This window comes from Cavia porcellus, unplaced genomic scaffold (genome assembly GCF_034190915.1).
Source record: "Cavia porcellus strain 051 isolate PalLab524CR breed Dunkin Hartley unplaced genomic scaffold, mCavPor4.1 scaffold_3, whole genome shotgun sequence".
NCBI classification, from domain to species: domain Eukaryota; kingdom Metazoa; phylum Chordata; class Mammalia; order Rodentia; family Caviidae; genus Cavia; species Cavia porcellus.
In genome coordinates this window covers 24,101,445-24,173,533 of record NW_026947486.1, presented here as the reverse complement: position 1 = coordinate 24,173,533, position 72,089 = coordinate 24,101,445, and the positions used below count along the sequence as shown (strand labels likewise).

At 38.7% G+C, this 72,089-nt stretch overlaps 1 protein-coding gene and 1 long non-coding RNA gene across 14 annotated transcripts; one reads left to right on the top strand and one right to left on the bottom strand.

The window, feature by feature from the left end:
- Nucleotides 1–25,140: 25,140 nt before the first annotated feature.
- LOC106025607 (protein FAM156A/FAM156B-like) lies at nucleotides 25,141–57,408 on the bottom strand. Of its 13 annotated transcripts, XM_063245880.1 has the most exons (6): nucleotides 56,724–57,158; nucleotides 54,356–54,586; nucleotides 53,773–53,853; nucleotides 53,430–53,560; nucleotides 34,336–34,394; nucleotides 25,141–27,786 (listed from the first exon to the last, which is right to left on the bottom strand). In XM_063245880.1, the coding sequence occupies exons 1-5, from the start codon at nucleotides 56,850–56,852 to the stop codon at nucleotides 34,373–34,375; spliced, it is 594 nt and encodes a 197-aa protein (XP_063101950.1). In that variant the 5' UTR covers nucleotides 56,853–57,158; the 3' UTR covers nucleotides 25,141–27,786; nucleotides 34,336–34,372. The 13 variants fall into 13 exon arrangements, 12 of the variants coding, with proteins under 12 accessions (XP_063101950.1, XP_012998690.2, XP_063101945.1 ...); XM_013143236.3 differs by lacking the exon at nucleotides 25,141–27,786 and having other exon boundaries at nucleotides 27,824–34,394; XM_063245875.1 differs by lacking the exons at nucleotides 25,141–27,786; nucleotides 34,336–34,394; nucleotides 54,356–54,586 and adding an exon at nucleotides 34,968–36,350 and having other exon boundaries at nucleotides 56,724–56,798; nucleotides 57,116–57,177.
- Nucleotides 57,409–57,493: 85 nt separating this feature from the next.
- On the top strand, nucleotides 57,494–61,979 carry LOC134475432 (uncharacterized). Its single transcript, XR_010046543.1, has 2 exons — nucleotides 57,494–58,610; nucleotides 59,878–61,979. It is a non-coding gene; the product is annotated as an uncharacterized LOC134475432 (long non-coding RNA).
- The last annotated feature ends 10,110 nt before the right edge of the window (nucleotides 61,980–72,089 follow it).

Here is a 72,089-nt window from a genome sequence, read left to right as displayed (position 1 = left end):
AAGGTTACTGAAACAGTTGTCATTGTGGTTTTGCTTCATGTTTGTACTCAGTGTAGTTTGGTCAGGACAAAAGCAAACAGGGCCCTGCAGGGCCTTCTGCCTCCATGCACTTGTGGCACACATGGACAAAGTTCCAGCCTGTCCTAGGTGACTGCCTTTGTAATGGTAATGTGTGACTCATTTCATAGTACCTCAGGGTACACTTTCAACAGGGTCTGTCCCTACAGGGCTTTTTGCTTTACCATTTTCTTGTGAAAGTTATGGATGTTGATACCCTTGCGGGACAAAAAGCTTTTGGTGGCAGCACTGCACCCTTTCCGATTGCATCTTTTATTTGATCCTTCTACTGGGGACACGAAAGCATTCTATAACCTAAATGTAACTCCAGAGTCTGACAGCCCCTGGACACTGGTGAACACTGAGCTTCTCTTTGAAGCATCCTGATACCCTGGGTAACCGAAGAGGGAAGAAGGCTGAGGCTGTCTTTGTGGCGCTGGCCAGGTGAGCTCATTTACTGAAGATCCTTCAGCTGTGGTGCTGTCTACTGGGCCTCCTGGGAGCCCTGTGCGCCCACAAGGAGGCCAGAGGCCAGGGCTATGAGGCAGAGCGTGAGGCTGCCAGGTGACAGCCCTGTTCAGATGCCAGCTTTGGTGGTAGCAGGACCAGAGAAACCCCATGCCTTGCGCTGGCAAGAGGAGCCTGTCCCGGCGTGAGCCAGCAGTCCCCAGACACCACAAGTTTGGTCTGTGTGTAACAGGAAGTGTCAGAACTAGGACCCCAGGGCTGCCCGGGCCGCGGGCCGCGGCGCGCAGGCCCACAACAACCCAATGCTGGGCCTCCATCCGGAGCGTCCTTCCGGGGACGCAGTGACTTCCGGCTGCGGGTGCTCTGCTTCCAGGGCGAGGGGTGAGGGGGCGGCTTCCTGCAGGGGCGGAGCCTTCCCTGGGCCTACTCCCTGGGCTTTAGTGCGCGCTGGGGTTCTTTCTATGGTGTTCCGTGGCGCGCCCCTACTTTATCTCCTGGTCTGTGGCCTCAGAAGTTCTGAAGAGCGTGCATTCTGTAGTCAGGAAGCCGCGGGTCTGTTTCTGCGGCCGCTAGATGGCAGTAGCGTCCCGCGCAAACTTCCTGCGTTTTGTGCACCCGCCCTACGCGTCTTAAAAAAGTGCGGAGAATGTCCTCGGGTCGAAATTACTGTTTTTTTGAATGACAGACTCTTCCTCAAAGGGCAGAGACTTAATGTCGTCCACCGTGCTTTCTTTAGTGCATTTTCGGGGTCTTTCTTTCATTCTCAGTAAATTGTCGTAACCCATTTTTGTGTGCCTGAAGAGAAACATTAAGGATAATGCATATTTTAGTGTCATAATGCACCAGTCCCGTTTCTCTTGCCTCTAGATGGTACTGTGGTTCTTCTGTGAAGCCTGCCTATCTTCCCCCCGCCTTTAGTGTTCTCAAAAAATGGTGAGAATCTGTTCACTTGAAAATACTTTTTTTGTACAGAACCATTTTGAGTGCCTTACTCAGGAGGACTACCTCGTTAAAACAAAGTATGTGCGGAATGCCTTTTCTTTTCAAATTGGCTCTGAACTGGATGGCTGCCTAGGCTTCCCACCTGTCTGTCTGTCTCTCAAAATCCATATCTGGCCAAAATTTTTTTATTAGTTGATTTCTTGATGGCAGCTGTTGTCTTCGGGTTCAGAGGAAATCTCATTGCTGTTTTAATTCGCATTTCTGGAATGGCCAGGGATGCTGAACATTTTTCATGTATTTACTTGCCATTTGTATATCTTTATCTGAGAACTGTGCGTTCATCTTTGATGCCATTTTTGGAGAGCGACTTTGAATTTGGGGTGTTTGATGTTTTTCAGTTCTTTATATGTTCTGGATATAAGTGTTTTGTGAAAGGATTTTGCCCTAAATAGAACATTATGGCAGTGGGAGTCCGGAACAAGGGATCATTACCTAGAAATCACTTTTACCGCCCCTATGCAGCTTACCTGTATCAGGAAGAGTCCCAGTCAGCTACCTGCACATCAGTAATGACACCTTTAAGCACCACCCCAGTGAACAACTATATGTATGGCCCCCACACCACGTTTTAAGCAGAGAAAGCCTGGCCCCAGCAGTCATGGAGTTTCTCTCCACATTCGTAGAAAAAGGGCCATGTTTACTTTATATTCTGTCTTTTACCTTGCTTAAAATCCTATCACTTTATCTGAGGGTTTGTTGGCTAAAATTCTTCCCCATTATGTGAGTTTTCTTTTCACTTTGTTGGTGATTTGAAGTGCAGAAACTTTTTAGTAATATGAGATCCCAGTGGTTGATTCTTTAAAGTATTTCCCATGCAGTTTGCATTTTATTCATGAATTATCTGCCTATCCCTATGTCTCCAAGATTTCTACGTACCTTTTTCTCCGGTAGATTCATTGTTTCTGTTTTAATGTTTAGATCCTTGATCTATTTTGACTTTAGAGTATAGTGATAGGCATGGGTCTATTTTCGGTCTTTGGCTTGTGGAAACGGAATTTTTCCAACACCATTTTTTAAAGAGGCTATCTTTTTCCAGTAAACATTTTTAGCCCCTTTGTCAAATATAAGGTGGCTGAGTGTCTTTATAGTTGTGTTTGTATCTTCCAATCTGTTCCATTGATTCTCTGGTCTATTTCTTTGCTAGTACCATGTTGATTTTATTACTGTGGCTTTGTGATATAGTTTCAAGTCAGCAATTGAGATGGCTCCTGTCTTGCCTTCATTTCCCAGAATCACTTTTGCTATTCTAGGTTTCTTTTGTTTCTAGATGAATTTTAGAAGTATTTTCTCTAGGTGTGTAACATGTTAATGGTATTTTGACTGGGATTGCCTTGAATCTGTATAACAGTTTTGAGAGCATGGCCATTTTCACAATGTTGGCGCTTCCTAATCAAGAGCAAGGAATATCCCTCCATTTTCTTTTTTTTTTTTTTTTCTGGTAATGGTAATCAAACTCATGGGGCTGCTTACAAGGCAGGTGTGTATGCTGCTGAGCTAAATCCCCTGCCTGAGTTTTAGTCCTTCCATTTTCTAATATCCTCTTAAATCTCCTTTTTCAGATTAGTACAATTTTCAGCATATAGATCTTTCACATTCTTGGTTAGGTTGACTCCTAAGGATGCGGGGAAAAAGGGACACTCCTCTACTGTTGGCAGGAGTACAGAATGATGCAACCACTGTGGAAATCAGTATGGAGATTTTTAAAAACTAGAATTCAAGGTTCCATTCAATCCAGCTATTACCTTCCTGGGCATTTCTCCCCAAAATTGAAAAGGTCATGTCACAGAGATATATGTGCACTCATGTTCAAAGCAGCACAATTTGTGATAGCTAAACCATGGAAACAACCAAAATGCCCATCAACTGCACATTGGATGAAAAAAATGAGGTATTTCTACACAATGGAATAGTACTCAGCAATAAAAATGGATGATCTTGTGGCCTTTATAAGTAAATGGAGGCAACTTGAGAATATCCTCATTAGTGAAATCCTCACTAGTAAATACTCACATTAATAAATATCACATTGTCTCTCTAGTGTAACAAATAATAAAAACTGACAGAGTAATGGGATCCAAAAAGTATAATAAGTATTGTAAAAGTGGAAGGGAAGGAAACTGCTGTAAAGATTATAATGGTATGTATAGTGTGTAAGATAGGCAACCATGTTACTAAATTTATGTTGGATTGTTGAACAGAAGGGTTTGCACTATTAGTGTTTGAGTGTCTAGCCACTTTTTAATGCTTTGGTTTTGTTAATTTTGCAACTATTTTTAATATCACAATTGGTAATATATCAACTAGCAGTTTTATGATGCTAATTTTAAAAAATTTGGTATTCTATCTTTTTTCTGGTTTTCTATTTTTTAAAATTTTCTTCATTCTTTGGAAAAAATATGCAATATAACAACCATTGTTAAATTTCTTCCATTCTGTTTTGAAAGCCTATATTGTTATTATTTTGGGTTTGTTGTTGTTTATCTCTTTTGCTTTTTGTTTTTCTTTCTTTTTTCTTTTTAAAATAAAAAATTTAAAAAAAACCAATTTTAAAAAACTTCCAAAAAGCAAAAACCAAAACAAAAGTCCTGTCTCATTTCTCCACTTCTGCACTTTTCCTTTTTAGTTTTTATTAGTGCATGTTTGCAATAAATCACCATTTACCTTCCTCCTGGAGAGCTGGTGCAAGTATGTAAGACACATTTATTGTCAAGTTTGCCTTTCTCGCTCTGATATGAACTTGCTCTTGAATTGATTCCTGTCTTTATGAAAAAGGACAAATTTCCCTAGAATGACACATTAATTCAGCACTTCCTGAAATGTACCCCCATCCTCCACTTTGCTTCTTGGCTATTTCATCATGATATCAATACCTGTCTCTCAAGGTTGAAGTGGTATTGCTGTGGTCTAGTATAATAGGCATGTAAATTAGAAAGTAATGTGAGGCCAGAGGTACTGAGACCTCAAGGAGGTAACCAAAAACCCCCCAAAAAACAAAAAACAACGATCTCAAAAGTGTGGTTGATAATATATGTGACAAAGGCCACACCTCAAGAAGACAGGCCTATAGACCTCCTTAAGACGTAAACATGTAATTTAAATTATAATGTATTGTGTTGGAGACCACTGCAAAGTGGCTCTGAGCAGGATTTTAAAATTTACTAATTGGCTTTCTATGTTAATCTGTGAGTCTGTCCTAGGCCTTAGTCACTTGCCTGGTAATGGGAAGTGATTCATAGTAAGTGAACCTCTATGAATCACTGGTCCTGGCTGAGGTCTTCAGTGACCTGTAAGGCTAGAGATACCTCAAAGGGCAAGACAAGGGCACAGCTGTGGACTCTTGGCTCAAATACCAATAAAGTAGAGACTGCAGTTACAGGAATTATTTTAATAGTCTCACTCCTACCATGTCTTCATGGTAAGACAGTTCTACTAAACTGACCTGATTCATTACTTGGAGACGTCCTTGAAGTGACTCCCAAGGTCCTGCTCATTGCCTGCACTTTCCTCAGTTTCCCCGCCCTTTGTTGTGGGCCTAATAAAAATGGACGGTCCAGAGAAGTCTTTGTATTAGCTCTCAGAGTCTCGAGCTTAGCTAAAGGGTTTTGACCGTCCTAGAGCCCTAAAATTATACCACTTGTTTCATTTTATTTAAACTTTCGCAGTACATTCATTTGGGAGATTGGGAATCTAGGCCAGGACCCGATCGTAATCACCACCTGGTCCAGGATGTCCAGTTATCTTTTGCCAAGCTGGGTGTGCAGGTGATCTGGACCCATCGTTTCTCAAAAATGCCCCTGTTCTTTCCAAGTACTGGTGCTGTGTCACTCATTTGCCTATGGAATCAGTATGAGCTACAGGGCTATACTTGCAATCCTAAAGGTTGACTGTTGTTTGACATAGGTTTTACTAATGTTGTGACTTTTCAGTATAAATCACCCCTGCAAAAGGACTTCATTGGCCACACATCAGCAACCCCTCTTAAAACTCCAGGACCTTGTGTTTTCCAGCACCCTCATGGTCTGGAGGAAAGCTGTAGATTAATTGCTTCCCGTGGCTAGGACCACACCCAGCTTCCTAGACCACCAGGGGATGAGTGGATGCATGACTGGGCCATGCCCAGCAACCTCCATTCAGTCCCGGAACTGAGGCATGCAGTGTGATTTCCAGCAAGCAGGGGAAGCTTTGGGTCATTTGTGCCAGGGGGTAAGATCCGGCCCAGCGTCCTAGACCACTGGCAGGCCTGACAGGGCCACATCCAGTGACCTCCATTCAGTCCTGGGAGCTGGGGGCACACGAGGTGATTTCAGCACAGCTGTGCTGAGGGAGAGTTTTGGACCACCACTCTCGATAGTTAGGACCCCACCCAGCTTCCTGAACTACCATGGGAGGCATGGGAAGTTGCTCGGGCCTGACTGGGCCATGCTCAGCGACCTCCATTCAATCTATGGAGCTGAGGGTATGCAGGGTCTTTTCTAACAGACTCGTGCTAAGGTGGGCGGGGGGGATTTGGACTATTGCTCCCAGTGTTTAGGACCCTGCCTAGTGTCCTACACCACCGGAGGATGGATAGGAGGTACCCTGGGCCTCACTGGGCTATGCCCAGCAGCCTCCATCCAGTACCAGGAGCTGAGGGCATGCAAGGTGATTTCCGGTGTGCTTGTGCTCTGGGAAGACTTTGGACCATGGATCCCAGTGGTTAAGATCCAGCCCAGCATCCTGGACCCTGGAGAACTGTGGGAGGTCTCCGAGGGCCTGACTGGGTCATGCCCACTGAATTCCATTTAAAAGTCCCAGGGGCTGAGGGTACATGAGATGATTTCCAGCACACCTGGGGGAAGCTTTGGAACATTCCTTGAAACCCAGAAATACAGGAAAATGACAACATGAAAGACCAAAATGCAACCTCAAACCTCCAGTCCACCCCAAGAAAGCCTAGGAGCCATGTACATAGAATAAATATAAGCCATACACCTGAAATGATAACAACTGAAATAAAGAAACTACTCCAGCAAGCTATAAAAGGAGTCAAATCAGAAATAACCTCCCAGGTAAAAAAAGAAATGATAAATGTAATGAAAGAGATGCTAAACACATCTAAAGAAGACATAGTTAAAAAATTAGAGGAACAGTGCAAAAAGATGGAAACTCTGAATGAACAATATAAGAAACAAACCAAATGAATGAAGCAGATTCAAAGAGATATACAGGAAATCAAAAATTCCATTGAAAGTTGGCAAAACTGCCTCAGTAAAAGTGAAGATAGAATTTCAGGCCTTCAAAGACTAGACCGTACTTAGTGAACAAGAAAGGAAAGAGTTTTAAAAATAATAAGGAATCAGGAAAATTCTACAACTGTAGTATAACTGAAATTTAAACTGAGACTGCAAACAGTTGTGTTCAATGATCCAACAAAAACTTAGTAATATAGTCATCTATCTTACACACCTAACACACTTGCAGTTGTATCCTTTAGGGCACTTTCTTTTCCTCTCTTTTTTACAATATGAATTACACATTTTGTATTTTGTTACCCCACAGTTCTTACTTTTTTTTTTGGAAGAGAATAAAACCAAATGTGAAAAAACAAAGCAGAGTCAGTCAAAACAAAGGATGCACATAGTACATGAAGTAAAAACAGAATACAAGGTAATCAACAATGGCTACCATCATGCTCTTGCTACCTTAAAAATTCAGTTTTCAGTGTAGAGACCTTTTACAATCTTTGTAATATAAATTCCTAGGTATTTCCTTTTATGGCGATGCTATTATAAAAGGTATTGTTTTTATGATTTTTCTCAGTGTTTCTTGCTTGTGTACAACAATGCTATTACAAGTGTTGACCTTGAAATAGCTACATTACTGAATTTGCTTATTTAATACAGAAATCTTTTGGTGGAGTTTATGGGGTCTTGCAAGTGGAGGATCATGTCATCTGCAAATAATGATAGTTTAATTTTTTATTTTCCTATTTGTATTTTCTTTATTTCTTTCTCTTGTCTAATTGTTCCAGCTAAAGTTTCTAAGACTATGTTGAATAAGAGTGGATAGAGCAGACATCCATGCATTGTCACTGATTTTAGAGTAAAAATTTTCAGGTTTTTTTTCAATTAGTACAATGTTGGCTGTTGGTTTGGTATAGATGGCATTCATCAGATTAAGATAAATACCATTTATTTCAATTTTCTGTAGGGTTTTTATCATTAGCAGATGCTGGAATTTATCACAACCTTTTTCTGCATCTATAGAGATGTTCATATGATTTTTGTCCTTTGCCCCGTTAGTATTACATTTATGGATTAACATATGTTGAACTATCTCTGCATCCCTGGAATGAATCCTAGTGGTTCATGGTATATTATTAACTTGATGCTCTGCTGCCATCTGTTTGCCAGTATCATACTGAGAATTTTTGAACAATGTTCACTAGGGAGACTGGCCTGCAATTCTCTTTCTTAGTTAGGTCCTTCTTTGGTTTTGATATCAGGGTAATGCTTGCTTCCACATATAAATATAATAGTATTTCTTCATTGTCAATTTCATTAAAGAGCTTAAGAAGCAGTGGTGTTAGTCCTCTAAATTTTTTGTAGAATTCACCAGTGAATCTGTCAGGACCTGGATTTTATTTGCTGATAAGATTTAATTACATCTTTAGCATCTTTGTCAAATAACAGATGGCAACCCCTAACTTGAAGTTATACTACAAAACTACTGTGACAAAATCAGCATGGTACTGGAATAAAAACTTATCTGAAGATCAATGGAATAGATTAGAATATACAAGCACAAGTACAAACACAGTCAAGCACACTATCTTTTTTTATGTGTGAAATTCTTTTCTTATTTTAAAAACATTAAAAGACATAACACAACAGATCAAAACAGAACAATTTAAGCAACATAGTGTTTCACCACAAGACAACCTGACATAACAGTAGCTACTATAGTGTCTCTTTCCTTGAAATATTTGAATATACCTTTATACACTATAGTATCAAACATAGCAAGATAGCATAAAACCATTCAAGAGAATGAAAGTATTACAGCATATTCAAAATGAACTAACAGAAAATGAACAATGGTTACTATATTAGCTCCTTGTCCATAAAAACTTTTGTTTATAGTATCACATATAATAAAGTACAATAAGATACAACATGATAAAACCAATGGAGACAGAAGAACAAAATTATGGTAGGACTTCAAAACAAGATGGTATTGAATCCGCACTAGCTATTGTAATGTCTTGTTTTCTTCAAAGTAGCTGTTCATAACATCACAGAAAATAAAATCAAACAACCTAGAATAAAACCATTTCAACTAATGAATGAAAACATTCATTTATTGAGTCAATGAAAAGGCTTCAAAGCAGTATAAGGGGGAATCATGATTACCACATACTTTTATGTATTCTTACCATTTCTTTTTTTTTATTTATTTAAGGAGAAAAGAAAAAAAACAGTGAAGGGGTACAAGTTATACAGATTTACAGAAGAAAAAAATGCGCAGTAGGAAATCACTAGTTAATGGATTACATATTGCCATCTTAGAAATAATTGTTCAAGTCACAAAATTAAAGCTTGTAGAGTGGACATTCCAACAATGATACTGCAAACAGTTCTGTTCAATGATCCAATAAAACTCTGTGATATAAGATAGATAAACTCTGTGTATAAGATAGATACACTTAAATATACATGCAGTTATATAGTTTAGAGCACTTTCTTTTCCTCTCTTTTGTACAATGACTATTACACATTTTGGGTTTCATTGCTCCCACGGTTCTTATTGCTTTTTTGGAAGAGAGTAAAACCAAATGTGACATAACAGAACAGAATCGGTCAAGTCAAAAGGGTGGACATAATAGCTAATATAAAAACATAATACAAGGTGATCAACAATGGTTACCATAATGCCTCCCGCTATCTCTAATAGAATTGCCTATATCATTAGTTGTAATACAATTGAACAAAACAGTAAAGAACAAAACCAACAAAACCAAAACATTGGAGACATTGTAGGTCTTCAAAAATAGATAAAAGTCAACAAGAATGGGCGTCATAATGAATCTCATTATCTTCTCAGCTGATGCCTAAACTTTCGAACCTGATACTATCCAGAAAAACAGAATAAGGGAACATCAGTCAAAAACAAGATGGTGAGAGTAATACAGGGCTTCAAATCGAGATAATAGAAAGTCAAAGTGGGTTACTATATTATATCCTGCTATTTTTTTCCCTTTAATTAAACGGATAAAAATAAAAAAGTAAATAATGGAGTGGAGATTGAGAAAAAAGAGGGCATAACAGCGAAACAGGGCAGATCAAAACATAATCATTTAAGCAGAATAGTGTTTCACCACCAGATAATTCCGACCCAAAAGTAGTTACCATATTGACTCTTTCCTTGAAGTCCTTGAGTACAACTTCGTATATTGTAGCATTAAGTATATCAAAACAATGTAAAACCATTTAAGAGAATGACAGCATTATAGAGTATTTAGAATCGACTAACAGAAAATGAACAATGGTTTCTGTATAATCTCCTTGTCTTTAAAAGGTTTTTGCTTATACTATCATACATAATAAAATCCAATAAGATACAACCTGTTTAGACCATTGGAGACAGAAGAACAAAAGCTAGATGAGACTTCAAAACAAGATGGTACTAAATCAGTATTACCTATTAAGATGTCATTTTCTCCAAAATAGCGGTTCCTATCATCCAATCTTCTCTGTCTCATTTCTGTTGAGCTCTTTTTCTGTCAGTAGCTGTCAGTTTGTCTTCTTCATTTTGTTCTCTGCTCCATTCGTTGTGGCATCCCCGCCACTATTTCTGGGTTCTTTGTATTTTTCTTTTTTTAGAATATCCTGCAATACTTTCTGTAGGGTTGAATTGGTGGTTGCAAATTCCCCCAGTTCCTCTTTATCCTGGAAGCACCTCGTTTTTCCATCAATTTCCAGGGACAGTTGTGCAGGATATCTCAATCTTGGCTGGAGATTATTATCTTTCAAAGCTTGAATTATTTCCCCCCATGCTCTTCGTGATTTGATGGTTTGTGCCGAGAAATCTGCTGTAATTCTGATGGGTGTTCCCTTGTAAGTGCTCTGTTTCTTGTCTCTTACAGCTTTTAATATTCTGTTCTTGTATTGAATTTCTGGAATTTTTATTATTATATGCCTGGGTGTTTCTCTGTTAGGGTTGTAGGTAGCTGGGGTCCTGTATGCCTCATACATCTGAGTATCTTTACCTTTTGCTAAATTAGGAAAATTCTCCTGGATTATTTCTGTGAGTAGCTTTTGTAGTTCACTTGTTTGTGTCCCTACTTCTTTTATGTTCTTAATCCTTAAGTTATGGCTCCTCTTATCATCTTCTTGTCTTTGTATTATTGCTGTTTGTTTCTTTGTTATTTTTAAGAAGTTTTTCATTTCATTCTCCCATATTACAAGTCTGCGCTCCAGATCAGATAGTCTGTCCTTAGTTTCTTTCAAGCTGTTATGCCAGTCTTGGATAGACTTATTAATTTCTTGATAGTCCCTTTGAACCTGCTTCACATACTCAATGCTTTCTCTGTTTTCTCCATCAAGCAATTCTCCCCTCTTTTTCTGTTCTTCCATTCCACCATCTGTTTTTTCCTGGGTGGTGCTTAGCATTTCTCTAACTATTCTGCATACTTCTAGCTTCAGGTCGTTGATAACTTCATTCCTGAATTGGTCTATGAGGCTCTCTATATGGCGCTTAATGTATATTGGTGCGGTGTCCACTATTGCCTGTTTCTCAGCATTGGGGGCCGTGGAGCCTTTCTTGTTGCTTCCCTTCCCCATATTTTCTGTTCCTTATAAAATGCAAGCTTACATAGGAGGCCTGGCTTCCCTGCCTGTCAGCCACAGCCTGATCAAATTGTGCTGGCTAGATGTTCCCGCCCACCGCTGCGCACCAGGGAGTTGCGGAGGAGGCAGCCTATGTGGGAGTCAGTCACCCCTCTGGGCCACCGTCAGGCTCTGGGATCTGGGTTAGGCCAGCCTACCAAGTCCGCCCGCAGCGTCACGCAGGCCAGGCACTTTTCACCAATCCCGTCCGAGAGGGGAATGTGTGGCTGGAGTCGCCACTGCGCCCTGCTCTTACAGGACTGCCCGAGCCCAGAAAGTCCTCCGCTGGAGTCAAACTGTGGTAGGGGGTCAGTTTCTCTCACTCACCTCGCCACCAGTCAGTTTTCGTGTACGCCTCCTTGTCCGTCCTGTTTTCGACTCCGTTCGCAGACTCCCGTTCCCAGAGCTTCTGGGCGTCTCTCCTTGCCGAGCCGCTGTGGAGGCAGCCAGCCGCCGGGCGGCGGGAAACCCAAATCGCGGTTTCTAATGGCGCGGGGTCGAGCCTCCACACCGACTCTTTTCTGTTCCTATTTTAGCGCCAGGACTGTATTCTAAGTTGGTTTCTCTCAGCCCAGTTCGTTCCTGAGTCAGCAGAGCATATCTCTACCGGTTCATGTCTCCTTAGTCCGCATCATTCCTGGCCTCTGAGCCGAGCCTTTCAGAGAGCCTCCGGTAGTTGCTGTTGTCTGTCCGCCATGTTCTCTCCTCCGTCTGTATTCTTACCGTTTCTTACACTAGGGAGACTATACAGTATTTAGACATGTGAGTTTGATTTATTTTGCTTATGAGTATGTTCTCAAGCTGTGTCCATTTATTTATAAATATATCAATGTACGCAATCTTTATAGCTGAGTAGTACTCCATTGTATAAAAATACAACTGTTTTATCCTTTCCTCAGTTGATGGACACTTAGGTTGTTTCCAGGTTCTCAGCCACCTTATCTTTGACAAAGGCACCAAACATGTTGACTGAAGCAAGGTAGCCTCTTTAATAAATGCTATTTGACAATCCTCTCTAAATCATTCCTGGAGGCAAGTATTACTCTGATACCAAAACCAGAGAAAGACCCAACCACAAAGGAAGTTTATAGTCCAGTCTCACTAACGAACATTGATGCAATGATTTTCAGTAAAATACTAGCAAATAGAATATAGCAAATCATCAAGAAGATTATACATCACAACAAAGTGGAATTCATTCCAGGAATGCAAGGATTTTTTTAACATATACAAATCAATAAATTTGAAACAACATATCAACAGAGCCAAAAACAAAAACCACACGATCATCTCAATAAATGCAGAAATAGCTTTTCATAAAGCCCAACACATGTTCATGATAAAAACCTTCAGAAACTCAGAATACATGGTATCTACTTCTATCTCATACAGGTCGTTTGTGACACACCAACTGCCAACATTGTAATAAATGGACAAAAAGGAAAGCTTTCACAATAAATCAGGAACAAGACAAGGATGTCTACTATCACCACACCTATTCAAAATAGTTCTGGAAATACTAGCCAGGACAATAAGACAAGAGAAACAAATAAAAGGAATAAAGATAGGAAAGGAAGAAGTTAAACTATCACTATTTGCAGGTGACATGATACTCTATGTAGAAGACCCCAAAAACTCCATTAAAAGACTACTAGAAGTAATAAACAAATTCGGCAGTGTACCTGGATACAAAGTCAATGCTCAAAAATCAGTAGCATTCTTGTGCACAAACAAAAAATGCACTGAGAGAGAAATTATGGAAATTTTGCTTTTACAATAGCATCTAAAAAAATCAAATACTTAGGCATCAACCTCACTAAGAATGTAAAAGACCTGTTTGCTGAAAACTTGCTATGCTAAAAAAGGAGACTGAAGAGTATATTACAAAATGGAGAGATATTCCTTGCTCTTGGCTAGGAAGAAACAACATTGTGAAAATGACCATACTCCCAAAGCTGTTATACAGATTGAGTGCAGTCCCAATCAAAATACCATTGACATACCTCACAGATATAGAGAAAAAACTCCTAAAATTCACTTGGAAACAGAAGAGCCCTAGAATAGCAAAGCTAAATCTGGGCAACAAAGGCAGGGCAGGAGGCATCTCAATTCCTGACTTAAAACTATACTACAAATCCACAGTGGTAAAATCATCATGGTACTGGAAAAAGAAAAAGTCATGAGATCAATGGAACAGAGTAGCAAATGCAAACACAACTACAAAGACACTCAGCCACCTGATATTTGATGATGGTGTTAAACACATTCCCTGGAAGAATAGCCTCTTCAATAAATGGTGTTGGAAAAATTGGCTTTCCACATGCTGAAGACTGAAAATAGACCCATGCCTATCACCATGCACTAAAGTCTAAATGGATCAAAGATCTGAATATTAAAACAGAAACACTAAATTTACTGGAACACAAGGTAGATAGAAGTCTTGGAGATGTAGGGGTAGGCAGAGAGTTCATGAAAAAAACAGAAATTGCACAGGAAAGACTTCAAAGAATGAAGAACTGGGATCTCATTTTGAAAAGTTTCTGCACTTCAAAAGAAATCACCAATGAAGGGAAAAGCAAACCCACAGAATGGGAAAGAATTATAGCCAGCAACCCCTCAGAAAAAGGACTTATATCCAGAACATATAAAGAATTGGAAAGCATCAAGCCCCCCAATTCAAAGACCCTCTCCATAAATGGGCATCTGAGATGAACACACAGTTCTCAGATGAAGATAAACAAATTGCAGATAAATACATGAGGAAAGGTTCACCATCACTCGTCATTTGAGAAATGCAAATTAAAAGAGCATTGAGATTTCATGTCACCCTGAAAAGAATAGCTGCAATCAAGAACACAACCAATGGGGGGGGGGGAATGGTGGCTTGCTAGGAAGCTGGATACGGAAAACAGCTCAGATGCTAGAATCTGACAACATGGAGAGGGCCAGATGATATTCCTCCTCCCAGGAGGAAACCAAAAGAAAAATAAAATTAGGAAGAGGAAGGTAAAGCGTGGGTGGAAGACTGAAGCCCATCACGCTCACTGAGACGGGTTCCGCACTGTGCTGGGCGCAGTGTGGAGAAAGATGATTCAAGGTCGTGTCGAAGCCACAGCTACCAGTAACCAGAGTTGGTGAGTCCCGGACCCTTGGCAGGAGGACGTGGCCCAGTGTGGAGTGGAGCCAATGTAGAGAGCTTTATTGGCTCTTGGTGAGTGCTGGAAATTGGGTCCTGTGGCATGGGAGGTTGAGTGGAAGACATCTTGGAGTAGGGCAGAGCCTGGCACCACAATAGTATCAGTCCACCACCCCTGGCCCAGAGATGATTGGTGGGGGCAGCTTGGGCTGAACCACACTGCTTGTTGGGAACCAATAGCCTGGGATGAAGTTGTTCCGACCCTGTGACATCTGCCACAGCACAGTGTAAAGTGCTGAAGGCAGTCCTAGGTTGACTGCCTCAGAGGGGAGGGGCTGATCAGCAGCATTCCTGCCTGCCACCTCAGATATCAGCAAACTGGAGAGAGCAGCAAGCCACCTGCCAGCACACTTTAGAAAAACTGCAAGGAATACAGAGACGGCTTGAGACCTCCTCCACACACATGCCTGAAAGAAACCAGAAACATCACAAGAGCAAAACATAAGACAAAACCTCCAGCCCCTGAACCTGGGAAAATAAGCCCAGGGCAGGTAAATACAGAAGAGAATCAGTCCAGCAATCATGCAGTGTTAGCCACAACATCAGCAGACATAAATCCATTCGTGACTTCATAGATGAGCTTAAAACTGAAATTCTAACCCAAGTGAGACAACAAATAAAAAGGTTAATTAAAGAAATGCTAAGCCCCTCTCAAGAAAACACTGGGGGAAGAAGGGAGGAACCCAGAAAAGGAAGAGAAACCTTTGGTGAAGAATATAAACCAAATCTAGAATACATGAAACAGATCCAAAGAGACTACCAGGAAAATAAAACTCCATTGAAAGGTGGCAAAATGCCCTGACAGAAACAAAAGTTTCTGAACAGAGATTTACAATGTGTGATCATGAAAGAAAAAACAAATTAAAAACAACAAGCAACCAAGAGATAACAATTCAAAGGCTAGAAGATGACAAGAGTATCTATAACTTAAGAAGAAAAAACATAAGCGAAGAAGCAGGAGTAAGCACAACTGAATTACAAATACTATTCACAGAAATAATTAAGGGAAACTTGCCAAGCACAGGAAAAAGAAATGCTCTCCAGATATAAGAGGCATACAAAACTCCAGCCAACCAAAACCAAAACAGATCTACACCCAGACATATAATAATCAAGATTCCAGAAATCCACCACAAGAAAAACATATGAAAATTGGCCAAGGAAAAGAAGCAGATCACCTACAAAGGACAAATTACCAAAGTCACGACAGACTTGTTCACACAAACTATTAAATCAAGAAGAGCCTGGGCATAAATAGTCCAAGCTCTGAAAGAAAATAACCTCCAACCAAGATTAACATACCTGAAAATCTCTTTCTCAAAATTAATGGAGAAATAAGATGTTTCCAAGACAAAGGATTTCATGCCCACCAAACCAACCCTATAGAAAATACTGAAGGATATTCTAGAGAGAGAGAAAAATACCAGGATTCCAGCAACAGTGGCAGAGAGGCCTCAATGAACAGGGAGGATAGTGGAATGAAGGAGAAAAATGGACAAATAATAGCAGAAAATAGAATAGTAGAGTTGAGGCAGAGAATGTGGGCTATAATTTTTACATCCATAGCCTAGATACACTAACAAAAAGAAACACAGGCAGAGTAGATTAGGAGGCAGGATTCATCGAGATGCTCTGAATAGGAAATATACTCAACCTGAAAGAAGGTTAATAAACTGAGAGTTAAAGATGAGGAAAAAAAGCTATAAGTGACAAGGAACCAGAGAGAAATAGGGACAACGTGTCCAGCAGCCGCAGATAGGTTGGAAAGTTGTGACACCCAGATTGTAAACTGCATGTACTGTAAACATACTAATACTTTTAAAATATTTTTGGAAAAAAATGTGCCAGTTCTAGAAAAATGTAGGCATCTTAAGACTATGTGAGGTGAAACAAATCAGACACATGAGCTGATATATCACATGGCTTCTCTTCTGAGAAACACAAAATATAGGTAACATCAAAACAACACACAACAGGAATTAGGAAGAAAGATATTTTGCAAGTAGGAGAATGTCTAACACGTGGAGAAAGGGAAAGGACACAGAGAACAGAATGAAAAATGATTAAATGGTTTTACAATTAAATGGTTTTACTTGTAACACTAGGAAAAAAGTAATCGTGAGATATTGCAAACATGTATTAATAAAAACTAAAAATTGATAAAAAAAGAAAAGCATAGGAGTCATGCAAAAACGAATCAGGACATTTCAGAGAAAGACAGGCTGCTGGGGAGTCTAGGTTCAGCAAATGTAAACATTATATGTCATATCATAAGCTAAGATTAATAAAATCAACAAGAACAAAAATCAGGACAGTAAATCAGAAGTGGAAGGACTGCAGGAAGGAAAGGGAGTGTTTTTTTCTTCTCATTCCCTTTTATACATCCTTTATTATTCTCTTTGCCTATTGCTTTACTCAAATAAGAGAAACCATATAGTGTTTAAGGTCTTGGGTGCAGTTGGTTTCAGTCAGTATCGTATTTTCCAATTACAAATCTCTCAAATTTGTCACTTTTTATAGCAGAGTGGTATTCCATTATATATAGACACCACGTTTTCTTTATCTACTTGTCTGTTGATGGGTATGTAAGCTGCTTTCAGAATTTAGCTACTATGAGATGTGCTGCTGTAAACATGTATACATGTTAACCTGGTATGATGTCTTAAAGTCACTGCTGATTATACTAACAAGGAGATAGCTGGGTCATATAGAATTTCTAATTTCAGTTCTTTGAGAAATCTCCATGTTCATTTTCATAATGGTTGTACTAGTTTACATTCTTACCAACAATGCAAGAGATTTCCCTTTCAATTGTATCCTTACCAGCATCTATTATTATTATTATTATTTTTTTGGTCTTTTTCATTTTTATCAGTACCGGGGATCGAACTCACGACTGCCTACTTGCAAGGCAGGCACTTATGCTGCTGAGCTAAATCCCCAGTCCCCCCAGCATCTATTATTGTTTGAGTTTCTAATGATTACCATGCTTTCTGGAGTAAGGTAGAATCTTAGCCCTGTTTTAATTTGCATTTTCTAATAATCAGAGATATAAAACATTTTTTTCACCCATTTTGATCATTTGTATTTCTTGCTCTTGAAGTATGTGTTCATTTCTTTTGCACATTTCTTGACTGGGTCTTTACTTTTAGGTGGTTTAATTTTTTTGACTTTTTTATGTCCTGTCTGGTGAAGGTAGATTTTATCTTGGGTTTGTAAATTTTGTTTTTTAAAAGTTTAAAAAAGATTTTTAAAAATTAAAAACATTTTTATTTATATTTTTGAGGCAGGGTCTTGCTATGTAGCCCAGGTTGACCTGGAACTCATGACAAATCTCTTTCCTCAGTCTCCCAAATGGTGGAATTACCCATGTGTGCCACCATGCCTGGCTGTAAACTTTATATCAATAAAAAACCAGAGCTAAAAACTTAGGAGAAACTAAAATCTTTTTATTGGAGTGAGTAGAAAGATGAGGAGATAGACAGCTACCTTGTTGGAGTAAGGTATGGAGCCCAGAACCAGAGCAAGAGGGTCTTTGTTCTTATTCTCTTTTATTTTATGGCAAGAAAAGGACTGTCTCCTTTGAAAGTTGTTATAACTTGATTGGCTATTTTAGGCTCCACAGCCACTGAGTTGGCCAGTGTGCCTTTTCATTGCCTACCTATTAATTTTTTAGTAAGCTCCCTCTGGTCTTTATTTTGTCAAGGTGATACCTCAGAGTTATAACAGAACCTCACATTCAAGGCCAAATTAGCAATTAGTAAGTAATACATTTTAGTGCATTAATATGGTGGGAGAAAAAAATATATTATGTATTTATATATAGGTGCATGTCCAGGTGTATATATATATCTTTTCTTCTAAGTGTGTTTTTTTATAATATCGTCCCCTTTCCACATTTTCTCCTTTGTATTTCACTGGAGATGGATGATAAGATTTTGGTATGATAGAGAGACAAAGAAAGTAAAAAAGAGGCCTTTATTGTGGGTGGGGGAGGGTTGCAAAAGAGACACAGGCACCCTCAGTGACAACAAAGAAATGGAAGTACTTTTATCAGGTCTGACTGGGGGAGGAGTTTGGGAGGTGGGCAAAATGACATATCAATAGCTGATTTGAAGGAGCATCTGCATGCCCAAAACAGGAAACAAAGATTTACTGGGAGCTGGTGTAGGGAGTGGCGCAACAGTCCCAGTGCTGCCTCCCCAGGGCTCCCTCCTATTGGCACATAATGCGCCTGCCTACATTAACCATAATCCTCTCCTGCTTACATCACATACCCGGAGGTGACGATGACCCATCAGAAACCACCCCATAGCTTCTTCCTGTCCCACCAGCCTGCCCTTGGCCTATAAAGGATCCGACCACTTCCTGAATAAACGAGACTTGATTGGACTCCTCAACTTGTCTCAATCTCTCTTTGTCTCCCACCCTGTTGTGTTCATCCCCGTTCCCCCTCCAGGTATATACCCCATGGATTAATCTGCGGGCCGGATCAAGCTGGGAGTGGAATGCTTGGATGGTTGTGAAATCTTGGGAATGGAGAGGGCTCAGTGCATGCATAAAAAGGGAGCAGGAGGTTTATTCTGGAATTAGAAGGAGAAGGTAGAAGTTACTCTTGGAGAGATAAGTTGCTTCTCTGTGTTCAGTACCAAGTTGGACAAATGTGATGTTAGAGATAGCTAAACCTCAGGCTGGCAGAATCTATCAGTGGATAGAAGTGAATTGGGTCCTGGCTTCAAAGTCAGAACCAGCCCATGTCTATCACTATGCCCTAAACTAAAGTAAAAATGTATCAAAGATCTAAATATTAAAATAGAAACACTAAATTTAGTGGAAGGCATAATAGAAATCTTGAAGACACAGGTTTAGGCAGAGACTTTATGAAGAAAACCCAAAGTACAAGGGAAACATTATGAAGAATCAACAAATGGTAGGCTGGGTATGGTAGCACATGCCTGTAATCCCAGGACTTGGGAGGCTTAGACAGAAGGATTGTCACAAATTTGAGACCAGCCTGGTCTACAAAGTGAGATCAAGGCCAGCCTGAATTGCATAGTGAGACCCTGTCTCAAACAGGAAAAAAAAAAGAATCAACAAATGGGATCTCACCTTATTAAAAAGTTTTGGCACAAACAAAAGAAATCACCAACAAAGTGAAAACATAACCTATGGAGTGAAAAAAAAATATAACCAGTTGTCCTACAAAGGACTTATATCTAGAACATATAAAAAATTTTTAAAAATATCAGACCCTCCAAATTCAAAGACCCAATCCAAAAATGAGCAGCTGAGATGAATACACACTTCTCAGATGAAATACAATAATAATAAAATAAATAATTATATGAAAAATGTTCAGCATCAGTGGTCATTTGAGAGATGCAAACTAAAACAACACTGAGATTTGATCTCGCCCTGGAAAGAATGGCTATCATCAAGAAAAGAACCAATAACAAATGCTGGAGTGGCTGTAGGAAAAAAGCCCTTCTCCACTGTTGCTAGAAGTGTGTATACTGATGTAACCACTGTGGAAATCAATGTGGAGATTCGTTAAAAAACTAAGATTAGAGGTCCCATTTGACCCAGCTATTCCCCTTCTGGGTATTTTCCCAAAAGAATTAAAAACATCATACCACAGCAATATATGTGCATCCATGATTATAGCAGCACAATTTATAATAGCCAGAACTTGGAAACAACCCAAATGCCTATCAACTAAGGAATGGGTAAAAAAGATGGGATTTTTATATAATGGATACTACTCAGCCATAAATAAGGACAAACTAGAGACTTTTATAGGTTAAATGGTTCCAACTTGAGAACATACTCACTAGTTAAATAAATTAGACTCATGTGTAATCATTGTATTGTCTCACTAGTGTAAAAATCTGAAAGAATAAAGAAGATCCAAAATATACAATTGATAGTGTGTATTAAGAAACTGTTCAAAAGGAAAGACAAACTATGATGGGGAAGGGAAGAAAGGAAAAAGAAAAATATATATTTATACACAAGATAATTAAGATAGTTACACAGCTAGTATCTCTTAGTTCATTGAAAAGAAGGTTTGTGCTAATACTGTTCTGGACAGATATCATGGCCTATATCTTGTACTCTGAATAACTACTAGCAAGACAATAATACACAATGTATTAATTAGTGTAACTGACCTACTCACCTGTTTTGAAACTGTTTCTTTGTTATTTTTATCTTTTTTCTCTTTAAAAAACAAAGTAAGAGTTAGGCTGTTTATCAGTGTTCCCTCCTTCTCTTAACTGCTCTCTTTAGCCAGAGTTTGATTCTTTCCACTCAGGATTTGCCAGAGACCTCACTAAAGCCCTTACATTTTCCTGCCTGTCCCCCAATTTTTCCTTTCATTTATATATTCTAGATATTAGTCCTATATCTGAGAATTTGCTGACAAAAAATTTTCCTCATTCTGTGGGTTGTCTGTTCATTCTTCTAATTGATTCTTTTGCTGTACAGAAGCTTTTTAGTCTGATATAATCCCATTTGTTGATTCTTGCTGCTATTTCTTGTCCAATTGAGGTTTTGTTTAGAAAGTCGTTTCCTATACTTATTACTTCAAGTGTTTTACCTATTTTATTTTCTAGTAGTTTTAATGTTTCTTTTTTAGTATGTAGAGCTTTGACCATTATAATTTTAATTTAGTATATGATAAGAGATTGAGTCCAGTTTCAATCTTCTGCAAACAGATAACCAGTTTTCCCAGCAGTATTTGTTGAACAGAGTGTCTATCTTCCAACATATGCTTTCGGCCCCTTTATCAAAGATCAAATAGCTGCAGGTGTCTGGGGATTTTTCTGTATCCTCCATTCTGTTCCACTGATCCACATATCTGTTTTTGTTCCAGTACAGTTTTATCACTATTGTTTTGTAGTATAGCTTCAAGTTGTAGTATACCTCATGCTCTGCTCTTGTTGCCCAAAATTGCTTTGTTATTCTGATAGCAGACCCAAGAAACTCCACCAAAAACTCTTATAGTTAATAACCAACTTCAGCAACATAGTAGGACACAAGATCACACAAAAATCATTAGCATTTATGCATAACAATAATGAGTTTGATGAGTAGGAAAATTTGAAAACTACCATTTATAGTAGCTTCAAGAAAAATGAAATACCTAGGAATTGACCTAACCAAGGATATAAAAGACCTCTATAAAGAAAGCTATAGTACTTTGAAAAAGGAGATTGAAGAGGACATCAGAAAATGGAAAAGTAACCCCTGCTGCTGGATAGGTAGACTCAATCTTGTCAAAATGGCCACATTCCCAGAAGTGTTATACATATTCAATGCAGTTCCAATCAAAATACCCACAGAGCACTCTATTGTATATAAATAAAACATTTTCTTCATCCTTTAGTCCGTTGATGGACTAATGGGCTGCTTCCAAGATTTAGCTTTTAAGAATCAGGTTGAGTCCAGGCTAGCTTCAAACCCATGATGATTCTCCTGCCTTAGACTCTTGAGTGGTGGGATTCCAAGCATGTACCACCACACCTTGCTCTAGATTTAGTTTTCTGAGGCATTTCCATAGTTCTTGGCTTTATGGAGTTTATGAGTACATTATTTCATTGTAGACACCTTTGAACCTCATTCTGCGAAATTTCTCTAGAATGTAATAAAACCATTCATACCCACTGTCCCATCATTCAACAAAAACCATTAAATATATCTTCTTATAACTTCCTTATAGATATTTCATCTATTAAATGCACTTTGAGCCAGGCTTGGTTGCTCACACCTTTAACAACAGCACTCAGGGAAACCTAGGCAGGACGATCAATAGTTCTACACCAGCCAGGGCAACTACTGACTTAGGAGACCATGTCTCAAAATAAGATATAAAAATACTGGGGATGTAGCTCAGTGCAAAGGCCCTCCATTAGATAGCCAGTACCCCAAACAAATATGACAATCATTTTAAACATAAAGAGATTTCTAATATTACCAATTGTTTCACCTATTTTTAAAGCTCCTTATATGTATAGATTTAACATATGAACTTTTTTTTTTGGATACTAGGGATTGAACTCACAACCTGGCATTTGCCTAGCAGGCACTTATGCCACTGAGCTAAACCCCCGGACCTAACATATAAAATTCTATTAGTATGTATAATTTGTGTTAATAAGATTTAGCCAGAATGAATCATTTCACTGTACAATCATTTGAAAAACACCTGAATTTTTTTCGTAGGCATTTTCAAAATTGTTCACTAACTGATATGGAAAGAAAAAAATTCTAGACCTTCTAAATAAGTGACAGTAATATAAATAAGAAAATCTATTTTTATCAAGGCAGTTGTATACTATATCTTAACGCTTTGAGCCTCAGAGGAATTTTCATGGAATTTAGTGTTAAGTCTACAAAAACCTGAGTGCTGTCCTGACTCTCAGCAACAAGTCAAAGGATCTTCACTTAGTGAACTGACCTGGCAGAGAAACTGATGTTTTTGCTTCTTGTGGTAGAACAGAAACCCAAGTCTTGTATGCATGTCGAGAACACTCTTTCACTGAGCTATTTTTCCAGCCCATAAAACTGGTTTTTAAGAAATGTTAAAAACATAGGAAATAAATCTTGTAAAAATGTTGCTGTATGACATTCCATATACACGGACAGCTTCTTTGCCAGGAAGACATTGTTTGATTTGGACATGCAGTTCATCACTCATGTTTACTTCTCACAATGTATTCTGGATAAACAACTTAGAGCTAGGGTTTAAGAGAACTTTTGCTTCCAGTCCAGCTCTACCAGTCTTTTGTATTTTACAAGATCCCTTTATGCTCTGGCTTAACTAATTCTGCCATATTGTAGAGAGAAGCAAGGAAGGAGAAGCATCCAGGGAAGAACATGTTAAGAGACCCCTTTTTTCCAGCATACAGTAACTTCACATTTTGCTCTTATGCAATGGAATACAACCCCCCCCTGCCCCCGCAAAACATCAAAAAAATGTTCTTTCATTTAGGCAAACAGTGTGAAATCCAACAATGCACATGATCAGTTAGTTTCCCTATATGCTTTTTGTTCTATACAAGTAAAGAAAAATGTGAAGGAAATGAAAATATTAGAGTAAACATGACCAGGCATACTTACCAATACCAAACACTGCAAAGTACTCTCTACATTTGGTATACAACATTGAAAAGTTGCTGTACTGGCTTCAGCTAATCAAGGGATTATTTGAAGAAAAGCATTCACTTTTCTTAGGCCGATCCATTTTTGTTGATTTATTAAGGAGACAAACCTATACCCTAACTAAACATTATAAGTGCATGGACTGCAGAATCCCTGAGGGATAAGGTGTCCTATCACCTTAACTGCAGTAGGCTTGGAAAAGATCACCATGTAGGGACTCTTCCATTAGGATTTGCTCATGTTTCATGTGTCTAGGGCCTTAACTAGTACCAGGATTCCTGGGCAGAAGAGAAGCTCACTTATGTGAATTAGGTCTGGGGTCTGTTCACCTCAAAGCTGTCAGGATTTGTTAGAACTGACCTAAGGATCTCACTTGTCTTAAGGCTCCTTCAGTTTTCTCATCTAAGATGTCATTTCTGGGGAAAGGCCTCCCATACAAGAGCTCAAAGTGAGACAGCCCCTGAAACCTGGGCATATTTCTGGCCTATTTATGGGATACAGGTAAGAGCTGTTTCCAAGAGGTCTTACATTCCTGTCAGTTTGAGCAAGAGCCTTTTGAGTATTTTATTAGCTCATTGTACCTGTTCTGATTGTGCCCTTCAAGTGCAGTGCAATCTGTAATCAATGCCATGAACCTTGAAGATATCCCGAGTAACCTGAGTGAAAGGCAGGGCCATTATTGCTTTGGAGGCTCCTAGAGAATCCAAGCCATGTAATAATCTTATTGATGAGAACTCTGATCACCTCTCTTGCCTTTTCTGACCTGGTATGGTAGGCCTGTACCCTGCATGTGTTAACTAGGACCAGAAGAAACTGGCTGTGTCAGCTTCCTGGCATGTGAGTAAAATCAGGCTGCCAGTCCTTTCCATGATAAGCAGTCTGGTACTTTTCTGCCAGTAGTTGTAGTTGGGCATTTTGGGAGATTCTCTTTAAGCATATCTCTCAATCTTTGACCACCTGATTTATTATTGTATCTAGTTGTTTTCCTTGGAAAGCCTTTTTAACCAGGGTGGGACTTTTTCTGCTTAAAATGGCAGGTAGATGTCTTGGATGCACATGATTTCTTTTTTTATTATTATTTTTTTGCCCATGATTTCTTTCCAGGCTGTGTAGAAAGAGACACCTTGTGGGGATGACTTACCAGCCATCAAAATTTAGGGTCCATTCCAGATCTCAGGCATGTTGTACTTCCTGATCAGCACTACACAGCTGTGGTAGTGGGCTGTGGGTTGGCTAGCCACAAAATTGGGCATACTACATGTCAGGAGGCGGGTTCTTTGGCCTCACTGTCAGCGCTTTTATTGCCCATGATGATGGGATCTTGTACTTTTCATGTTCTGGGCAATGTATAAGTGTAACTTCAAAGGGCAAGTGTACAGCTTCAACCAGTTGTAAGATTTTTGAAACATGTTTAATAGGAGACCCCTTGAGGTTAACATAAATACATTTAATATACCATGAAGTCAGCAAGAATGTCACAAAGCAGCTTGGTCCAAAGGAGGCAGGAAGGATGCTAGCGGCCAGGGCTAAGAGGAAGAAAGTGAGGGTGCCAAGTAAGAGGCCTGTTTAAAAGCTGGGGTGGGTGGGAACAGGACAGGGAATTAGCTGGTACTAGGCATTACTGGTCCAGTAAGCATACTAAAATTGAGAACTCTGCCAGGACCTCCTGGGGCTGCCTCGCGCATGCCTACAACAACTCAATGCTGGGCCTCCAGGGAACGCAGTAACTTCTTGCTGAGGTTGCTATGGTTACCAGGGCGGGCAGAGGGAGGCTTTCTTAAGGAGCCTTCAACTGGCCCACTTTTGGTTTTAATGCACTCTGGAGATCTTCCTTTCTTTCTCCGTGGATACCCTGTATCTCATCTCCTGGTTTTTTGCCACGCAAATTGGGAAAGACATGCGTTTTACTACCATGAAGCAGACAATCAGTTTCTCTGGCCACTAGAGGGCACTGTGGCTCTGCACCGGAGAGCGGCGTGTCTTTTACCCGCCTTCCGTATTTTAAAAAAATGGCAAGAAAGTTTTCAGATTAACATACCTTTCTTTGTTCCCAGTTTCATTGTCTTTACAAGCCAATGGTTAGAATTTTGGTGCCATTCCCTGGAGAAGTTGCTTGCTAAAAATCACCATCTGTGGAAACCCTTTGTTTTTTCAGTGGGAATTTCAAGGGAGAGGCTGCCTAGGCTCCTCAGCAGTGTGTCTCATTCTCAAAAAGGTCCCGTCTCCTTTCTCCACCTCCTCTGAGCTTTTATTTTTTCTTCAATTTTTAGTTTTTATTAATACATGTTTGCATTACATCGTAAATACTTTCGTCCTGGGCAATGGATACAAGTATGAAAGAGAATGGGTACAAGTATGAAAGACAATGTAATCCTTTTTTATCCCCTTCCTCTTCCTTTTGTTCCCTTCCACTTCATAGACCTCCCATTTGCAAACCCTGATTTCCTATTATATTTTCTTTGCTCCTTATGTATATTTTGAGTTTCTCAGAAGAGAAACCATGTGATTTGTAGGTGGTATGTCTGATTTTCTTAACATTTTTACAGGCAACTGAGTTAGACAGAAATATTATAGGTGATAGAATTTTTGACGCAGAAGGGAACCATCTGATAGAATTTTTGGCGTGGCTAAAAAGATAATAAGTACGGGATATTTTGTGTCCTGAACAAACAATGTTGTATAAACACAAAGCAAATTAAAGATGACTCCTCTCCATTGGGAAAAATTTATGTTATTTTCTTTTACATAAGGATTCCAGGGCAATGTCTCTTTTCCATGTTTAATAGTAAATAATTTTTTTCTCACTTGTAAAATTTTTGCTTCTTTTAAAAATGCTTTTGAGGCATAGGAATTCATGTTAGATTTTCAGTGTTATTAACATGTGTTTACTATTCATATTAGTGGGATTCTGCATTATAATTCAATAAATGAGTTTTTAAAAAGATGTAAAAGGAATGGTGACTTCATAGATAGTAATATGCAATGCATTTAAAAATGTATTTGTACATATAAACATTACATGATTACATTCATTGTGGAGATTTTGCTACATGTACATAATGTGTCTTAGTTCTTTTCCCCTTTTCCTCTTCATCCACTTTCTTTCATCTCTAGTCCCTTTCCCATTTGCAGTCTCCCTGTTTCCCATGATCTAACTTTTACTTTATTTATACTTTCTGAGTTCTACAATTCATTTTTATAGATGAAAACTCTTCCAAGGAAATTATCACAACATATAAGAGTAATGGTTACTGCTGGGCGATAGGATTGTGGACATGAATAATTATAGTTCATTGCTTGAGAAAGTTTCATTTCAATTACATCTATAATGAGACAACATGGCAAGAAAAGCTCATAAATTCCAGGAATAGGGCAAGTGGAGTAAGGAATGACAGACCTTCCAGAAAAGTAGAATATAAGTTGCTAATTTGCCTAGGCAGGCGGAGGAGAAATGCTACTCAAAAGAATCACAGAGTATATCTAAGGTTGTGAGTTTTAGCAACTAATCCCCCAAAAGCACTTTCAGAATTTTTTCTCCTAGTTTTTTCTAGTCTGAGAAAAGGAAGACCAAGGTCTCTTCAGTGGAAGAAAGCTCCATGTTTTTTTTTTTTTTTCTAACAGGAAGGACACAGTTACAGGTGCACAGAGTCACTGGTAGGTGCAACATTGGTATCTGGCTACCACAGAAACTAGCATCATTAGAGAAAAATCCATCTTTTCCACCACGTTTTTTTGCCAGAGCTCTGGACAGAAAGGCTGTGGGATATAAGCCTAATGAAGGACTGCACCTCCAGAATTTACTAGAACCAGGCATAGTAGGCCCAGAGAATGGTCTGGCCTACACTGAGAACCAAAGCAAAAGCCAGAGGATGTAAGCCTTTGGGGGGGAAGGACCTGGATGAGCTGGAATGACTGGCATGTTCTGCACCTGCATGTGAGATCCTAGGTCGAAGTGATGTCTGCGGCCATGTCCAAGCGGCTCCTAATTTCCATGCTGTCTCTGTGGAACTGCCTTTCTGGGCACTTCCTATAAACCTGCATATGCAATAAATGGTCTTTTGTGACTGCTCTGTCACACTGGCAAAGTTTTTTTTTTTTATTTAAAGAAAGAAAGAAAAAATAGAAAAAGGGTAGAAATAATACACAATTTCAAAAAAACAGTAAGAAATCACTAGTTGATGATTACATATTGTCCTCTTACAAATAGTTGTTAAGTTACAAAAGTGAATCATACAAAGTGGGGATTCAAACAGCAAGACTGCAAACAGTTCTGCTCAACTAGCAAACAAAAACTTAGTAATATGGTTATCAATCCTATACACTTAAACATACATGTTGTTATCCATACCTTCATGTATGTTAAGATTAAACAAAACAAAACAGGCTAAAATCACTCTGAACAGAGAATAATAGTGTTGCTGGATTTCACATCATGACATTATGGGATGAGCATTAGGTACTGCAGTGTCTCTTTTAATTCAGAGTAGTTGTTCATTTCATTACATGATATATGATCAGTTCTCATAAACTGTTTATAGGTTCTACACATGCATGAGTCTCTACCTGTATTTTTATCCTTTCTATATTAGAGAGAGAAACAAAACAAATCAAGACAAAACAAAACATTCCTATAAAAACATGAAATGTAAAAGTCATATAAAACCACATTACAAGGTGTTCTACAATGGTTACTGTGTTGTCTCTTGTTATCTTCAATAGAATTGTCTATATCATCAAGGCATAGTATAATTGTATATAGCAGTACAGAACAATATTAATAAAAACAAGACATTGTAGATAGTGTAAAACTTCAAAAGCAGGTAATAATCAAACCAGAATGGGTATCCTAGTGAATCTTGTCATCTTCAGTGTAGTTGCCTATACTCTCAGACTTGATACTATCAGTCATAATGGATTTGAATAAACAGCAATCTAACAAACACCAGATTCAACCAAGATCAGTCATGGTAAAACAGTATATGTTACATAGGGCTTCAGCTTAAGCTAACAGGAAATTAAGGATGATTACCATACTGTATCCTGCTATTTTTGGGACACCTGTCTGTGCCCTCAGATTTAGTGCAAGTGGACAAATAGGGACAGAATATAATCTATCTAAACAGAGCAGTGTGAGTAATGTGGGTCTTATTTTTTATTTTATTTTATTTTATTTTATTTTTTGTCTTTTTCTTTTTTATCGGTACCGGGGATCGAACTCACGACTGCCTGGTTGCAAGGCAGGTGCTCATGCCGCTGAGCTAAATCCCCAGCTCCGTAATGTGGATTTTAAATCCTGATACACTATTAACAATATCCTCTGCCTTCTTTTTTTTTTAGAGTATTTCTCGCCTTTCACTCCCACAGGGTTCACTGTGCATCTTTGGGTCACAACAAGTCCCTCACTTTTTAGATTGACGGGGCAACCTACTATTTACCTAAGTGGTTTTGAACCTTCTCCCTCCTGGACTTGATCTCAAGTTGTATTCCTTTACCTACAAAAATTGTCTTTCCAATGTTTCTACAGGTGCTGGTTGAGTTGCCCCTGCCCAAATTACTTTCTGGTTCCATCACACAGAGCATTGTTTTCTCATATTTGATTTTTGTTCTGTAAACCCTTTTTCAGGTTAATTATATTTCCTATATAGAGCATCTCGGTGGACCCTACCTCCTGATCTACTCTGCCTGTGCTTTTCTTTTAGTGTATCAAGGCCATCTATATTAGATTATAGCCAACCTTCTCTGCCTCATTTCTGCTGTGCTATTTTTCTGCCATTAGTTGTCTGCTTTTCTCCTGCATTCCATTTCCTGCCCTATTCATTGAGGCCTCTGCCACTGTTCCTGAAATCTTGGTACTTTTTTTCTCTCTCTCGAATGTCTTTCAGTATCTCTGTAGGGTTGGATTGGTGAGCACGGATTCCCCCAGTTCCTCTTTGTCTTGGAAGCATTTTGTTTCTCCATTAATTTTTTTTTTTTGTCTTTTTCCTTTTTATCGGTACCGGGGATTGAACTCACGACTGCCTGCTTGCAAGTCACGCGCTTATGTCACTGAGCTAAATCCCCAGCCCCCCTCCATTAATTTCTAGAGACAGTTTTTCAGGGTACATCAATCTGGGCTAGAGGTTATTTTCTTTCAGGGCTTGGAATACTTTACTCCAAGCTCTTCTTGATTTGATGGTCTGTGTTGAGAAGTGTGCCGTGATTTTGATGGCTTTTCCTTTATAGGCAATCTGTTTCTTTTCTCTGGAAGCTTTTAATATTCTGTTCTTATATTGAATTTCTGGGATCTTGATTATTGTATGTCTTGGTATGGCTCTGTTTTGGTTGTAGGTGGCTGGAGTTCTATATGCCTCATACATCTGAATATCCTGTGCTTGGGAAGTTTTTCTTAATTATTTCTGTGAATACCCTTTGCATTTCCTTTATTTTACTCCTGCTTCTTCATTCACATTCTTTATTCTTAAGTTATAGATCCTTTTATCATCTTCTAGCCTTTGGACTGTTACTATTTCCTTGTTATTTTTAAGAAATCTTTCATGATCACACACTGCATACCTGTCTTCAAATTTTGATAGTCTATCCTAGTTTCTATCAAGCAGTTTTGCCAGTTTTCAATGGGGTTTTTAATTTCCTGGTAATCTCTTTGAACCTGCTTCATGTATTTTAGGTTTTCTTTATATTCTTCATCAAACATTTCTCTTTTTTGTGTTCTTCCATTATTCTGTCTCTTCTTCAGAGGTGCTTAGCATTTCTTTTATTAATCTACTTATATCTTCCTTAATTGATTAAATATTTCACTTTTGAGCTTGTCTATGAAGTCCACTGATGCCATGTCTGACACTGCATGTTTGCTGCCCTCAATCTCTTTTATATTTACCTCTCCTGGATCAATGGTCACAGGGCTGGGGGCTGAGGACTTTATTTCTTTGTCATGTTTTTGGTTTCTTCCAAACAGGTGTATAGAGGAGGTCCCAGCCCCATTCCTTGTTGGTTATGGTTCTTCTGAAGCACACTGGCTACAGATTTCTGCCCTCTTCAGTTTGCTGTTGGTCACTGAGGTGTAAACAGGGGTGGCATATGCTGTCCCCTCCCCTCCAGGTCAGTCAACCTGAAGGGGCCTTCACTGAGTTAGTGTGCACTGCACGTACAGAATTGGTTTGAGATGACCTATTGGGTCCTGGCCAGAGGCATGACCCTGGCCAAGTATATCTCACCAATCTGGTCTGGGAAGGGAACAGTTAACTGACTAAAGTCACTGCTGTTCCTTGCTCTTGCCCATTCTGCCTGATTCCAACATGTTGTCCAGTTGGTCACTCCTTTCCCATGGGAGGGTCTTATTCCCAGCATTCACCACGGGTCAATGCAGGTCCCTTGCCGGCCGTTCTCTGTTGGGCTCACCAACCTCTGACTTCAGCACAACTGCAGTTCCAGTGACTCGCAGCAGTGGGAGTTCAGGCAGCTTGGTGGCATCGGTGGGGAGTTTGGGTGGCTCAGTTGCAGGGGCAGGAATTCAGAATTCAGGCAGCGTGGCGAGTTGCAGCTGCACAAATTCAGGTACTCTGGCGAGAGCACTGTTGCCACTAATCTTAGCTGCTCCAATGGTAGCCCTGGGACTGCATGTTTGACTAGTTCTTTTCCCTTTAGTTTCTTCCTGGGTCAAAAGGATGTATCTGCCTCTGTCCAGACTTCCACATGATATTTTATTCTGGCATTTGAGTTGGCTGTCTCAGGCAGCCTCAGTATTCTACTGCTTATCTATCTGCCATCTTTTTCAAGTTTTTTGAGGTTCAAACATTCTGCAGCATGTATTAATATTTTGTCCCTTCACCATATTTAGTCATGCTCTACCATATGGATGTATCTTTCCTTTATCCCTTCACCAGTAGGTAGACATTGTTTTCACTTTGGGGTCATCAAGAAGCATGAGCCATGAATATCTAAAATTCCATTGGCTTAATCTCTTTTCTGTTGTTCACAACACAATGTCCCAAACTGGTAAGGTATATAGATAGGAATGCGGTTTATTTTGGTATCTGGTGATTGTCTTCTTAGTCAAAGAGTGTCCAGATAGAGCAGGGCATCATGTGGCAAGGAAACAAGGAACATGATAGAGCTCTAGCTAAACTGGTTTTATTTTTTTTTTGTCTTTTTGAGACAGTTTCACTATGCAGTTCAGGCTGGCCTCAAACTCAGTGATCCTCTTGCCTCGGCCTTTTGAGTACTGGAATTATAGGTATGCACCACCACACCCAGCTAAACTGTTTTGTTTTTAGGAGACCCACTATCCAGATGAACCTACTGATTGGTTAATCCATTGATCTAAACTAATCCATTAAGATGGGCAGAGTACTAATCTCCTTTTAAAAGTTTCTCTGCTCCCATGTTTCCTGATCTCAGAATGAGGATTAAATTTTAACCTTAATTTTGAGGAGTGAAACCCTTAGCTTGTCTGTGAAGAACATGTATTTTCCATACCCTTTTATTTTTTGTCTACAGTGAGGGCAGACATCCCTGCCTTGTTCTCTTGGGAAAAGTATTTATTCTTTCAATATATTGTCTGAGTATATTATAACACCTTTAGGTTAGTTGTTGATGCTTTTTATAGGGTGAGGATTTTCCTTGCTTCCTCCAGTTTATGTTTCAGATTGTCTCAAATATGTTTTCTCTGTTGAGCTGATCATATGACTTTGTCCCTTATTAGAGTAACAGGGTGTATTACCTTAACTGAAATTTGAGTGTTAAACAACTGTATATTCCTATGGGGAAACTATGTTGCTGGATTTTGTCAATATTTTCTTAAGCACTATTGTATACATATTCATGATCCATGTTGGTATGTAATATACTTGTGTTGTCCTTGTCTGTGTTTATTAACAGAATAATGTTCTTTTGGTAGAATGAATTGGGAAATATTCTTCCCTTCCATATTCTGGACTAGTCTTAAAGGATTGGTATTATTTTTCTTTAAATGTAAGATACAATTCACTCATGCAGACATCTGGGCCTGACCTCTCAGTTGAAGTAAAGTCTTTATTTCCTATTTCCATTTCCTTTTAGGCTTTAAAACTGATCAGATTTTCTGCTAGTGCATTCCATTTTTACCCTGCTCTGCCAAAATATTTTCTTGTCTGCTAGTGCAGTGTGCCTGGTCTAGAACTGGACATGTTGGATATGATTACATATCACCAGATTCTAAGTCCTAGTTAGTAGCTTGATATCACTTCAGATATCACCCTCAGCTCATTTCCTATAGTGCCAGACATGGGAATACATACCAAGACTTGAAGATGGAGATATAGTGTGCGGCCATCTCCTTCCCTTATGTCCTCTGGCATTACTCACACAATCTCTGCCTTGATTCACTCTGCAAGAATACTTCAGCAAGCCCTCCATGCCTACATTATGCAACTTTTCTCCCCTCTAATGTCCTGGCAATCCATGCCACATAGGGCCTCAACTGCTGTATTATAAATACATCATGGTATATACCAAGGCTTGAAACTTCCAGGAGTCACGATAAATGTTGATCACCAAGGCTACAGTGTTAGGAAGTTAGGCTTAATGGGAGGTATTTATGTCAGGAGGATACTGTATAAATAGAGCTAAGAAGATTTGGGGGAGTGAGTTTGGCTCTGCTGAAATGTAAGAACAATATTTGCACCCCGCTAGGCCATTTGACCTTCCACCATGTGAGGACACAGTAAGAAAGAAGGCCCTCAAAAGACATCAGATGCCAGTACCTTCATTTTGGCCTTCTCTACCTCCAGAATTATAGAAGAAAACTTGTTTTGTGTATAAACTCCCCAGTGTGTGGTATTCTGACATAGCAGGATAATAGACTAAGACAATGTTCAATCAATGTAATACCCAATACTGGGGCGCTAGGACCAGCTCTGCAATTCTTCCTTATTTTCCTGTCTCGGCATAGCATAGAATGGAGAATGGTCAAGTGAGAAAACCCTGGTGCTTGCTTCAATGCTTGACTGTCACTGGTACTATGAAACTTTTTGGCCAATAGACTGGCCTAGAAGGTATACAGGGTGTGGCTTAGTGTATGGGGAGTCAGGCAAAAGGTTGTTTCTCTGGCCAGTACTTCACATCCTCCTAAGTAAAGCAGGAGTACTTACTTGCACTTCATTGTGTAATGGTGAGGATTCAACATCACGTCTTAGCAAGACTTGGTCCTTTAAAAGGATAAAATATGCAGCTCTCACATAGAAAGGGTTAGTTGTGCTAGGCTCCTATGGTGGTTCAGTGTATTACAGCCTGTGTGACTTTGGCACATTTCCTAACGAGGAACTGGCATTGTTGCTAAATGATGGGTCTGTGGGAGAGGATGAAATGAGTGAATCTACAGAGACTAAGAGAAGAGAGTCTAACACTGAGTAAACATCCCCAAAGTGCACTGTTATGCTAACCTTCTACACATTTCCAAATCACTGTTCTGATTTTAGGCCTCTGAGTATTAAGAAATAAAAGCTGCTCTTTATATAACTGGTTCCCAGAAGCTGAGAAACAACCCTGGCAGAGTCATCTTAACTCTCATGTTCTCTAATGAGATTCTAAGTTCTGATTTAAGAAACTTACCTGCTCTCAAGTCACTTCTACCAGAAGACATAGAATTTTACAGCAGTTCTGGAGCCTCCCTAAAAAGAGAGTGACATAATGCAGAATTTGTTTTTGTCTCAGAAGAACCTCAGGTTTCTGACTGGGTCAGTGCACATCACAGGACAAAAGATGGGGAAAAGAAGATAAATTTAATCATTGTCTTCTTGAAATTAAAGGACACATCTAAATTCCAGTAGGATTTTGAAATAATCCAATACTACTATGGTTCTCAGGAAACAGGCACAAAACTTCAGCTCACATTCACTAACCAAGTATACCAGGCAACAAGGGAAGGCTCTTGGAAACCTCATCCAGGGAACCAGTGCCAATATGCGGAGGCTCCTTCTGGGACAGTGGCCTCTTTTGCACCCTTATGTACCAGAGGATTTTCTTCCAACCTCACTGCCTGGCTGGTGTAAATGCTGGTCCCACTGTGGCACCTCAAATAGTGGCTGGACTGTTCTGTGCCTGCCCCTTTGCCCTCTTCTGAATCTCCATGGTGCAGAGCTCCTCTGGATATACTCTGCTCTGCTGGTTGGGGATTTCAAGGTAGTGATCTGAGATTCAAAGAGAAACCATTATTGATAGACAAACCTACATTCTAGTGTTACTTTCCTTTCATATGTATGTTTATTTGGTATTAGCGATGAGGTGCCTAGGCAAAGTCTTGCACAGGAGAATATTGCCCGATTGCTAAGGAGCAGGGAAACACATACAGTCAGCTTATCACAGTCATAATACTTTACACTCACAGCACAATGCTGAAGCATCAAATTCTAATTCCACATCCCTTTCCCACACTTTGTTTGGCAGCAGATGTTTGCACCTGGATCTCAGAATCAAGCACTGCCATTTCAAGCAGACCCAGCTCTGTTCCTGGGTGGCGATCAGTAAAATGGTACAAAAGCACACGGACATCGATGAGGCATTCACACTACACAGACATCTTACATCTTCCTGACAAGTTAAGGAGCAAAGATGGAGATCCAGGCTGGGAAACTGACAACATGCAGCATGGGAACCAGATGAAAGGACGTGGGGAACACTGGTGTGCAGTCTCCTCTGCCCCCAAATGCCTCTCAGCGTTCCACAACTGACAGGCAGGAAAGATGAAGACACAGGTCTTGGGACTCCTTTTCTGAGAGCGACTGCTTGGTATCCGAAGAGTCCCAACCCCCAAAAGCTTGCAACACGGTGCGGTCTGAATCCCTAAGAGGCTTTGTCCCTGGAGAATGAGCATCTCAGTTCTCTTCCAACCACTGCTTGAGCAGCCTCTGGAACATGCTTTCCTGCTGCCTCTCCAGTTGGTGCTTTTCCTCTGGCTTCTGCTGCTGCACCCCATCTGGCTGAAGGCCAGGCTGGGTGGTGCCCAGGCTAAGGGTCAAGCCACTGAGACCCTGCACGAGGGTTTCCCAGGAGGAGGGATTGAGGGTCCCATTCTTCTCCCCAGTGACCCCAGAACTACTTGGCGTGTGGGCTTGGCAGTATCGACAATGACATCTGAATTGATTCTGAGCTCTATTGCCCGGGAAAGAGAGCCTGGTTTCCCTTTCGACTGGGTAAGGTGCCATGTGGTCACGGTGCCTGCGTCTCAGGTGTCCCAGGAATGCTTTCTTCCTCTGAGGGAACCCCAGCCTTTCCCAGTGCTGCTCCGGCAGAGTCTTCTCTTCCTTGTACTGTGACTGGAAAAGTCCCTGTCTCAGAGGTGCAGAAAGGTTGGAGCCAGGACTGATGCTCAGACTACTGAGGTCTATCATTAGCTGTCCTGTGGAGGAAGACTGAGAGGCTGTCGTGTCCTCCTGGGAGGTCTCTGCAGTGGCCATCTGGGAAGATCCAGAAATCAACCCTGGATTCCATTTCTGGAGTGGATCCATGGAGGTCTTGCCTGAGCCAGAAGCTCTGCGAGGACCTGGAGCCTAGATGGGAAGGTGAAGCTTGTGGTTTTCAAATAACTAGTCTGGAGGTAGGAAAATGCATGGCCAGAAGATGCCAGACTGCAACCAAGGGTGAAAAGAGAAGAAGGAAAACCCATGACCATTCATCTCAGTTGAACTTTGCCTCTTTTCACTTTATAGGTGTAAAATAGGGCTGGTCCTATGATCTATCTCCCATGTTTCCTAGGAGGATTACATGAAATAATACATGTCCAGAACTTAGAGTGTTTATGGTACATCACAAAGGTTAGAGAAATAACAACTATCATTGTAATGTATAATGATGAAATGTCAAGGAGAATATTAAATCCTTGCTTTTTCCCTCCATAGTAGGTAGCAAAGTTGAGGTTCTCAAAGCACTGAATTATACCCTAGCTCTTTATATTCATTTTAAAATTTTGAGACAGTGTCCCACTAAATTGTCCAGGCTGGACTCTAACTCATAATTTTCTAATTCATAATTGCCTCAGCTTCTTGAGTGCTGGGATTATAGGCATATGCCACACACACAGCCCTGACTCTTTCTAAGCTAGTCTCAAAAATAAATATAATAATTAGCAATGTGTGACCAACATATGCTCTTCTCTTGCCATACTTTCATAAAGTAGACTTTTATTAAACTGAAAGTGTTTATACAGTGGTGATACACACTTTGGAATTTTTGCTTTTCGGATCTCTGGCTTTACATCTAGTAAAAACTCTTAATGTATGTCAATAGGAAATTCTTTTACTAAGTAATAGGAGTCAGAATCAAGAGATCAGAGTGGCGTGAGCTGAAGGCCTGTGCAGTGAACCCCATCCAGCCGTGAAACCTTGGCACCTTGCTTGGAACATGGTAATGTCCTGGCCAGTGCCCCAGTTAGCTGTAAACCTTCGGGTAGGCCCCTAGGGGCCTGGCCAGGGTCCCGTCCAGAGACCTTGAGTGGCTGGGGAACCACTTGGTCTTGTGGCATGAGCTGAAAGCCTACACAATGAATCCTATTAAGCAGTGCAACCTCGGCACCTCGCTTGCAACCTGGTAAGGCCCTGCCCAGCAATCTCAAGCAGCTGCAGACCTTTGTATGCCATGTGGAATGAGGTGAAGGTCGGAATAGTGTACTCTATCTAGCTGCTCAGCCTCCGTACCCCACTCAGAACCAGGTAGTAACCCACTGAGCAACCTCAAGTTGAAGGAGTGCTTCACAGTAACATGCAGGTGTGCTGAAGGCCGACTCAGTGTACTTCCCATATTTCAGGAGACTTTGAGTTCCACTAGGGATGTGGTAAGGCCAGACTAACAACCTCCACTGAACTGTGGAATCTCCCTGCAGTACTTACAGATATCTTCAACCAAGGAATCAACTGAGAACTTGCATTCAGCTTCTCCAGGGGAATACAGGAAAATGACAAAAGAAAAGAGCAAAATGCAATCTCCAACCTCCAGCCCATCCCAAACAAGTCTAGGAGACATCAAAATAAAAGAAAATGTAAGCCATACACCTGAAACCTCTGAAATGATAGCAACTGAAGTAAAGAAACTACCAATGAAGCTGTAAAGGAACTCAGATCTGAAATAATCTCCCAGATTATTTCAAGATAACAAAAACAAGAAACAAGAAATGATAAGAAATGTGGAACACATATAAAGAAGACATAGTTAACAAAATTGAGGAGCACTCTAAAAAGCTGGAAACTTTCAGTGAACAATGTAAGAAAGAAACGGATTACATGAAACAGATTCAAAGACATATCCAGGAAATAAAAAATTCCAATGAAAGCTTGAAAAACCACCTCAATGAAAGTGAAGATAGACTTTCAGACCTCGAAGACAAGATTGCAGCTAGTGAACAGGAAAGATCTCTTAAAAATAACAAGGAATCAGGAAATAATTCAACAGTTGAAAGATGATGCAAAGAAAAACAATGTAAGATTCATAAATGTAAATCAAAGAGAAGGTGACAAAACAAATGATATCAAAGACTATTTATAAAAGTAAATAGTCACAAACATGGCAAAGGAAACTGACATACAGATAAATGAAGAATATAAAAGTCCAATTAGCTAAAACCAAAATAAATCTACACTCAGACATATAATAGTCAATATCCCAGAAATTCAACATAAGAACACAATATTAAAAGCTGTTAGAGAGAAGAGACAGATCACCTATAAAAGAAAGCCCATCAGAATAACAACAGATTCTCAATAAAAATAATAAAGTCAAGAAAAGCGTGGAGTATCTTTCAAATTCTAAAGGAAAACAACTTCCAACCCAGGACCCTGCAAAATTGTCCTTCAAAACTGATGGAGAAATAAGATACTTCCACAAAAAAGAACAGCTGAAGAACTTCATGACCACCAAACCAATGCTGCAAAAAATACTTAAAGATATTCTAGATAGACATAAAAATAATTATGACTTCAGGAACATCAACAGAAAATAAAACCACTAAGCAAGGCAAATAATCAAACAAAGGGGAAAGATAAAGACACAACAGCAGAAAGATAACATGATAAAAATAAGCCAATATATATAAGTTATATCCATTAATGTAAATGGCCTTTATTCACCAATTAAAAGAAACAGACTGGCACAATGGATCAACATCTAACCATATGCTATATACAAGAAACCCATTTTACCATAAAGGAAATTCATAGACTGAAAGCCAAAGGGTGGAAAACAATACTTTTTGTAACAGGAACTCAAAAAAAGCAGGGATGGCTACTCTGTTTGCAGACAATGTGAACTTCAAAGGAAGAATGATCAAAAGAGATATAAATGGTCACTACATACTAGTGAAGGAAGAACTTCAAGAAGAAGAGATAATAATCTTAAATATATATGCACCAAATATGGGGGCACCCAGCTATGTAAAACAAATATTAATAGAGATGAAAAATCAAATAAGCAATAACACAATTATAATGGGAGACTTAACATCCCACTGACACAAGAGAGAAATATAAACTAGACAACATAATCAACAAGGAAATAAAGAGAACTGAATTCAATTTGGGAAAAAACAAACTCAGTAGACATGTACAAAGTGTTCCACCCAACAACATCAGAATATACATTCCTCTCAGCTGCACATGGAACACTGTCTAAAATAGACCATATACTAGTCAACAGAACATGCTTAAGTAAGGCTGCAGATTTAGCTCAGTGGCATAGCGCCTGCCTGGCAAGTGCGAGGTTGTCAGTTTGATCCCCAGTACCATAAAAAAAGAACATGCTTAAGTAAATGCAAAAGAATCAAAATTATTCTATGCATATTATCTGATCATAGGGCAAAGAAACTGGAAATTAATAACAAACAAAACTTCAAAACCCCCACAAACACATGGAAATTAAATAATACACTACTTAACAATCAATGGAACTCAGCTGCCGGCTGGGGTAAGCCCTGCACACCATCCCAAGCCCCAGGAGATTTTAAAATCATTGCTCCCAGTGGTCAAGGGGCTGCTCAGCTTCCAGCCACACTAGACTAGGCTTGGGAGGCTTTGCAGCCCAGTTAGATTATGCCCAGTGACCTTCTTCAATCAGGGGAGTTAAAGGCACGTGAAGTGAGTTCCAGTGCATTGGTCATTGCCCAGGGAGAGCTTTGGACCATTATCCACAGTGGTTAGGTACCTGGCCAGCTTCCTGGAACACTGGAGGTGTCACAGGAGGGCCCGAGGGCCTGAGGGCCTGACTGGACCATGTTTAGCAACCTCCATTCAGTCCCAGGAGCTGAGGGCATAGAAGACGATTTACAACATGCCCAGGGGAAGCCTTGGAACAACACTTGAAACGTGGAAATACAGGAAAATGACAAAACAAAAGACTAAATTACAATCTCAAATCTGCAGCGCATCCCAAGAAAGCCTAGGAGCCATGTACATAGAAGAAAATATATGCCATACACCTGAAATACCTGAAATGATACCAACTGAAACACAGAAGCAACTCTGGGAACCTATAAAAGAACTCAAATCACAAATAATTCCCCAGGTAAAATAAGAAATGATAAAAGTAATGAAAGAGATGCTAACACATCTAAAGAAGACACAGTTAAAAAATTAGAGGAATAAAACAAAATGATAGAATCCCTGGATGAACAATATAAGAAACAAACAGAAAACATGAAGCAAATTCAAAGAGATATACAGGAAATCAAAAATTCCATTGAAAATTGTCAAAACCGATTCAATGAAAGTGAAGATAGAATTTCAGACCTCCAAGACAAGATTGCAGTTAGTGAACAGGAAAGGGAAGATCTTTTAAAAATAACAAGGAATCAGGAAATAACAATTCAACAGCTGCAGATGATGCAAAGAAAAACAACATAAGACTGATAGGGATAAATGAAAAAGAAAAGGACAACATAAATGATATCAAGAGGCTATTTACAGAAGTAATAGCTGAAAATTTCCAAACATGACAATGGAAACTGACATGCAGATTAGTGAAGCATATAGAACTCCAAATAACCATAACCAAAATAAAACCATACCCAGACATGTAATAATCACCATCCCAGAAATCCAACATAAAAATAGAATATTAAAAGTTGTTAGAGAGAAGACAGATCACCTATAAAGAAAAACATATCAGAACCACAGCGGACTTCTCAACACAATGAAGTCAAGAAGACCATGGAGTAAAGTATTTCAGATCCTAAAGGAAAATGATTTTCAACCTAGAATGATGTACCCTGAAAAATTGTCCTTCAAAATGGATGGAGAAATAAGATACTCCCATGACAAAGAACAGCTGAAGAACTTCATGATCACCAAGACAACCATGCAAAGAATACTAAAGACAGTTTAGATACACATAGGAAAAAACCACTAAGTAAGGCAGATAATTAAACAGAATGGAAAGATAAAGATGCAACAGCAGAAAGATAACATGTCAACAATAAACTAAAATAACAGTTATAACCATTAATGTAAATAGTCTCAATTCACCATTTAAACGAAACAGAATGGCACAGGGGATCAAGAAACAAAATCCAACCATATGCTGTCTGCAAGAAACCCATCTAACCCAAAAGGATACTCACAGACTGAAAGTCAAAGGATAGAAAACAATACATCATGCAACAGGAACCCAAAAACAAGAGGAGGTAGCTATTCTGTTTGCAGACAATGTGAAATTCAAACCACAAATTATCCTAAGAGATAAATAAGGTCACTATATACTGGATACAGGAAAAATTCAAGAGGATGAGATAATTATCTTAAACATTTATGCACCAAACTCCAAAGCACCCAGTTATACAAAGCAAGTATTAATAGAAATGAAAAATCAAATTAGCAATAACACAATTATAATAGGAAAACTTAACACACCATTGACACCAAGGGACAGATCAACCAGACAGAAAATCAGCAAAGAAATAACAAAACTGAATCAGACTTATGAACAAATGTACTTGATAGACATAAATAGAGTGTTCCATATAACAACATCAGAATATACATTCTTCTCAGAAGCACATAGGACATTCTCTAAAATAGACCATATACTAGCTCACAGAACATATTTAAATAAATGTAAAAGGACTGAAATAATCCCATGCATGTTATCAGATCATGTAAATCAATAAATGTAATCCACCATATCAGGAGTCAAAAGTAAGAATCACATGATGATTTCTATAGATGCAGAAAAAGCTTTTGATAAAGTCCAACACTCATTCATGATAAGAACCTTACAGAAAACTGGAACAGATGGTCTTTACCTCAATATGATAAAGGCCATCTATGACAAATCAACAGCCAGCATCTTATTAAATGGCCAAAAACTGAAAGCCTTTACCATAAAATCAGGAACAAGGATGTCACTTATCACCACTCCTATTCAATACAGTACTGGAAATACTAGCCGGAGCAATTAGACAACAGAGAGAAATAAAAGGGGTAAAGATAGTAAAAGAAGAAGTTAAATTATCATTATTTGTGGGATGACATGATACGCTACATAGAAGACCCCAAAACTCCATTGAAAGACTCTTAGATATAATAAATAAATTCAGCAATGTATCTGGATACAAAATCAATACTCAAAAATCAATAGCATTTCTATACACTAACAACAACATCACTGAGAGAGGAATAAGAGAAACCACACTGTTGAAACTAGCATCCAAAAAAAATGCAATATTTAGGAATTAATCTCATGAAAGAAGTAAAAGATCTATACAGGGAAAATTATAATACCCTGAAAGAGAAATTGAAGAGGATTTCAGGAAATGGAAATCCTTTGTTCATGGATAGGAAGAATAAATATTGTGAAAATGGCCATTCTCCCAAAACTGTTATACAGATTCAATGCAATCCCAATGAAAATATCATCAACATACCTCAAAGATCTAGAGAAATCATTCCTAAAATTCATCTGGAACCAGAAGAGACCTAGAATAGCAAAACAGCAGCAAAGGCAAGGCAGGAGGCATCACAATTCCATGAGTTAAATTGATACTACAAAGCTATTGTAATAAAATTAACATGATATGAGAATAAAAGCAGATCTGAAGATCAATGGAATAGATTAGATGATACAACCACAACTACAAATACAGTCAACCACCTTATCTTTGATACAGGGGCCAAACATGTTCCCTGGATGAACAACAGTCTCTTTTAATAAATGCTGTTGGAAAAACTGGCTTTCCATATACTGAAACTCAAAAGTATTCCCATGACTATCACCATGTAGTAAACTAAAATCTAAATGGAACAAAGATCTGAATGTTAAAACACAAACACTAAATCTCTTGGCAGAAAAATTAGGTAAAAATCTTGAAGACATAGGGGTAGGTAGAGAATTCATGAATAGGAATCAAACCGCAGGGAAATACTTCCATGTACTTCCAAGAATCAATAACTGGGGTCACGTCTTATTAAAAAGTTTCTGTATGTCAAAAGAAATCTCCAGAATAGTGAAAAGAAAACCCATAAACTGGGAAAAAAATCTTAGTGAACTGTCTGTCAGGCAAAGGACTGTTGTCTAAAACATATAAATAATTAAAAAAAAATCAGACCCCTGAAATTCAAAGACCCAATCCAAAAATGCGCATCTGAGATGAATACACAGTTCTCAGATGAAGAAATATAAATGGTAAATAAATACATGGAAAAATGTTCATCCTCATTGGTCATTAGAGAACTGCAAATTAAAACCACACCGAGATTCCATCTCACCCCAGAAACAATGGCCAAGATCAAGAAAACTACCAACAACAAATGCTGGAGAAGCTGTGGAGAAAAGGCAACTATCCCGCACTGTTGGTGGGGGCGTAGACTGGTGCAATCACTGTTGAAATCAGTGTAGAGATTCCTGAAAACGCTGGGATTGGAAGTCCCATTCAACCAGGTATTCCACTTCTAGGCATATTCCCAGAAGAACTGAAAACATCATACCACAGTGATATATGTGTACCCATGTTTATAGCAGCACAATTTGTAATAGTCAGAAACAACCTAAGTGTCCAACAACTGAGGAATGGATAAAAAAGTTGTGGTATTTTTATACAATGGAGTACTACTCAGGTATAAAGAATGATCACATTGAGCTATTTATAAATAAATGGATGCAACTTGAGACATACTCGTAAGCAAAATAAATCAAACTCATGTGTATAAATACCACATAGTCTCTCCAGTGCAAGAAATGGTAAGAGTATATAAAAGTTTATGGTAATCATGATTCCCCATTACATTGCTTTGAATCCTTATAATGCTCGCTTTCATCAGATGGAATGGTTTTATCCTGGATTGTTTGATTTTATTATTTGTGATGGTATGAATAGCTATTCTGAAGAAAACAAGACAGTATAATAGCCAGTGCTGATTTAATATCATCTTGTTTTGAAGTACTACCATAGTTTTGTTCTTCTTTTTACATTGGTTCTATCATGTTGTATTGTATTGGATTTTGTTATGTGTGGTAGTATAAACAAATTTTTTGTGGAAAATGAGACAATATAGTAACCATTGTTCATTTTCGGCTATTTGGGTCTGAATGTCGTATAATACTTTCATTCTCTTGAATGGTTTTATAGTATTTTTTTATGTTTGATACTATTGTGTATGAAGTTATGCTCCACTTTTGCAAGGAAAGAGACATTATGGAAGCTACTGTTATATTGGTTTGTTTTGTAGTAAAATACTATGTTGCTTAAATTGTTCTGTTCTGATCTGCTGTATTATATCCTCTTTTGTCTTAATCTCTTTAAAATACAAAAATTTAAAAAATCAATGTGTCATAGAAGAAATTTAAGAACAAACTAAGCAATATCTACAAGCAAACAAAAATACAAATACTACTTAGTAGAACCTGTGGGATGCAATGAAAGCAGTCCTCAGAGGGAAATTTGTTGCAGTGAATTACCACATCAGGAAAACAGAAGGAACACAAAGAACCTGATGCTACGCTTCAAACATCTACAAAGAGAATAGCAAATCAAACCCAAAGCCAAAAGAATACAGGAAATTATAAAGGTCAGAGCAGAAGTCAATACAACAATGACTAAGAAAACAGTACAAAGTATTAACGAATCAAAGAGTTGGTTCTTTGAAAGAATAAATAAATTAATAAGCCCCTAACCAATCTTATGAAAAAAAAAGGAAAGAAAAACTCAAATTCAAGCAATAAGGAATGAAAAGGGCAACGTCACTATAGACCCTATGGAAATACAGAAGGTCATCACTAGCTACTTTGAAAACCTTTACTCGCATAGTTGTAATAACACAGAAGAAATGGACAGATTCCTAGATACCTATGAAGTACCTAAAATGCATCAAGAAGATGTAAAACTGCTGAATAACACAATTCAAGTAGTGAAATTAAAAATGTAATTAAAACCTTCCAAGAAAGAAAAGCCCAGGTCCTGGTGGAGTCACTGCTGAATTCTATAATAAATTCAAGGAAGATCTAATGTCAACACTCTTCAAACTCTTTAATGAAATTGAAATTGAAGCAATTTTCACTAATTCATTCCTGGAAGCAAGTATTACCATAATATCAAAACCAGAGAAATTCCCAACTAAAAAATAGAACTACGAGCAAATATCTCCAATAAACATAGATGCAAAAATTCTCAATAAAATATTGGCATACAGAATGCAGCATATCATCAAAAGATCGTAACACCACAGCCAAGTGGGATTCATCCCAGGAATGCAGTAGTGATTCAGCATACACAAATCAATCAATGTAATATACACTATCAGGAGAGCCAAAGATAAGAATCACAGGTTCATTTCAATAGATGCAGAAAAGCTTTTCATAAAGTTCAACATTCATTCATGATAAGAAACCCACAGAAAATCGGAATAGATGCACTTTAGTTCAACGTGATAAAAGCCATCTATGACAAACCAACATCAATCATCATATTAAATGATAAAAAATTGAAAGTGTGTACTCTGAATTCAGGAACAAGACAAGGATGTCCATTATCACCACTGCTATTCAATATAGTGTTGGAACATTAGCTAGAGCAATTAGACAAGAGCTAGAAATAAAAGGAATAAGGATAGAAAAGAAACACATCAAATTAGCATCATTTGCAGATAAGATGATTCTGTACATAGAAGAACCCCAAAACTCCATTGAAAGACTTGTAGATGTAATAACCAAATTCAGTAATATAGCTAGATACAAAGTCAACACTCAGAAATCAATAGCATTCCTTTGCTCAAACAACAAACTCACTAAGAGAGAAATAAGAGAAACCACACTTTTCACAATAGCATGTCAAAAAATTGAAATATTTAGGACTCAATCTAACAAAGGAAGTAAAATATGTATACAGTGAAAATTACAGTACTCTGAAAAAAGTAATCGAAGAGGATCTCAGAAAATGGAAAGACATTCCTTCTTCATGGATAGGAAGAACAAACATTTTGAAAATGGCCATTCTCCCAAAATTATTATACGAATTTAATGTAATTCCAATCAAAATACAATTAGCATACTTCACACATCTAGAGAAATAATTCTTAAAATTCATCTGGAACCAGAAGAGACCTAGAATAGCAAAGGCAATTCTGGGCAACAAAGGCAAGGCAGGAGGCATCACAATCCCTGACTTGAAATTATAGTACAAAGCTACTGTGATAAAATCAGCATGGTAATGGATTTAAAAATACCTGAAAATCAGTGGAATAGGTTATAATATATGACTGCAAGTACAAACACAGTCAGCCACCTTGTGTTGGACAAAGGAACCAAACATGCTCACTGGAAGAAACGTAGCCTCTTTAATAAGTTGTGTTAAAAACTAGCCTTCCATATGCTGAAAACTAAAGCTAGACTGATGCTGATCACTAAGAACTAAACTAAAGTCAAAATGGATCAAGATCTAAACATTAAAACAGAAACACTAAATCTGCTGGAAGGCAAAGTAGGTAGAAATCTTGAAGATATATGAATAGGCAGAGAATTCATGAACAAAAATCAAACCATGGGAAATACTTCCCAGTATCAATAACTGAGACCTCATATTATTAAAAAGTTTTTGTATAACCAACAAAATCTCCAGCAGTGAAATGAAAACCCACAAATTGGGAAAAAAATCTTAGTAAACTGTCCCTCAAACAAATGACTTCTATCTAGAACATATAACAAATTTAAAAAATCAGAGTCCCGAAATTTGAAGACCCAATCCAAAAATGGGCTTCAGAGATGAATACACACTCCTTAGATGAAGAAATACAAATGGCAAATAAATACATGAAAACATGTTCATCATTATTCCTCATTAGAGAAATGCAAATTAAAACCCCACTGAGATTCCATCTCACTCCAGAAAGAATGGCCAGGATCAAGAAAACTACCAACAACAAATGCTGGAGAGGCTGTGGGGAAAAAGGAACTCTTTTGCACTGTTGGTGGGAGTGTAGACTGGTGCAACCACTGTGGAAATCATTCTGGAGGTTCCTGAAAGAGCTGGGATTGGAATTCCCATTGCACTCAACTATTCCACTTCTGGGTATATTCCCAGAAGAATAGAAAACACCATACCACAGTGATATATGGCACCCATATTTACAGCAGAACAATTTGTAATAGCCAAATATTTGAAACAACCTAAGTCCCCATTAACTGATGAATGGATAAAAAATATGATATTTTTATATAATGGAGTAATAGTCAGTTATAAAGATGGATCACATTGAGGCTTTTATAAGTAAATGGATGTGTCTTGAGACAATAGTCATAAGTGAAATCAAACTCACATGTGTTAATACTGTATTGTCTCTCTAGTGTAAGAAACAGAAAAGAGTAAATAAGATACAAAATCTTCAATAAATATTGTGAAAGGGTAAGAAACTGCTCTAAGTGGAAAAAATGACTCAACCAATGAAAAGGAGAAAAGTAAGAGGGGAAAATAAAAAAGATATAAAATTGTATATATACTCAAAATAGCTAAGATGATTGTGTTACTAATTCTATCAGTTCTTGGAACAAAACTGTTAACATTCATAGGATTGGATCAATTTTGCATGTTTATATCCGATAATCTAGCTAACTTTTTTCAAGATAACTATGTAAAATGGCAACCTTATTTATGTTCCTACCACCTAGTTTTGAAAGACTTTGTCATCGTTTTGGGCTCTTTGTTATTGTTATTTATTTGTTTCTTGTTTTTCTTGTATTTTTTGCTTCATTTTGTTTTTTCCTCTAATACAGAAAGGATAGGTGTACATGTATAGGTTTATCCATGCCTATAACTTCTCCTAAAGAATTTACAAGAATTAATTTTATTACATGTGATGGTATCAACAGCTACTTTGAAGAAAACATGACATTATTGTAGACATTGCTGATTTTCTATCATCTTGCTTTGAAGTCCAGTAATGCCTTTATTCTTTGTTTTGATTGGTTTTAGTTTGTTTTCTATGAATTGATTTCAATATGAGTGAAGGTATGGACAACTCTTTTTAAGAGAACAAGAGACGTTATGGTAGTCATTGTTGATTTTCCTATTGTCTGGTTTTGAAGGCCTGTAATGCTTTCATTGTTTTGTTTTGAATAATTTTTTACTATTTTGTCTTGTTCAAATTCATTGGGTGTGAAGATATGGACAAGTATTTCTAAGAAAACAAGAGACATTATGGTAAGCCCTGTTGATTTCTTGTTGTTTTGTTTTGAAATCCTGTGTTGCTTGCATTGTTTTGTTCTGACCTGCTTTGTTTTGTTTTCTCTTTAAAATAAAAAATTAAAAGGAAATAAAAGAATCAAGAGATCACAAATGAAAAGAAAAAAGCAAGATACTCAATGAACCAAGCTCTACTTATAAACCTTTACCAGGAAGAAAAGCGAGGAAGAAAACAATTTACCAAGAGCAATAATACAAGAAAGGATTTCATTACAGTTCCAGAAAATGCACAGTATGCTCATATTGCCATCAGATTTAAATCACTTAAGTCTATAGCTTACACAAATGGACGTATTAGTAAGAAATCATTAGCTACTAAAATTTACCAGAAATCAAATTGTGTATAGTCTTAGATATTTCACAGAAATTGAACTGGTTGTTAAAAAGCTTTACAAAAATACCACAGAGGTATTTTATTTTCTTTTTTTAAAGCTACCAAACATTAAATGAAGATCAACTCTAAATAATTTCTTTCAGAAAATAACAGAGGAAATACTTCCACATTATTTTATGAGGCTAGCATTGTACTGATACCAGGAAAACTACAGGCTGATACTGTCTTAGCATTTGTACAACATTCAATAGAATATCACTAGTTTTTATTTAGCAATATCGTCATAAGCCACAATCAAGTGGGTTTTATATTAGAACTACAAATGTTTTCCTTTCACTAATTAAAAATCAGGAGAAGAAGAAAACTGACAGGATCATATCAAAGTACAGGAAAAACCATTGGATGAGATGCAAATCCATTGGTAACATTAAAAATTATAACACAGTAGAAATAAATAAAATACTATTTCCTGAACTTGTTAAAGGGCATGTACAAAAATCCCTACAACTAGTATCCCATTTAACAGTCAATGATTGACCCCTTTCTTAATAAAGTTGAGAATAATGCAGGAATGGCCACTCTTACCACAGCTACTGAATTTCATGCTAGAAACCTAAATGGTGCTCAATGCCTGCACAGTCATCAGTATACAAATAAGAAAGAAGAAAATGCTTTTCTTCTCATAGACTTTATGATAATCTATATACAATATTTAACATATGAGATATGATTGAAACATACTATGAGCTGGGTGTGGTGGCATACGCTTATAATCCCAGCACTCAGGAGGCTAAGGCAGGAGGTGTGCTGTAGGGTCAAGGCCAACCTGAACTACATAGTAAGACTCTGTCTCAAAAAGAAGAAAGAAAGAAAGAAAGAAAGAAAGAAGAAAGAAAGAATCCAATCAATGTTTACATTAAAATGGAATTGTTACAGTAATTAATCCACACTCAGAATATTCCCCTTTACTTCTAACACATTTATCTCATCATTCTTGACACTTTCTCAGGCAGTATGAAGTCCTTTGTCATATCTTTAGTTGCCTCGTTATGGCATACAGGTATGCCTCGTTATGGTTGCCTTCAAGTCTTGAACTGATTAAAAATATTTATCCTTTATGGTCATTCTGACTTTGCAGGAGAACCAGAAATCACAGATCTGTTAAGTAATATAAATGAGGACACAGTGTAATGTTTTTACAAGCCTTGCTTTTCCACTGGATGGAATATAACATCTTTACTGTATTTTTATCACAGCTTGTAAAACACTCATAAAAGAAGAACTGCTTCATAAAGTAGCAAGAATGATGGGAGAAGTGTGTTAGATGTAAGGGGGAATATTTTGAGGAGGTTAATGGCAATGAGTGCTTTACTGCAGTAGAAATTTTCAGCCTTTAATCATTCACTGAATATGCTGATCACACCTTGCATCTCCTCCAAAACTCTTAGAACCCATAAGTGAGTTTAGCAGTGATACAGGAGACAAGGTCAACACTGTAAATCAGCCATATGAATATGACAAGCCTAAGTTTAAAAATATTATTTATAGTAGCTTCAAACTCAGTTACATATATAACTAAATATATATAGGCTCTGTATGCTAAACACTATAAAATACCCAAAGAAATCAAAGAAAATTAAAATTAGAGAAAAATGCTATGTTCATAGATCAAAAGACTCAACAAGGGGGGGGGCAGTTATTCCCAAGTTGATCTGCCAGAATTAATGAAATGCCAACCAAAACCTTGGAAGGAAATTCTTCTCTATCTCTCTCTCTCTCACTGTCTCTCGCTTGCTCATTGGCTGACTGGCTATCTATCTGTCTGTCTATCTATAACTACGCAGGTTGATTCTACAATTCACGTGGAATTTTCAAAGTTCTGAAATAAGAATGTATTAGAGAAATCACATAATTTGGTTTTAATACTTCACATAAAGTTGCTGTAATTAAGAGCTCTGCTATCTAGGAATGGAGTAAACATAGAGATTGATGGTAGAAAACAGGGTTCATAAATAGGTCCAAACAAATATGGTCAAATGAATTTTTCTGAGACAGGGTCTTGTTGTGTAGTTGTGGCTGGCCTTAAACTCACTATGTAGCCCAGGATGACCTAGAATTTTCAGTGATCTTCTTGCCTTAATCTTCCAAATTCAGGGATTACAGGTATGCACCACTATGCCTGGTTTCAAATGAGTTTTGACAGGGATATAAATGAGAATTCAAGAGAAGGGAGAATTTTCCAACAAATGTTGTATATTCACATGCAAAAATATGAATCTCAACATCACTCCCTGTGTCTATACCCTAGAGAAACAAAAACTTAGGTTAACACACACAAAAAAGCTAGTTCAAGAATGTTTGGAGTAGTTCCATTCATAGTTACCTGGAACTAAAAACAACACAATTATCTTTTTTTTTTTTTTTTGTCCTTTTCGTTTTTATCAGTACCAGGGATCGAACTCATGACTGTCTGGTTGCAAGGCAGGCGCTTATGCCGCTGAGCTAAATCCCCAGCCCCCAACACAATTATCTTTCGATAAATGAATGGATAAGAAAGTGTGCTATCTATTCAATGAAAATTGCTCAACACTGAAAAATAATACGGTATTGACAGTTCATCCAAGATTTTGCATTATGTTAACTGAAAGAAACCCATTCAGAAGGCTATGAGCTGTCTGGTTTCATTTATGATGCTTCCCAAAAGACAAAATGATACCAACAGGAGAGATTATTATTTATCACAAACTAGGTATAGATGAAAGGGGTATATGAAGTGTTTTGGGGAGATGAACAAGTTCCCTAATCCTGATTGTGGTGGTGGCAGTAAGAATCTTCACTTATGTTCAAACTTAAAGAACTGTATTCCAAAAGGAGAAAAGTCAATCTTTTTTTGGGGTCTTTTTTTCCGTATCGGTACCAGGGATCGAACTCACAACTGCCTGCTTGCAAGGTAGGTGCTTATGCCGCTGAGCTAAATCCCCAGCCCCAGAAAAGTCAATCTTAATAAATGGAAACATCTACACAGTAGATTTTGCAACAAATACAGCTTTCTGTTCTATCAATAGACATGGGTTGAATAAATCCACATTTTAAAAAGATGAGGTCTGGCCCTGTCAGGCTGGCCTAATACTCGTGACATAGAGTGGGAGTATCTTACAAATCTTATATCATAGCATGGCCTCTTTGGATTTCTGAGGAGCAGGGATTAGAGGTGTGTTTCACTCTGCCCAGGTTTAGATGAATTTAAATTTTTTAACATTAAATGTTATATCAATACTTTAAAGCAGCATTTTAGCTTCTGTGCTTTGGGAAATGTGGAAGCTAAGAATATACTTACTGTTTCAGAACACCCTGGTATTTAGAAATCATTCTTCACCAAATATCAGGGTAGGAAACATAAATTATTAGATATTTTGAATCATGTGAGCAGGCTGTGCACATATACAAACTGTTACAGTCTGTGTCTGGATGTCTCCCCAAAGACTCATGTGGTGATGAGGGGTGGGCTTTTCAGAGGAGGCTGAATCTTGTGTTTGTGATTGATTCATGGTCCAATACTGGGATTAAGGATGTGAGTCCTACACCCACCCTACAGTGGGTACATACAATACAAGGAACAAAAAGAAGTCTGTTCCTCTGTTACTGCTTTTTCTGTCTTCTGTTGCTATGAACTGTTGCCTCTCTGGTGTGTGCCACCCTGCCTTGGAGCCAGCTGATTATGAATTGAAACCTTTACAGAGTTTGGCAACGTTGTGTGGTTTGTCCACCACAGAGCCCTGCCCCAAGTAGATGTTCACAAATATCTACCAGGTGAAGTAAAAACATGGATCCTCTATAAACAACTCACTTAAATGTTAACCCCATAGAATTCATATTGACCCATATGGCAAAGGACATTCCTGCACTGTGAGATCAGGTGATGGCCCTAACATCACACAACCAGGAAGAGACTGAATTCCATGCCAGGTCTGTCTGACTCCAGATGCATTTGCCCTTGGTGGCGGGGCGAGGCCTCTCTGGATTCTTGTGCCCCTCCGAAATCTGAACTAAAGAGTAATCTCTAGATACAGAGGTCAGGAATGAAAGACCTGGAGGCTGGTCCCTGCATCCAGAGCTCATCTGGGGATCAGGCCATTCCTAGAGCAATGTTACCACCTTTTTCTAGTGCCAGGCTGTCTTCTCAGTGACCCAAATATTGTCCAACAAACTTCATCAATTTCCTCTCATATTAGCTTACATTCTAGTGATAGGGACAAGAAAGTTACAGCTAAACAGGCAAATGCACTGCATGTTGGGGTGATGAGCGTTGTGGGGAGAGTTGTATTGATTTTGACAACTGAAATAATGACACTGGGGCTGGGACTGCAGCTCACTGGTATGGCACTTGACAGCCATAGAGAGGCACAGACCTGAACATGATCCCCAGCACTGAAAACAAACAAACCCCAAAACCAAAATAAGCAAAACAGTGACAGTATATGATATTTTTGCCAACTTTCCCAAATGGTAGGGAACATTCCTATGAAGATAATTTCTGTTTTAAAGAACAGGATTCCTTTAATGATAACATGTCATACTGTGATGCTTTTCCAGAAATGGTAAATTCTCATGGGTAAATGACTGAGCCCTATGCAAGGCAAAGAGTGCTAGAAAGTATCCACCTACCTTCTAGGATGCCAGGGAAAAAGGAGTCTGTGTCGCAGCCATATAAGTGGGTCAGTCAGCGCTGTCCAGTCTTTTGCACACAGGTGTTCTGTAATTTTGGGGCTTCCATGTATAAGCTCTATCCTACCAGGCTGAGAATGGAGGGTATGGCATTAGTACTGTCACATAAAGTACAGTGATATCAGTAAATACCTAGCAGTGCCTGGTTCTGAGTGTAAAAGAAAATGAAGAAACCAACATGGGAGCTCAAATGAGGGTCTTAGGGACTAGGAAAGATGAGGAGGGGCCAAAGCAGCAGGAGAAAGTCTACAAGAGAATCTCTTCTTGCCAGTGAAGAACTCACCTGGTCACAAAGGTCACTGATCAGTGAGCTCACATCACATATACTGATGACAGTCAGCTGAGGGACATCTACACCTCTCATCTACAAAACAACACAACCTGAGTGGCGAGGATATATTCATGCAAGCAGCCTTTACCAAGAATACATTGTGTTCAGTGGCCTTGTTGGTGAGATATCCAGTGTAGCCCCATTGTGAAGACAGAGCTCAGTCTCAGGAAGTGAAATTCTGTTCAAGAAATGCTATAGGGAGTAAAAGACTGGGGACTCCACTGATGGTAGACAATTGGCAGTAGAGTGGGGATAGAAGACACGATGCTTCCTACCCCTTCAATGAACAGAAATCTGAACACAGGATCTGCTATATCCACTCACCCACAACATATTATTTCTAGCTGGCATAATGATACCTGTCAACTGAGAAGTGGGAAACTATGGCACTCATAGCACATGATTCTGGACCCTAGGCAGTGTGGGGAGAAAAAAACATACACACTGGATGAACAGAAAATCCAGCTGAAATACTTTCGGCATCTGCTCACGCACAACACATAGTACTTTAGGATAACAGTCCTCAGAGTCCTACCAGTGTTTGAAGCAAGGCACTGAACAAAACAAGGCTCAAATCATGAGCCATGGAAGGATTGGAACAGAGAGGCGGTCCTGAAGCCCAGGTGGTCCGGAAGAGCTGCTTCCTTAGGCTGGTGTGACACACAGTGCAGAAAAGTAGGACCAGTGATGTTTCACAAGGCAGAATTTTCAGATTTTGGAATATTTGCATACACATAATGACGTATTTCAGGGATGAGACTGGAGCCTAAAAATAAAATCCTTTTGCGTGTTATTATAGATGTCATATACACACAGCCTAAAGATAATTTTATAGAATACTTTCAATGCATCTGTGATTGTGTGTGTATTCTGTGTGTGCTCATGCTCGTGTGTGTTTGCTGGGGATTTAACCCAGGGTCACAGGGATGCTAAGCACACCCTCTATTGCTGAGCTACACTCCTACCATGACTGCAAAGTATCAGAGGTTAGGTGTGGAATTTTCCATTTCCAGTATCATGCTGGTGCTCAAAAATATTCAGGTTTTAGAGTATTTTGGTTTTGGAGTTTCAGATTAGGGACCCTGGGTTTGTATTACTATCCCTACTTTCAAATGATATAAACGAGGATCGGAGGAGTTCAGCTACTCAAGGTCACACAGGTAGGTAGTGACAATATTTATTTCTCACTTACATAGGTCTTTAAAATGGAAAGGTCTCTGTACTATTCCTTACATCAATCTCTCTCACTACAGTCAGCTGCTGTAATTCACATTCAGCATCTTGTGCTTATAATGCCCTCCTTACCTTGAAATTGTAATTATCTGCTGATATCATACATAGATTCTGTTATAGCCCAGGACTATTACTTTAAGAATGTCAATTCTCCCTGTAATGAATGACTGCCTGGCTTAGAACTAAACAGTAATCTTGAGAGCAGCTTCAACCCACTTGCTGAGGAAACAGATTACCAAGATGTAGTTTTAACTATTTCATAGAACACACAAATGATTTTCAGCGCAGTTTATCTCTAACCAAAAAGAGTTCAAGCAGTGCTTCCCTACAAAATTTGTACGCCAAACACTGTGTTGAATGCCAAGATGGTCCAGGTAAAGAGACACTGCCCCTGACAGGGAGCTGCTGAAATTTTGCTCCTTCAAATATACAAATCCTTCCTTTCTGGCCTTTCTCTCCGTGCTGGTAGATACACTGAGAGGCTTAGCCAAGCCAGGCCATTCACTTGGCCTTTTTGGATAAGTCAAACAAAACAATCCTAAAACATACTGCTGAACACACAAATCCGATACCCCCAAGAAGGCTGTGTGAATCTAGGGAGATGATACTGGAAATCTGTGACTAATCCTAACACCACATTTCTGAACCCACTGAAGTCCACTGCTGTACTCAAGCAAAGGAGACAACCAAAGATTCCTTTCTTCCCTGACTACCACACACTTCAGCCTGCACAGTTACTTGATAATGACCCATATTTGTGCGCTAAGGCAGGAATCTCAGAGCCTATGAAAAGCATGTGTACTCATTCCTAAGTCACATCCTGACCACAGACCCTCTCAAGAGTTCTAGGAAGAGTTTTTCTAATGGTTCCGTTTGAGAAATGTTGCTGGTCTCGAAAACATTTGAATGATTCTGTCTCACACTGTGGGGTGGGAGAGGAGGAGGGGAGAGAGGCGATGCCAAGGGAACTGGTTACTTCTGGGGGAGTGTTTATTTCCTTTTTCTTTTTCTTTTTGTAAATCGGGGTCTTGCTATGTAGTTCAGGCTGGCCTTGAACTCTCTGTAGCTCAGGCTGACCCGAACTTGGCACAAACCTTAAGTGCTGCGATTACAGGCATGTGCCACCACGCAAGATTGAAATGGGTTATTTCTGAACCAATCTCGAATGTGACGCCTGTGACACCCTGGCTGCTAAATGATGCCCACAGAAAGTTTACATCCTATTTCCTCTCTTAAAAGACAGCAGTCTCCCGCTACAGAAAGAGCAATATGCGACACGCAGACTGTTCAAACGCCATTCTGATGGCGAAGCGAAGGGCTCTCCAAGAAAAACAACACTCCTCTCCGGGGCGCCCTTCACTATTGGCCGAGGGACCATTGTGGTCTCGACACACACTTGCCCTGGTGCCCCACTCCTCTTTCCTTCTCTCCCCTGCCCCACTGTAGGGCGGTTGTTGTCCCTGACTCTCCTTCCCGCCTGCCTGAAGCTCTGGCTCCCTCTGCATCCTGCACCACCCTCTTCCTCCGTCTCTCATTTGGCCTCTCGGGCCTCTCTGGTTTGCTCCTGAGCTCTTTCTGTGGCGCTTTTTCTATGTCTCCCTCTCCATCCCTTTTCCTCTCTCCCCGGCCCCTTGGGTTCATCCTTCTCAGTATCGCTCGGCCTGTCTCACGCGCATTCGTTCTCCAGTGCAGGTCTCGCCGTCCACTCGCAGGCGCGCCGCCTCCTTTCCCCAGAGCAGGAAACACTGCGAAGCGGAAGAAGTCAGGAAGGGGTTAAGATCGCCGAGAGGAGCCCGCATCTGGCGGCTAGAGAGGCGGAACAGGGAAAGCCGTGTGCACGCGCCAGGCCTCGGTCACCCACCCGGAAGCGACGTCTCAGAGCAGCTGGGCCTTTTTTTTAAGGCTGCGGCCACTGCAGTAGCAGTCCGAAAAGGTGGTTGGGAGTGCCACTGCCAGTGAGGCCTGGCTGCTGATTGGGACTCGCGCCATTCCCCTCCGCCCCGCCTAGACCACTTGTCCCAGCTGACTCCGAATAGCGCCCCGCCGCGGCCCCCGGAGCAACCTCTGCCCTGTGGGTTTAGGAATCCATGCTGTTCGTCAAGCCCGTGGGAAGCGACTCCTGGGAGCGGACGTGACGTCATCGACGTGGCCCGTGGGAGCCGCGGAGAGGTCTCGAGAGGCTGCTGGCCCCAGTTCAGCGGGCTGGTTCTGGTGCAGAGCATGCACGTGAAAATCGATCGCGGATTTTGCTTTGGTTCATTGCCTGGTTGTGCGTGGGCGAAAGAAGTCCAGCAGGCAAGAGGAAAACCAAATCAGTAAAAAGTTTCGCTCATGAGTTTCATTTGTTAGGCCTTATCTGCACTTATTGGCAGAGAGCTCCAGATGTGTCGGCTAGGGTGTCTCAGTGAGGTTGCACTTTCCTTTTAGAGGAAGGAGCAGACTAGCTGTAATGGGGAGAGTTTCTGCAGGTGTGAGGGTTGTAATCAGAAAAGCTTGAAGTCTGCTGAACCAGGGGATGTTTAGCTCTGTGCCCAACTATTTTTAGCGGGACAAACTTCCTTTCTAAGTGTATCACTCTCGAGAAACAAGGAACAAGAAATAGAAGGTCTGTTACCTGAGAGTGTTACAGAGTGAGGGCAGAGTGGACGCACAGCAAGCCTCATTAGCTAGGTCTTACCGGGAAGCCTGGCCCTGTGTGGGCAGCGGTTTCCTAGGACAAGAAAGTGTAGGGATTTTTGTGCCGTGGCTTGTTTCGGGAAACAGGTGAAGCTCAACATGGCCAACAAAGTGAATTTAAGCCAGATGTCTTTCACGTGCGTCTAGGCAGATAGGTACATAAGATTAGATTCCCTTTTTACCATGAAAGTGTCTTACCATGCACAGCCATTTGTAACATTTAAAAATAATTTTTTTGTGGTCTAAAGGCCAAAATGAATTAATCCCAGAAGACTATCGGGGCCTGCCTTTTACAAATGAGGTGACTCACACAGAGTGTAAGTCACTTGCAAAAGGTCACACAAAGAATAAATGGTGGCTCAGATTGAATGGTAGATGTCCGTGGCTTTACTACATCCCTGGTATGCAGCCCTACACTGTTCTTTCAAGAAGCACATAATCTAGCTTAATCTTCTAAACTACAGACCTCTTGAGACAGCTGACAACCCTCACCCTTCCCAGTCACGTGGCACTGAACTGTTTCTACACAACCTACAGGGCAGAGAATAGTGTAGAAGATCTTAGTAAAGGCTCATGTTACTCCACTGAAGGAGACAGACAGACTCCAGACAGGACAGTAGAGGATCTGAGGAGTATGTTTCAGTGGGAGACAGGCTGATGGGATATATTGCACAAAAGTGATAAGAAACACTGACAGTTTGCAATTTTTTAACCCCTTTTCTTGTTTCCTTCCTGCCTGTACTGACAATACCATTCTCAAAGTTGATGTGTAAACCAAACCAACAAACAAAGGAAATAAACACAAAACCAAACCAACATGGGTAGGAGAGAGATTCCCGTTTTACCTGGGGAGTATGTGGCCATAAGAGCATCATGCTATGGTATGTAATGTATAAAATATTATTCTGTGCTAAGTGAATGTTGTGTTTCCTAATTAGTATTATTCTCATGTAACAGGTGAGGTATGTTAGGTATAAAGAGGTTAGGTCAGCTTCCCAAATTCCCTCGTTATATGTGGTTGAGTTTTGTAGCTACTAATGCTCAATATGTCCCATGCTGATGGTGTCCACCCTGACCCTTTGCCATTTGCCCTTCCTATAGTGCTGCCCAACTCAGCAAAAGATAGCACCTTCTTTCTTGCTGCTTAGGCTAGAGGTGCTTGAAGCCATCCTCGATGACTGTCCCTCTGACTAGCCCAGTAATCCCAAAGCCCAGACCTCAGTGAGGCTTTGTAAGGAAGAGTTTTATAATCCCATCTATCCACTACCACAGTTAGTCCAGTCACCCTCATCTCTCTCCTGGACAATCACCATCAAGTCAGAGCTCATGCTCTTGCCACCAGTCCTGACCCTTCCTGCACACTGTATCCTAAGGCCAGAGGGGATTTCCCACTTGCCAAGCAGGTCATGTCACCCCTGTTGAAATACTGCAGGTTTTCCCACATGTTCTTAGAATATAAGCAGTCTTTTAGACTGGGCACATCTGGCCTTGCCTAGTCCCAAATAACATTTCAAGCATGTCGCTCCCTCTCACATCTGACACCTACATTCTAGCCAATCTAATGTTCTTTTGCTCAGCAGGTGACCCACCCTCAGCCTTTTCCTTGCTGTGATATGGATATCCTGCTGATGAACTTACCTTTCTTTTGTATACTCCTCCTCCTTCCTCATCTACCTGATTTTTACTTACCTTCTGTTTTCAGGTGAAGGAGAGCAATTTCCACTTTAATTGGGATTAGCTGGGTGAAGAGGCACACTTAATGTTTTGCTATCCCATGGTAGAAGTTCATAAGAATTCCCCAGATGACTCAAGTAATTGTAATAGAATCTGAGGGCAGGGTTTTTGAAGGCAAGTTTTGTTTGCAAATATGTATGATACTGAGATGTGACTAAAGAGGGTAAAAGCTTAATTTTGCTACACTGTAGTAATCATGTCCCTCTATGTATGTGTACAAGCCTATGAAATCATGTTTCATACCTCCTATGTACATATTAAAAAGTTTTAAAGAAATAAGGACACCTCCATAAACAAAATGCAAGCATATGTACAGAAGCTTTAAGAAGAAGTGTACAGCACACATAGCAAAGATTTGCCTCTGATTCATATGGACCTAATTGAGTTTGATACTTGTAGTTTTTTTTTTTTTAGACATGGTCTTGTTATGTAGTTCAGGCTGGCCTTAAATTCACAGCAGTAATGCCTCATCCTCCAAGCGCTGGAATTACGGTTGTGAGCTGCCATGCGTGACTGGTCAGTATTTTTAAAGTTTTTTTTTTTATTTTAAAGAGATTAAGACAAAAGAGGAAACAAAGCACATCAGAAAAGAATGATGTAAGCCACACAATACTTCAACACAATACAACTGCATATCAACAGTAGCCACCATAATGTCTCTTTCTTTGAAGTAGTTGAGCATACCTTCACATACAATAGTATCAAACATAACAAAACAGTCTAAAACCATTCAAGAGAATGAAAGTATTACAAGGCATTCAGAAACAAATAATCAAAAATGAACAATGGCCAAGATATTATCTCATTTTACATAGAAAATTTGTTTATACTATTACAAATATTAAAATCTAATAAGATACAACATGATAGAACTAATGGAAACAGAAGAATAGAAGCATGGTAGGACTTCAAAGCAAGGTGATATTAAATCAGCCCTGGCTATTATAATGTCTTGTTTTCTTCAAAATAGCTGTTCATACCATCACAGATAATAAAATCAAACAAACCAGTATAAAACCATTCCAACTAAGGAATGGAAGCATTATAAGTCTTCAAAGCAGTGCAATGGGGAATCATGATTCCCATAAAATCTTACATACTCTTACCATTTCTTATACTAGGGAAACTGTATGGTATTTGTACACGTGAGTTGGATTTATTTCCCTCATGAGTATGGTCTCCACTTGTGTCCATTTATTTATAAATATCTCAATGTGATCATTCTTTATAGCTGAGTAGTATTCCATTGTATGAAAGTACCACATCTTTTTTATCCATTTCTCAGTTGATTGACACTTAGGTTGTTTCCAAGATCTGGCTATTACAAATAGTGCTGCTATAAACATGGGTGCACATATATCATTGTGGTATGATGTTTTCAGTTTTTCTGGGAATATGCCTAGAAGTGGAATAGTTGGAGCAAATGGGACTTCCAATGCTAACTTTTTGAGAAATCTCCAGACTGACCTTCACAGTGGTTGCACCAGTCTACACTACCACCAACAGTGCAGGAGAGTTCCTTTTTCCCCACAGCCTCTCCAGCATTTGTTGTTGTTGGTTTTCTTGATCCTGGCCATTCTTTCTGGAGTGAGATGGAATCTCAGTGTGGTTTTAATTTGCATTTCTCTAATGAATAATGATGATGAACAGTTTTTCATGTATTTATTTGCCATTTGTATTTCTTCATCTGAGAACTGTGTATTCATCTCAGATGCCCATTTTTAGATTGGGTGTTTGAATTTCACGGGTCTAATTTTAAAAAATTTTTTTAATGTTTTAGACAGAAGTCCTTTGTCTGAGGGACAGTTTACTAAGCGTTTTTTCCCCCCAGTTTTTGGATTTTCTTTTCACTATGCCGGAGATTACTTTTGACATGCAGAAACTCTTTAATAAGACACGAAGTGATCCCAGTTATTCATTCTGGGAACAATTTCCTGTGCGGTTTGATTCCTGTTCGTGAGCTCTCTCCCCATCCCTATGTCTTTAAGACTTTTGCTTAATTTTTCTTCCAACAGATTTAGTATTTCTGTTTTAATATTCAGATCTTTGATCCCTTTAGATTTTAGTTTAGTAAATGGTGCTAGGCATGGGTTTATTTTTAGTTTTCAGTATATGGAGAGCCAGTTTTATCAGCAACATTTATTAAAGAGATTGTCCTTCTTCCTGAGAATATGTTTGGCTCCTTTATCAAAAGGTGGTTGAGTGTGTTCGTAGTTGTGGTTGTATCATGTAATCTATTCCAATGATCTTCATATCTGCTTTTATTCCAGTATTATATTGATTGTATTATAGTAGCTCTGTAGTACTTCAATATCAGGAATTTTGATGTCCCCTGCCTTACCTTTGCTGCTTAGAATTGTCTTTGTTATTCTAGGTCTCTTCTGGTTCCAGATGAATTTTATTTTATTTTATTTTTTAAATTTTATTTAAGAGGAAAAAGAGAAAAACACAAAACAAAACAAAGCGGTATAAGGGTACACGTAATACAGAACTACAAAAAAAAAAAAAAACCAAAACAGTAAGAAATCACCTGTTAATAGATTACATATTATAATCTTAGAAATAGTTGCTCATATCACAGTATCAAAGAATACAAAGTGGACATTCAAACAGAGAGACTGCAAACAGCTGTGTTCAATGATCCAAAAACATTAATATAGTCAGCTATTTAACACCCCTAAACACACTTGCTGTTATATCCGTTAGACCTCTTTTTTTTCCCCCCTCTCTTTTTTACAACAAAATTTACACATTTTGGATTTTATTACTCCTTAGTTCTTATTACTTTTTTGGGGGGGAGAGAATAAAGTCAAATATGGCAAAACAAAGCTGTCAGTCAAAACCAAAGATAGACATAGCGCATGATGTAGAACAGAGTACAAGGTTATCAACAGTGGTTATCAACGTTGTCTCTTGTTTCCTTAAAAAGAATTGTCTATCTCATTAGATATTATAAAGTTGGACAAAACAGTAGAGAACAAGACCAATAAAACTTAGGCATTGTAAACATTACAGGACTTCCAAAAGAGACAATAGTCAAACCAGAATGGGCATCTTAAGCCTTCAAAGTAGTTGCCTATACCCTCAAACTTGATACTATCATACAGAATGTAACAGAGTCTAATCAGTCAAAACAAGATAGTGGGAGTATTACAGGACTTCAAAACAAGTTAATAGGAAATCAAAAAGAGTTACTATTATATATCCTAATTTTTAAAATTTTTCCCCTTAATTAAAAAAAACATACGAAATAACTAAATAATTTTTTTAAAGAATAAGGGAGAGATTGAGATAAAACAGGACATAACAATATAACAATACAGGTCAAAGCATGGGACTGTTTCAGCAACCTAGTGCTTCACCACCAAATAACACGACTTAATAGTAGTTACCATAGTGTCTGTCTTTTTCCTTGAAATATTTGGATAAAAGTTCATATACTATAGCTTCAAGTATTTCCATATCAAGTAGCCCAGAATAAAGCCTTTCTAATTAATAAGTGAAAACTTTATAAGGCTTCAAGGCCACATAATGGGGAATCATGATTACCACATATTTTTATATATTTGAATCATTACTTACATTAGGGAAACTATTCGGTATTCACACATGCGAGATTGATTTATTTCACTTATGAGTATGGTCTCAAGCTGCGCCCATTTATTGATAAATATCTCAATGTGATCCTTCTTTATAGCTGAATAATACTCCATTGTATAGAAATACTACTTTTTTATCCATTCCTCAGTTGATGGACACTTGGGTTGTTTCCAAGATCTGGCGATTACAAACTGTGCTGCTATAAACATAGGTGCACATACATCACTGTGGTATGATGCTTTCAGTTCTTCTAGGAATATGCCTAGAAGTGGAATAGCTGGAATAAATGGGATTTCCAATCCCAACTTTTTGAGAAATCTCCAGACAGACCTCCACAAAGGCTGTACCAGTCTACACTCCCACCAACAGTGCAGGAGAGTTCCTTTTTCCCCCACAGCCTCTCCAGCATTTGTTGTTGTTGGTTTTCTTGATCCTGGCCATTCTTTCAGGAGTGAGATGGTATCTCAGTGTGGTTTTAATTTGCATTTCTCTAATGACCAATGATGATGAACATTTTTTCATGTATTTATTTTCCATTTGCATTTCTTCATCTGAGAATTATGTATTCATCTCAGATGCCCATTTTTGGATTGGATCTTTGAATTTTGGAGGTCTGAGTTTTTTTTAATTCTTTATATGTTTTAGACAAGAGTCCCTTGTCTGAGAGAGAGTTCACTAAAATCTTTTCCCAGTTTGTGGGTTTTCTTTTCACTATGCTGGAGATTTCTTTTAACATGCAGAAACTTTTTAATAAGAAGTGGTCCCAGTTATTGATTCTGGGAAGTATTTCCTGTGCGGTTTGAGTCCTGTTCATCAATTCTCTACCTACTCCTGTGTCTCCATGGTTTCTACCCAATTTGTTTTCCAATAGATTTAGTGTTTCTGTTTTAATATTCAGATCTTTGACCCATTTAGATTTTAATTTAGTACATGGTGATAGACATGGGTCTAGCTTTAGTTTTCGGCAAATGGAGAGCCAGTTTTTCGAGTACCATTTATTAAAGAGACTGTCGTTCTTCCAGTGAACCTGCTTGGCTCCTTTTAAGGTGGTTGAGTGTCTTTGTAGTTGTGGTTGTATCTTCTAATCTATTCCATTGATCTTCGGCTCTGTTTTGAGTCCAATACCATGTTGATTTTACTACTGTTGCTTTGTAGTATAACTTCAAGTCAGGGATTGTGATGCCTCCTGCTTTGTCTTTGCTGCTTAGAATTGCCTTTGCGATTCTAGGTCTCTTCTCTTTCCAGGTGAAATTTAGCAGTGATTTCTCTAGATCTGTAAGGTATGTTGATGGTATTTCTATTGGGATTGCATTGAATCTGTATAAGAGTTTTGGGAGAATGGCCATCTTCACAATGTTTGTTCTTCCTATCCATGAGCAAGGGATGTCTTTCCATTTTCTGAGATCATCCTCAATTTCCTTTTTCAGTGTGTTATAATTTTCACTGTATAAGTCTTTCACTTCTTTTATAAGAGTAATTCCTAAATATTTCATTTTTTTTGCTTGCTAATGTGAATAGTTCAGTTTCTCTTATTTCCCTCTCTGTGATTTTGTTGTTCGTGTATAGGAATGCTATTGATTTCTGAGTATTGATTTTGTATCCAGCCACATTACTGAATTTATTTATTGTATCTAAGAGTCTTTCAATGGAGTTTAGGGGGTCTTCTATGTAGAGTATCATGTCATCTGCAAACAATGATAATTTAACTTCTTCTTTTGCTATCTTTACCCCTTTTATTTCTCTTTCTTGCCTAATTGCTCTGGCTAGTACTTCCAGAACTACATTAAATAGGAGTGGTGATAAAGGACATCCTTGTCTTGTGCCTGATTTTAAAGTAAAGGCTTTCAATTTTTGGCCATTTAGTATGGTGCTGGCTGTTGGTTTGTCATAAATGGCCTTTATTATATTGAGGTAAAGAACATCTATTCCAATTTTCTGTACAGTTCTTATCATGAATAAATGTTGGACCTTATGGAAGGCTTTTTCTGCATCTATAGAAATGATCATGTGATTCTTATTTTTGGCTTTATTGATATGGTGGATTACATGTATTGTTTTGCGTATGTTGAACCATCCTTGCATTCCTGGGATGAATCCCACTTGGTCATGGTGTATAATATTTTTGATGATTTGCTGGATCCTATTTGCCAATATTTTATTGAGGACTTTTGCATCTGTGTTCATTAGGGAGATCGGTCTATAGTTCTCTTTTTTAGTTGGGTCTTTCTCAGGTTTTGGTACTAGAGTAATATTTTCTTCCAGGAATGACTTAGGAAGGATTGCTTCCCCTTCAATTTCATTGAATAGTTTGAGGAATGTTGGCATTAGGTCTTCTTTGTATTTCTTGTAGAATTCTGCAGTGAATCCATCTGGGCCTGGGCTCTTCTTGGTGGGTAAGAACTTTATTACATTTTCAATTTCATTAACAGAGATTGGGTTATTGAACAGTTTTACATCCTCGTGATCTAGCTTTGGTACTTCATATGCTTCTAAGAATCTGTCTCTTTCTTCTGTGTTATCAAACTTTTGAGAGTAGAGGTTTTCGAAATAGGTGTTGATGATCTTCTGTATTTCTATTGGGTCTGTAGTGATTTCACCTTTTTCATTTCTTATTGCATGAATTTGAGCTTTTTCTTCCCTTTTTAAAATAAGGTTGGCTAGGGGCTTATCGATTTTATTTATTCTTTCAAAGAACCAACTCTTTGATTCATTGATTCTTTGGATTGTTTTCTTAGTCTCTATTGCATTGATTTCTGCTCTGATTTTTATAATTTCCTCTCTTCTTTTGGCTTTGGGCTTGACTTGCTCTTCTTTTTCTCACTGTTTGAGGTGTAGCATCAAGTTATTTATTTTTATTCTTTCTGTTTTCCTGATGTGGGAACTCAGTGCAATAAATTTTCCTCTGAGGACGGCTTTCATTGCATCCCACAGATTCCAGTAATTTGTATCTGCATTTTCATTTTTTTCAGGTATTGTTTAATTTCTTCTTTAATTTCTTCTGTGACCCACTGATTACTCAAGAGTGTGTTATTCAGTTTCCATGTGTTTGCGGATTTTTGCAGTATCTTTTATCATTAATTTCTAATTTCAGAGCGCTATGATCCGATAACATGCAAGGGATGAATTCCACTGTTTTGGATTTGTTTAAAAATTTTCTGTGAGCTAATATATGGTCTATTTTAGAGAATGATCCATGTACTGCTGAGAAGAATGTGTATTCTGATGTTGTTGGGTGGAACATTCTGTATATGTCTATCAAACCCATTTGTTCACAGGTGTGATTCAGTTCTGTTATTTCTTTGCTCATTTTCTGTCTGGTTGATCTGTCCCTTGGTGTCAATGGCGTATTAAGGTCTCCTGTTACAATTTTGTTACTGATAATTTGAGTTTTTATTTTTGTTAATAATTGTTTTATATAACTGGGTGCTCTGGAGTTTGGTGCGTATATATTTAAGATAGTGATCTCTTCCTCTTGGAGTTTTCCCCTTATGAGTATGTAGTGACCTTCTTTGTCCTTTATGGTGATTGTTCGTTTAAAGTTCACGTCTGCAAACAGAATGGCTACTCCTGCCTTTTTTTTGATTCCTGCTGCATGAAGAATTGTTTTCCATCCTTTGACTTTCAGTCTGTGAGTATCCTTCTGGGTTAGATGGGTTTCCTGTAAACAGCATATGGTTGGATTTTGTTTCTTGATCCATTTTGCTAGTCCGTTTCTTTTGATTTGTGCATTGAGACCATTTACATTAATGGTTATTACTGTTAAATGCTGGTTAATTGTAGGAATGTTATCTCTGTGCTGTTGCATCTTTATCTTTCTGTTCTGTTTAATTATTTGGTTTTCTTAGTGGTTTTTTCCTTTGTGTATCTAAACTGTCTTTCAATATTTTTTACAGGGTTGGTTTGGTGTTCATGAAGTTCTTCAGCTGTTCTTTGTCATGGAAGTATGGTATTTCACCATCTATTTTGAATGATAGTTTTGCAGGATATATCAGTCTAGGTTGGAAATCATTTTGCTTTAGGATCTGGAATACTTCACTCCATGCTCTTCTTGACTTTATTGTTTGTGATGAGAAGTCTGCTGTGATTCTGATAGGTTTTCCTTTATAAGTGATTTGTCTTTTCTCTCTGACAGCTTTTAATAATCTATTCTTGTGTTGGATTTCTGGGATGGTGATTATTATATGTCTGGTGATTATTATATGTAGTTTTATTTTGGTTATGACTATTTGGAATTCTATATGCTTCACTGATCCTGATGTCAGTTTCTGATCTCATGCTTGGGAAATTTTCAGCTATTACTTCTCTAAATATCCTCTTGACATGTTGTCTCCTCTTTTTCATTAATCCCTATCATTCTTATGTTATTCTTCTTTGCATCATCTTGCAGTTGTTGAATTGTTGTTTCCTGATTTCTTGTTATTTTTGAAAGATCTTTCCTTTCCTGTTCACTATCTGCAATCCTGTCTTCAAGGTCTGAAATTCTATCTTCATTTTCATTAAAGTGGTTTTTACAACTTTCAGTGGAGTTTTTTATTTCCTGTATATCTCTGTGCATCTGCATTATGTATTCTGTTTGTTTCTTATATTGCTCGTCTAGGGAGTCTATCTTTTTGTTTAGTTCCTCCAATTTTTTATCTGTGTTTTCTTTAGATATATTCAGAATCTCTTTCATTTCTTTTATCATTTCTTCTTTTATCTGGGAGATTATTTCGAGTTTGAATTTCTTTAAAGCTTCCTGGAGTTGCTTGTCAATTTCAGTAGCTATAGTGTCCAATATTTGAAGTGGATGGCATATATTTTCTTCTATATACATTGCTCCTAGGGTTTATTGAGATGGGCTGGAGGTTTGAGGTTGTAATTTGGTCTTTCTTTTTGTCATTTTCCTATATTTATGTGTTTGAAGTGTTATTTGAAAGCTTCCTCAAGATCTGTTGAAAATCCCCTTCTATGTTTGCAGCTACTGATACTCAGGCACCATGCTACCCCAAGCCATTGGGTCTGCAGAACCAATGACCCTCCTCTGCCTGCTCAGAACTCTGCAGTTCCAGACAAGCTGGGCCTCAGGGACACTGTGCGCCCACCTGCCCCTTGGAAGTTCCACAGCTCTTCAATCGCAGCCGGGTTAGGGTACTCACCACAGGCCGTGGTGCCTCAGGAACCTGTGATCCCTCCGTGCTTGCAGAGATATCCACAGTCCTCCAGACACACGGAGAGGCTGATGCAGGCACCCCAGATCCACCCAGCTCCTCCTCTGCACACCGATGGCTAGGCGCGGTAGCGAAACAGGCTGGGCTCTGGGGATAGTGTGGGCCCACCCACCCGTCGGAAGCTCAGCAGTTATCCAAGTGCAGCCGCGATGGGGAGGCGGAAGTAGAGGCCTCAAACCCACTGCTCCACTTCACTGCACCTGGAAGCCTGCAGGGTCTGGAACAGTGTGAGATTTGGACAGAGTGTGCTGAGCACTCACCACAGGCCGCGGTGCCTCAGGAACCTGCGATCCCTCCCTGTTTGCAGAGATATCCACAGTCCTCCAGACACATGGAGGGGCCGATGCAGGCACCCCAGATCTGCCCAGCTCCTCCTCTGCACACCGATGGCTAGGCACGGCAGTGAAACAGGCTGGGCTCCGGCAATAGTGTGGGCCTGCCCACCCGTTGGAAGCTCAGCAGTTCTCCAAGTGCAGCCGGGATGGGGAGGCGGGTGTAGAGGCCTCAAACCCACCTCTCCCCTTCATTGCACCTGGAAGCCTGGAGGAACCCAAACAGTCTGGGCTGAGATATTATCCACAGTCCTCTCCAGATGAATTTTAGAAGTGATTTCTCTAGATGTTGATGGCATTTTTATCAGGATTGCATTTAATCTGTATAAAAGTTTTGGGAGAATGGCCATTTTCACAATATTTATTCTTCCTGTCCATGAGCAATGGATCAGATGAATTTTAGAAGTGATTTCTCTAGATCTATGAGGTATGTTGATGGCATTTTTATCAGGATTGCATTTAATCTGTATAAAAGTTTTGGGAGAATGGCCATTTTCACAATATTTATTCTTCCTGTCCATGAGCAATGGATCAGATGAATTTTAGAAGTGATTTCTCTAGATCTATGAGGTATGTTGATGGCATTTTTATCAGGATTGCATTTAATCTGTATAAAAGTTTTGGGAGAATGGCCATTTTCACAATATTTATTCTTCCTGTCCATGAGCAAGGGATGTCTTTTCCATTTTCTGAGATCCTCTTCAGTTTCTTTTTTCAGGGTATTATAATTTTCCCTTTATAGTTCTTTTACTTCTTTCATGAGATTAATTTCTAAGTATTTCATTTTTTGATGTTAGTGTGAATGGTGTGGCTTCTGTTATTTCTCTCTCAGTGATTTTGTTGTCAGTGTATACGAATGCTGTTGATTTTTGAGTATTGATTTTGTATCCAGCTACATTGCTGAATTTTTTTATTATATCTAAGAGTCTTTCAATGGAGCTTTGGTGTCTGCTGTTTAGAGTATCATGTCATCTTAAAATAATGATTATTTAACTTTCTCTTTTTCTGTCTTTATGCTTTTTTCCCCTCTTTGTTGTCTAATTGCTTTGGCTAGTGTTTCCAGCACTATGTTGCGTAAGAGCAGTGATAAAGGACATCTATGGCCTATGCCTGAGTTTAAGGTAAAGGCCTTCAGTGTTTGGCCATTCAAAAGGATGCTGGCTGTTGGTTTGTCGTAGATGCCTTTTATCATATTGAGCTAAAGACCATCTATTCCAATTTTCTGTAAGTTTCTTATCATGAATGAGTGTTGGACTTTATGAAGGGAGTTTTCTTCATCTATAGAAATGATCATGTGATTCTTTCTTCTGGCTCTATTGATATGGTGGATTATATCTATTGATTTACATATGTTGAACTATCTCTGAATGCCTGGGATGAATCCAACTTGGTTGTCACATATAATCTTCTTGATGATTTGCTGAATCCTGTTTGCCAATATTTTATTGAGAATTTTAGCATCTATGTTCATTAGGGAAATTGGCCTGTAGTTTTCTTTAATTGGCTAAGAAGTTTACTTTTTTTGCAGTTTCAAAGAATTTAGTCTATGTTCACCTAACTTCCAGGCACTAACATTGTGGCAGAAGACCTGATGAAGCAGAACTTGTCACTTTATTGTGGATAAGAAGCGGAGCACCAGGGAAGAGTTGCAGTAAGAAATATAACCCCAAAGCTATGTCCCCAGTGATTTGCCTCTATTTGGGCCCCATTTCCTAACAGCACTTTCAAGTATGAATATTAGAAGATTAATACTGCACGTTATAGCACCTCTATGATCCATCAGTTCCTCAAGATTCTCTTAATCCTGTCAGGTTGACAGTATTAATTGGCAGAGATGCGGAGATTTCTATCATGCAAGTTTTTCCCCAAATACGAATATTATTTTTTCCAGCATCAAGTTAATTTAATTAATAAGTCATTATCAAATTCATTATATAAAACACATAATACAATTATTTTACCTCAAGGTACACTTTTAGATGCATTGTTTATGCTGGATTAAAATAACTTTTTCTCAGTCTTTCTTACTGTTTTCTGATACTTTGCATTTTATTTAAATATTGAATTTGTCTTATATGACAAACCCATTGTACAAACTTTTGTACAATATTTAAATTTATGTGTCTGATTTACTTCTCTTAGTTTTATGTTCTCATACGAATCCATTTTCCACATATGACTCAATTTTATCCTTCTTTATGACAGAATAGTACTCCATTGCATATATATGCACCACAGTTTTCTTTTTTTATTTTAAGGATAGTAAAACAACAAGAACAACAGCAATAAAAATTATATAGTATTTCAAAACAATATGGTAGGAAATTAACAACGGTTATATACTTCATTGTTATTTTGAAAATAATTTCTCAGTTTACTAGATATAGACAAGCAAAATTGATCAAACAATATAAGCACTAACTGTTCCTTTTCATGAACTATTAAAATTAGTAATACAATTATTTTAGCTCATATACATATATTGTAGCTCAATATATATATATTCCCTTCCTTCTTTTCTTCTTTCCTCATCCCATTTTTTCCTTTTGAGCAGCTTTTTTCCCTTTCCCAGTATCTATTGTACATTTTGAATCTTATTTGCTTTTTCAGTTTATTACAGTAGGGAAACTGTACATGTTTACACATGTGATTCTGTTTTATTTTGCGTATGAGTATGGTCTCCAGTTGGATCCATTTACCTATAAAAGCCTGGAGTTTATCTTTCTTTATATCTGAATAGTACTCCATTGTATAAAAATATCACATCTTTTTTTATCCATTCTTCAGGTGATGGGCATTTGGGCTGTTCCAGGATTTGGCTATTACAAAGTGTGCTGCTATAAATGCTGCTGCACATATATCACTGCAGAATGATATTTACAATTCTTCTGGGAAAATACCCAGAAGGGAAATAGCTGGGTGGAATGGGACTTCTAATCCTAGTTTTTTGAGGAATCTCCACACTCATTTTACAGTGACTCTACCAGTCTTCACTCTCATCAGCATGGACATGGTTTCCTTTCTCCCCACAGTCCCTGCACCACATTTTTCATCCATTTATCTGTTGATGTACATATAGAGCACTGCCAAGATTTAGTTATTATGAATTATGCTGCTATAAATATGGATATCCATGAATCCTTTGATACATAGTTCTTAACATTTAAAAGAAGATATCTCAAAGTTGGATAGATGGATCAAATGGAATTTCTATTTTTACTTTTTGGGGAATCTCCATACTGATTTCCATAGTGGATGTACCAGTTTACACTCCTACCAACAATAAGTGTTCCCTTTTCCTCGCTACCATTCCAGATTTGTTATTCATTGATTTCTTAATTATAGACATTCTTCCTGGAGCAAGATGAAATCTCAGTGCTTTAAGTTGCATTATAAACTGAAGGGTGATGTTGAACATTTTTTCCTGAATTAATTGGCCATTTGTACTTTTTCATCTGCGAAGTGTCTATTCATTACAAATGCTCAT

Coding starts and splice junctions, on each gene's coding strand:
- LOC106025607 (XM_063245870.1), bottom strand. CDS start 57,275: ATGCTCTGCACCAGAACCAGCCCGCTGAACTGGGGCCAGCAGCCTCTC. Junction 56,799..56,914: donor CTCTGAGACGTCGCTTCCGG/GTGGGTGACCGA, acceptor TCCGCTTCGCAG/TGTTTCCTGCTCTGGGGAAA.